The sequence below is a fragment of the Lytechinus variegatus genome, chromosome 3 (genome assembly GCF_018143015.1).
Source record: "Lytechinus variegatus isolate NC3 chromosome 3, Lvar_3.0, whole genome shotgun sequence".
Lineage (NCBI taxonomy): Eukaryota > Metazoa > Echinodermata > Echinoidea > Temnopleuroida > Toxopneustidae > Lytechinus > Lytechinus variegatus.
In genome coordinates this window covers 67,579,897-67,651,985 of record NC_054742.1, presented here as the reverse complement: position 1 = coordinate 67,651,985, position 72,089 = coordinate 67,579,897, and the positions used below count along the sequence as shown (strand labels likewise).

The window sequence follows — 72,089 nt, the reverse complement described above, 5'->3', positions numbered from 1 at the left end:
AATGTTCATGGCGCAGGCCTTGAGTAATATACTTACTGTGTTTATAAGAAAACGAACAATATTTCAACCATTATAGGTTCGATGCTGCACGGAGACTAATTCGAATACATGTATGGCATTTCTTATCTGGCAATGATATAATAAAAAAGCTGTTTCGTTCAAAGAGAGATACCACTGTAATCTTCTTTTCAAAATTTCTCTCCAGGATATCCTGGTAACGCCGGAGGGACAGCGCAGGAGGAAGTTGATGAGCAACCGGAAAATGAAAGTCCGCAAACGCCAAGCACCAGCTTCAACGAAGAAAGTGCTAGTACCCCATTTACGAGGACAGATCAGAGTAGCAGTGTTTCTTTTGGGACAGTTAGTGTCACCACAGTAGGAAGTACCACACTGTATAGAAAATCTAGTGAAAGCAGTGACAATGATGGCGAATTAGATAAAAGCACTAGCGACGGTGAAGAAAATGAGACGGACAACGAAGAAAACGGTGAGGGGGGTGGGCGTACATCACCTACGGTAACCATGGCAACGATAACATCGGATAGCGGAAAACGGGATTTTTTCCCACTCCAACCTCTTTCGGGGAGAACTTGTTTCGTGATTGGAAATCAAAACGAACCATTTTGCAAATGCACTTCACCTCCGCCCCGATTACCAAAATTTCTAGAATGTTCGCGACGGATTTCCAGGCCGGGTGAAATGAAAAGCAGCAGACGGCATGGCGACTGCGATATCCTCTGTGTATGCTGGATTTTGGCGTTCGTAGGTGTTGTGATCGGCGCGGTATGCAAAGTATCGATAAACAGAAGAACCCACTTCTAAAAGTCATTTGGCCTGAATATTAAGATGTACTTTCTTCAGTACAAATAATAGTTAAACCCTTCCTGACATTCCAAGTGCAATTTCCAGTCTAAAACATAGACTCTGACGTAACATTTGCAAAGCTACTGTCTGACTAGAACTTATGACACAGATGTGTATTATTCTCCGTATCTTTTTTTTAGGGGGAGAGGGGGTTGGGGTGGCGTTCCGTTTCAACTCTTGCTGTTTAACTCTGAAAATAAGCGGCATGCCCCCTTTTGATAACTTCTCTTAAGTACATGGGGCCTGTTTCATGACACTTGTTATTTTTTTTATCGTTTAAAACAACTAAAAGTAATTGATTTGATTGGCTGATCATAGAAATTGTGCAGGTTTCTAAACATATTTATGAAACAGGGCCCTTATTTGATTGTCTATTTTGATAGTTTATAGATAGAAGCAAAAATGACTAAACTGGCTACCAGTGTGAAAGATCAGACCTTGCTGAAACTTTAATAAAAAATCAAGTGTAGCAAAACTAAACCCTTTTGTCATCATATCCATGTATATTGTGTGACAAAATCAGTCAATTGTGACTGATTGTCAAATTAGAAGGAGGAGAAAAGTATTTGTTTTAAACTAGAAAGGGCCTTTAGCATGTTTAGATAATTAATCCACAAATTTAGAACACAAGGTCGTATTTACTCACTATAAAAATTACATAAATTCAAGATTACCAAATCAGTAATTAAAACATTGAATAGACTGCAGCCTAAAACGGCATTTTGGGCCGAGGTCGATGTCCTTCCCTATACCTCCGCCATGTCCGCTCGTCACTGTTATGTTGGACCCCTGACATGTGCGCGGTGCCGCGAGTAACAAACGAGTCGCATATGTAAATTGATGAGGGGTCAAATAGACTTCCGAAATAAAATTGGTAGAAGCATTACACACTTTCTCACTCTTCGATTTGAGGATCCCGTTGACTGGTTAAACAGTTAAACATGTTAACCCGGTGGGTGTTTCATCAACATTTCTGTCTGACAAGATGTCAAATCTGACAACTTTCCTTGATTTTGATTGGCTGATAAGTAAGTAAGGAGCCATTAAGTGCCTTCACGACATGGCGAGATGTTTTATCTGACCATGTCGAATTAATAGCCTTATTATGTCAACATGACGAGTTATTTTATCTTGCCATGTCGACTTAATAGCTTAGTTATGTCGACATGTTGACATGACGAGTTACTTTATCTTGCCAAGTCGACTTTCTGTTTCTTTTTTAAGTAATACGTTCTCATGGCGAGATAACCTTATATTTCGACACGGCAAGATAAAATATATCGCCATGTTGACATTAACCATTTTGTAACTAGACTTGACAAGATAACAAATCTCGCCATGTCGACATGCCTTTTACTCATTTTGCAGTATAAAGTAATTTGTTTCGGAATGCGACCCCCCCCCAAAAAAAAAAAAAAAGAGAGAGGCTCTTTTGGTATATGAGGCCGACGAATTATCTTTGTCTTCATTCGTTCTATCAATAATACGAGGACACGTTATTCGTTCGATATCATCTAGTGTTGTATTCCAACAATTTTCAAAGTAATGCACATTATGTTGCAGAATCTTACCCTTGGTATCGGAATTTTATGAAACATTAGTAATGACATGGACCCATGGTAATGATAACACAATTTTCACAAATGTTTTACAGAATCAACAAGAAATCACCATGGTCAGACCAATATCAACTACAATGGCGCAAATTCATTTTAGATTTGCTTCATCCAATAATTTTGGTATTCAGACCGGTCTATCGATTCGGTTCTTTTAACTAATCATGTAAAATTGACAAAAACCGGGTTGTAAAAAATAATTGGGAGTTTCCGCTCTCACGACGCAGTACAAATTCTAGAACACATGCAGTAAATGTATTTCCAATTCTCGCCAAATAACAAAGAACAGCTGGGTGGTCTTTGTCGAAAATCGGCGAACCGTCAATGAACTATTTCCTCATTATCTTATGTACATGTATATACATTTTCTTTGCCAAAGTATTCTTGCCTATACACATATTTCTCATGTCTGTTTTTACAAAGGTTACTTTTTTTAATATTTGAAATATGTAATGAGTCTTTTTATTGTTTTTACTTTGTATACACGAACAATTCAGCCATTTGGCTGCGACTCATGTTTTTAATAAACCTTAAATTGAATTGAATGAAAATTCTGGAGCTGATGAGAAATTGCAAATAAGTCGTTTGTCCAGTGAGAGTCCAGGACATAACCGTTTTGATTCACCAATATTCAACAAAGATTTCTTGGTTGCTCTTTGCCATGAGGTCATTTGACAATACGTTTTCTATGTTCTTGAAAGCGTTCTGCGTAATAATGCGAAAACTCCCTATTAACGATTAAACATTAAAAATTGAAAGTTTCCAATTAATGTAGAAAATTTCAGAGAATTGATTTTTAAGACAAAAAAATATTTAAAAAATAAAAAATGGAAAATTGTATTGTACTTTCAAAATCCTAGTTTCAATGATTGTTTTTTTTCTTAAAAAAAAGGATCAATCCAACATGTTCATGCGCCAAATTTGTTTGCAGGGCAGTCAAAAAAGTGTATGCTAAGATGGGGCTTTAGTAAACCCACATTATGTTGGGTTTTTTTCCTGGCTCTCCTTTTCTTTTTCGTATAATTACTCCTCTGTTTAAAAAGAAATCATTTCAATTCATTATATTTAACATTTAAGTGCAGCTTCATAATTATTCTACGTTTGAGACTGTACATAGAATATGTTGTAAACACATTTCGCAGGGGGTATATATGGTAGTAATGCTCAAAACATTGACATTAACAACATCCAAAAAATAATCATTCGATTCAATTAAAAATGTTTTATTCAAATAAAAAAAAACGTAAATGAGGATGAAACGGGGCATTTTGACAAGCAAGATTAATAAATAGCATAAAATGCAGTAATAAAATGCAATGACAATTTATGTAGCATACCATAAACTAAATCATTATGAAATCAATTTCAGTAGCCACCATAAATCATTAGAAAAAAAATTTCGCCCCCCCCCCCCCCGTATCATGCTTCTGGAGTAAAGAATATTTCAATTTATTATATTTGACATTTCTGTTATAAAGATTCAAGATCGGATGATTCGCAGTTTGGGACTGAGTAGAAGTAGCGTCATGTTGGAGACACATTGCTCAGGGGCAAGTTGAAAGCAATGGAGCACATTAACCTAATGGAAATACTTACGCTATGCAATAGTTTGTAGACAAAATAAAACAAAGATGAGTTTCTTCTTTGGGAATATGTATTCTTTGTAAAGATGATCATTTTGTATAATGTGGTGCTTTTACATGTAATTCAATTTTGTAGGTAGCCATTGTTTTAATAAATAAAGCAACATTAGTTGAATATCTAATTCCATTAATTGTGTTGTTGCTGTTTTTTTTTCGTTCGCAGTAATATTACAAGTGCTTTTACTCAACAATATATATTTTTTTTATGTCACGATAAAAAGGTAACTTTATCTTGTTGAAAATACAACTACATGTATTAACTCTACGCACTCTAGCACAATTTATATGGTTCTGAGTGAAAAAAGGACAGAATAGAAAGGACCCTTACAAAGGGCCTATTTAACGGTTTTTAAAGTGTGGTGGAGGGGGGGGGGTCTTAACCCTATCCAGGCCGGGGGATGGCCTCGGAGCCCCCCCCCCCCTCAACGATTTGCGCAATATTTTCGCCACGCAAAATTTTTTGACCGCGCCACTCGCTGACTTTTACTTTCAAGTCTTGCCCAACTTTTAAGACCAGTTTTGCATCGCCGTAGTCTTTTTGCTGGTCTAAATGTATTTATTTGAAGCTGTTTACGATCTAAGAAGAGTCCCTAACAAATTTTATTGAAAAAAGGTCCAAAACAAAGAAATACATCGGAAATTGATCTGATATCGCAATTTTTTCTCATGTACACATTCTAGTTGCTAGGAACACCAAAAAGAGTTTCTATACCGACAATTGGAACATTTGGAGCTTTACTTAAAGAGTTAGAGGGAAAAGTATGATTTCGCATACTAATTATGCATAAATTAGCATAATCGCTTAATAGCAATTCGCATTAAATAAATTACTAATACAGTTTTGTAGATTATGTCCAAATCTGCGTGCCAATTTTCAGCGATCGCGCAGAAAACGACCGAGATCTCAAGGGGGCTGGGAGCCCCCCCCCCCCCTGGCCATATGAACTCCCAAAATACCACAGCCTAGATAGGGTGAACATTCAAACGAATATGATAAGTCATTCACATCGACCAAGCCTAATCTTTGCAATTTTAAGAATAATTTGCATAAATTATCATTATCTTTCCATCACACAACATGTCTTTCTTACTGTAAATAGACTTTTTCAAAACATTAAATTTGCCTCAATATTTTAGCACCCCTCATGACTTTAAGATCATATCATCAAAACAATAAATTTTTAAATGTCAACGTACATGTATATCCAATTCAACATAAACCCCTCAAAAAAAGTTTGGAAATCTGTGTTTGGCCATTAATTTCTACCAACTCCCAATTTTACACAATGCTTATTTCACATCATTGAAAAGATAATTTAATTATCTTTACAATGATACCATGCTTGTTATGATCATGCCATCAGAAAAAGAGCAGGATTCAAAAGTGTTGGATGAGGTCTGAATTGAAAAGCTGCAAAACGAGCAAAAAAGGTTTAGAAATCTGAGTTTGACCATTAATTTCTCCTAACTCCCAATTTTACACAATGCATATTTGATATCATTCAAAAGATCATTTAATTCTCTTTCATACCATGCTTGTTATGATCATGCCATCAGGAAAATAGCAGGATTCAAAAGTGTTGGATGAGGTCTGAATTGAAAAGCTGCAAAACAAGCAGAAATAGTCATGATGGGTCAATACAGAACATGATTCTTTTGTCTGTGTCAGTAGAGATGAAATCCATTCAAATCAAGCCCCTGCTTCTGTAATGATGGTACTGTGAGATAACATGGTTTGAGTCGTGGTTTGAAATACCCATGCATGTTTGTTTGTTATATTTTTGCTTGTGCAGAGGTGTGTTTGATTCCATGTTAATGGTGATGTTAAGGTGCATGAAACATTTAGAAGAAACCGCTGAGAAACTCACTCATCACCACTGAAAAAAAGTGACTTTCAATATTGTGTCATTTTGCAACTTTTGAATTTTGACCTTGCCCTACATTTCAAGGCACTGCACCTCCATGTGAACGATAATCATATCATGTAGGGTATCATTTTTAAAGAAAATTCAATGATCTATTCATTGATATTAATAACAGATTGATATTTTCTAAAAACCAATGAGGAATTATGGATCAAAGTAAAAAAATAATAAAAAAACGCTGAGAAACTCACTCATCACCACGGAAAAAAGAACAGTGACTTTCAATATTGTGTCATTTTGCAACTTTTGGATTTTGACCTTGCCCCACATTTCAAGGCACTGCACCTCTATGTGAACCATAATCATATCATGTAGGGTATCATTTAAAAGGAAATTAAATGCTCTATTCATTGATATTAATTACACATTGATATTTACTAAAAGCGAGGAGGAATTATCGATCAAAATCAGATTTCCAAACTTTTTTGAGGAGTTTAGATCTCGAGGGAAGTAATTTTTTTTTTAGTTGATATTGTAAGCATTATAACCGTATATCCACTTTCACACACAAATTATTATGAATGAATTTGAAGCGTAATCAACATGATGGTGTTCCATGTGATATGATAAGAAATCTTATGATTCATGTGATTGATGTATGATAGTAATGCTTTCAAGAGCACCAACAATAATAATGATAACATCAATGATTCTAATACTGATGTTGTTGTTGTTGATGATGATGATACAGATGATAATAATAATCATTATAATGATCACATGGTTGCCATTGCTTTGTGATAGGCTAGTGCATGGTGATAGATCATATTTGGATGGCTGTTTGGCATATAATTTGATGAATTACATGTATACTGTTCTTCCTCCGCCCATAAAACCACTACTAGTAATTGTAGTCTTATATTCATTCAGATGAAACAAATTTATTTGTCCCGATCCATTTACACACCCTCATGTGTGTATGTTAATTCCACATTCAATGTTTTAAAAATGCAAAGTAAAAAAATTATTTGACCATTGTGTGTACATGTAAAATGAATACTCATACCACTGAGAAATTATATGACCCTGAACATAATTAAAACCCCTGTATTTCATTCCAGGCTTTGGCAACTAGAATATCTATATGTTACTTCAGTTTTGGAATGTAGAATACAGAAACAAAGGTGGTAAATAAGGAAATCCGTATAAAAAAAATGGTTGGTTTGTAAATCAAATCCATGGACATGATCATGGAGGGCGTTTTGCACGAGGATAATTAGTAAATCCTCAAACATTCGTCTCACCTTGATATTTTACACTAAACAAAGAAATTCCCTCACTAGAGGGACGTATAAAGTTTTGTTGTCGTTTATTTTTTTCTAATGCTGTCACACCACCACACGCTTTGTTCCAGCATGTAGGATCCATGGTTTCATGGATTTGCCGCATGTAGATGGCGCTATACATTCTTTCATCAACTCTCTGGATTGATTTATCAGCAGATCTAGGGACAATCATTCTTCAATGAGATGTGATAGTAGTTCACATGTTTCTTTGTGTAAATTTGTAGTAGGAACTCTTACAACAATTAAATGTATCTCCTAAACTTGATATTGTAATTCATCTTTTTAAAAAATGTATTACAAGAAATGAAAGAAACAAATTAATAAGTAATAGTAAATGTGAATTTCTGAGAATATTTCTGTGAGAGCTTAACTGCTAGGTGGCTGCCTTGGTCTATTTTCAGAGTGAAGATTTTGTCCTGACAGTGTGATGTTTACAACCAAAATCTTGTCAGGAGAGTTGGTCAGTTCACGGATCTGAATGAATTCTAGTCAATGTTGATTTCTGATATCTGAAGACCTTGTCCTAAGAATCCACAATGATTGGGAAAATACATTTTAATCCAGTTATTTCCTGACACACTTGACCATGTACTCCCCAGCATAAGAAGCATTCCTTGCTTCCTCGATAGTGCACTGCTGGCAAAGTGGGCAGGCTGCAAGATTTCTGGACAATGAGATATCTTCTGCTGAACTACCGAATGCATACTGTCACACTCATTTTAATTTGGGCCATGGTTTTTCTCAAAGTAATGAAAGGTAACATTTTTTTAAACATTTTTTTGGCATCTTTGAGGAAAGAAATAATCATGGCTGGGCATTCTGACTTTCTTGTTCTGCCCACAGTAGTCATCACTACAGAGGCCAGCACATTGCACTTCTTGTGTATTCAGTTTGTCCCTAGACTGCACACTGTCAAGTTGTAGCAAGCAAAACGCTTGTTACAGAATTTTTTGTGCGATTTGTAGTGGTTCTGACTCTCGCCTTGTTAACAGAGGGTCTTGTGTTCAAATCCCACCACGCTCTAGCATGCTTTGGCAAGGCGTTAACCATACTTTGCCACTATCGATGCAGGGGCTAAATGAATACCTGGTAGGATGTGAAAGTAATTGTAGCTTGTCCAGTACTGTGTGCGCCTCACCGGCAACTGACTGGAATACTCACCAGGGAGTGGAGGATGTGCATATTGTGTGCAGGATTGACTGATTGAATCCGATAACCAGGGTAATAATATATCTGTTAAGCACTTAGACATGTCGTTTTGATGTATTACGCGCTATATAAAAGCAAAATATTATCATTAAAACATAGTGGAGGTAAAAAAATAGCTGCACAGTGCGTCGCTAGTTGCTGAAGGGCAAGCACTTTGCATTTACTTTATATCGCATGCACTTTTTTCTATTTTGGTACAAGCCGTATAATTTTGGGGAGAAAATTTCACACATTTCACAGATGTCCTTCTTGGCCAGTGGGTTTTATGATTTAGCTCTTTGATCACCCTATCAATCTCATTCACAAACCCTGCATGTATCTTTTTCTAGGTCAGCTCAGGAGCAACATCAATGGCAGAAGATGATGTACAGCAATCAGAGGATGGGACACTAAGGAAGCATTTGAGGTGTTCTTCCAGTTACTTTCTCTGCTGTGGATCCTGCACACATTAGCCATTTTCTCCAAGACTGCCACCACTTGCCTTTCTGAGATAGCATAAGTATTTGGCATACTTTACCTTGTTCTCCAGCACATGCAGGTGAAGGCAAGAAGTAAGACACGGTGTGATTTTTCCTACTACTTCCAGCATTTTGGCTGACTTTTTGCTGGTCAGATGACGGGCCAACCACTACTTTTTTAATCTCAGACTTCTAATGTTGTAATACACATTCCTGATAGTCATGTGTGTGCAACTCACCTTTGAGCAGTGGAGGCCTCTCAATTTGCGATTTCCACTTTACATGTCATCCTCGCAATGTGAACTCTGGTCCCAATGAGTAAAGCAGAGAGCATAGCATCCATGACATGAAGAGCGAATCTCGCCAGAATCTCCACAGAACTTGCTTGAGAAATGTCATTTCTTCCTTTGATGGCGCCGTCATGCACCCACCTGATTTGCTGCAATTTAAAAGATACAATAACATTTCACACAATTATATTTCAGCAATTTCTTAAACACTCAATTTGGTGGGTGCTACCATTCTGCCGTGAAAGTCCAGCTAGATCATCTGGTTTCTGCAATATACAAAATATAACATTTCCTGATTATAATTTCACACTTCATTTGACTAGACAATATTCACCTCGTCCATGACTACATAATATTATAAACATTTCCCCAAGTATTTCCTTTTTCAAATTTTGATTTCACATAAAGTCTTGCAGGTAAAATGTCTGACTTCAAATGACCTTTGACCTCTTGATATGACCTCCAACAGCACCACAACATGGTGCTACCCTTAGTACATCTATGATACAAGTGTGGATGCCATGATATGGTTTGCTGTAAGTTAAAAGACATAACAACTTTTCACACCATTTTTTTTCTGATCCATGAAGTTAGACTCTGTGGGTTGTTCGAAAGAGCTGGTAATTTCAAAAGCATTAAGAAATACTCACCATTGGGAATTTGGTAGGAAGGTCCCGCTACCTCATTTCTTCCTCTGTTGGCCATGTCAACCATCTGATAAGCTGTAATTACTAAGTAAAAACAACATTTCGCAAAATAATAATATCACTCTTTCTTCAAAAAGAGATGCTAGATAGATCTAGTGGGTCAATTGTTCAGCAAGTGCTAGTAATTTTAAAACATTAGGTAATACTCAGAATACATGTAGGATATTTGGTAAGTGCCTCCAAACTGCTGTGCATGGCCTGTTTTATCATCTGGCTTTTTATACTGCAACAAAAGATATAACAACATTTCACACAATTCTGATTTTATTTATTTTCTCTGAAAATCCATTTAGCTGGATTTTGTGGGTTATTCTACGAAAGATAATTCAACATTGTGAAATTCATGGGTGCCATAATTTTGCATAAAAGTTCCCCCATGTAATGTATCCCTCTGTTGGCCATGTAACCCATCTGGTAAGCTGCAATAATATCATACAACATGTAACATTTCACAACTTCTTTAAAACTAACTTTACAAGACTTTTTGGTTTGTTCTATAAGAGCTGGTAATCTCAAAAGCATTACATGTACTTGGGATTTGGTGGGTACAGCCATTCTCCTTGGAAGGTCTGGCCAGCTACATCATTTCTACCTCTGTTGGTACTGCCACCCATCTGGTTTGCTGCAATATAAAGGGGGAAAATTTCTTATAATTATGATTTTACAATTTTGAACAAAAATCAATTTGGATAGATTATGTGGAGTGTTTTGTGTTAGTGACTGAAAAAGAATTAAGAAAAAAAAACATCGGGTTTGATGCTATATAAAGGGGGGAACATTTCATTTAATTACGATTTTACAATTTTGATGAAAAAATCAATTTAAATAGATTTGTGGATTGTTCTGCAAGTGTTCCTCCGATGAACATGTCATCCATCTACTTTGATGTACAGATAACATTCACATAATTATCATGATTATGATTTCACATTTTCTCTGAAAATCCAGTGAGCTAGAATGTTGTGATTGTTTTATTAAGAACACAATCAAGGGGCCCCAAACTTTGGAAATTCCAGTTTGGGGAAGGGGGCAGGTGCAGCTAGTGATTTTTTTTTTGGGGGGGGTCTTTTTAATCATACATTCTGTACATGTAAATCAACACAAATAACAATTAATGTACATTACTCTTATCACTGGAATGTTGTTTTTGTTATATCAATGATCATTACATGGCAACACACTCAACCTCACAGTGTAGGCCTACAAAGTACATGACAATGTATATATTATTATCATTTTTATTTGTTTGGCGTCATTTGTGCCTGAGAGGCAAAAAGCGAACTGAATCACTGTGAACTGCAGGTCCCTCCTCCTGATATAAATGATTGGGGGAGTGCAGATGGACCACTACACCAGGGTTTCCCCCTACTCTTATATGAATAGTGCAGTGATTACACGTACATCACTATGTCCTTTTTTAATAAAAAAAAAATACTGTTTTTTCTGCAACATGAAAAATAGACTTTTAAAAAAATCATCAAATTACCTATCAAAATAATATATATTTACTTTTCAGTGATACGCTTTCCAAAAGGTCAATTTTTTTCTTAATATATTATGATTGGCAAAAGAAGCTGCTGAAAACTGCTTATCTAAAAAAGAGCCAATGGAGTATATTAGAGAGTCAAAAGGGGCCTAAGCTTTCGATCCTAGCAGAATCTTCTTCGGAGGCAAAATGACAAACATATAAAGTGGAACAACCATAATATGGACCACAGACATTAAACAGCAACACTGAAAACAGGGAGACAAAAGGGGCATTAGTGAGAAGAGATGACCAATCAGGTTAATGAAGGGGATGAAAGAAAAGGATTATGCAGACACAAAGGGAAGTTAGTGTACTGTAAGTAAGGCCAATGAAAGACCTCAAGCCTAGAGGGATTAAGATATGAGGCAGGCAACATCAAACAGGATCTGGAACAAAACAGTGATAGAGGGTGTGAGGAAGAGATGAATAACAAGAGAATTAGTGAGAGGTGGGTCAAACAGGTAACAAAGAAAGGCATAATAAACTGGTAAACTGGTGCTTAAGAGTGGGGAAAAAAGGGGAAAGAATGGAGAACAACTGATAATGTGCAAAAGACATGAGTATGTATGTAAGAGCATTAAACAAACTAAGAGAAGAAAGTAAGTGTAAAAATAAATCTATAAGTATAAAATTATATAAACATATCCAAAAAGGAAATGGTGTAACTGATATTGTAATCCGCTGGGTGTGAGGGGAAAAAAAGAAGACTATACAGTAGAAAAAAACACAAAATCTGTATATTATATGGAAGGGAAGCAATAGCCTAAAAGGGTAAAAGCAAATAAAGAAACTAATGCTGTATGAGGGAGTGTATTAACCCTATCTAGGCCGGGGTATTTTGGGAGTTCATATGGCGGGGGGGGGGGGGGGCCTCCCAGGCCCCCCTTAAGATCTCGGCCGTCGACCGCGCGATCGCGCCGAAAATCGACACGCGGGTTGCCTGGGACATAATCTACAAGATTGTATAGTAAGATTTTTCATGCGAATTGCTATTAAGTGATTATGCTAATTTATGCGTAATTACATGTAGTATGCAAAATCATTCTTTTTCCTCTAACTCCCTAAATAAAGCTCCAAATGTACTAATTTTTGGTATAGAAACTCTTTGTGGTGTTCTTAGCAAGTGTACATGAAAAAAATTGCGATATCAAATCATTTTCTTATGTATTATATTGTTTTTGCAATTTCTTATGTATTTCTCTGTTTTTTTACCTTTTGTTTTTCATTGTTTTTTCTATGAAATTTGTTGGGGACTCTTCTGTGATCATAAAAAGCATAAAAAAAATACATTTAGACCAGCAAAACTAAAAATAATCATGCATTTATGAATTTTGGTTGAAAACACAATTTGCATTGACTTTGTACACGAAATCACGTTTTTGAGCAATTTTTGGTCTGACATGCACTTACATAATGTTGCGTAATTTCGGAACCACATACCCGGGTGATGCAAAATTGGTCTCAAAAGTTGCGCAAGACTTGAAAGTAAAAAGTCAGCGAGCGGCGCGGTCAAAAAATTTTGCGCGGTGAAAATATCGCGCGATTCGTTGAGGGGGGCCTCAACTAAGAACAGTTCCTACATCTCGTCAAGACGAGACGTGGGCTACGCTCTGTATGCAACTTAGTTAAATGGGTACTAAGTACAGTACGCGTCTTAGTGGTCTTTGTGAAACTCCCGCTAAGATGCATCTAACACTAAGTCCTAGTATAACCGGACTTATGGATGCTTAAGATGCATCTTAGGACTTATGGATGCTTAAGATGCATCTTAGCGCTTAGTGATACAGGCCACTGGTTTGCTAAAATTGAAAATAATTAACACATTTCACACAGTTAATATTTTACAGTTTTGTGATCATTTCTCTTTAAAGTTACCACTTTTAATATTATCACACTTTCACAGAAGATGGACTTTCTTGTATTCCTTCAAAGCTCAACTCAATGTTTTCATCACAAGGATAGAATTCGGTGTATATGCACGATTTTGTTAAAGCTTTACACCTTTTTTATGGTCGTAATTAAGTAGCGAACAACCAATGAACGGCCCGGTGCTCTTCATCGTAATTCTACGTAGCCCTGCCGCCGAAACTGGCGGGGTGGGATTAAGCCCGAATCCCCAATGCCATGGCATGGAACTTGCTTCCGTTTCTCATAACAAATTTTCATATGCAAGGGACTAACGTTGGATCAACCGAAACGAAATAACTTAGGTATGGATATAGATGTTAAAGCCTAAATTATTTTCCTAAAAACATCAAATTAGATTGAAGCTGCAATATGAATGGATAGAACATTATTGGATTTGTCCATTACCGTAAAAAATACGAGTACGAGAAAGATATTTCCTTACTCACCGGTCACTGGAAACTTGCTTGCCCAGCCCAGCTTATTTTCGAAATTTTCCGCGTAACGTAATCGCGATCGATACCGGTACCCGGTATGGTACGTCGATCGACCATGAACGTCTGCTTCTTAGCCTAGTCAAGCACATGCATTGTTGTGTAACTCTTCTTTATTCTTTTAAAACCCAAATTTTTGTTTTTTTTTGTTTTTTTCTTTCCTTTTACAATTTTGTGAGTAGAGGAGGATAAAAAAAGATGAATAAAAAATTGAAATAAAAAAATGACTGATTTTTTTTTACTGGTACGATGGTTTCGGATGTAGACTACATTGATTCTTTAAAAAAATGACTACATACCATATAGACGTTTTAGAAAAAGTCAATTAGCGTTTACAAGTAACTCATAGTTTTTATTTTTATCTTTATTTATTTTCTTTTTTTGCGTGTATATGTTTTTGTCTTGGGACAAGGCAATAGAGACCATTAAGAGAGTAATACAAGCTGTCTAAATACAAAGACTAGTAACGGGAGTTCCCCCCGAATACTCGCGCGTGATTGGCTGAAAGTTCTAGATCCACTTTAATTATCAAAATTACAAGCTACCGGTACGCTACTTACATGCATCCCGACATAATGACTCCTGTGGCATTAAACTTTTCTTGTTCATCATTTTAATTTAAAGTTACCTTCATGTTGGAACGAATTCATTAGTAAATAATGTAGACACCCCCCCCCCCCTCTCCCGGGGGGGGGGGGCTACTCACGAAATGAGTCATACGGGGTCGTGCCACGGGAATCGCTTTTGGGAAGAAATCCCTAAACATGGGGTATGTTTTTATGCTGGAAAATCCCTACACATGCCCCCAGTTTTTAGATACTGGCCTTAAACACATGTCCGTGGCCCCAATTTTGGGTGATAACCTTTTTTTTAAATTCATTTATTGTATTTTTATTTATTTATTTATTTCGGGGGGGGGGCTTGCTTGTCAAATTTGATAAAAGCCTTAATATGGGTACTGTTTTTAGCCAAAATGACCAGTAAATATGGGAATGGGTTTTGAACCTTCAGCCGCACAACCCAATCCAAACCAAAAATAAGTACCCCTCCCCCACCCCCCGGGGGGGGTAGACTCTATGTAGAACTAAGCTAGACTCTATGAAGAATTAAACAGATTTTAATTGAATATAATTTTGGTTAGAAATTTATATTCAGTCCAACATGCTAGCAGTTAAGTGTCTCGTATACCAGTGTAACTATTTTTTTTTTCATTAATTCCCTGATGACATATGCTATTTTATGATTATATCCACTTTATGAATTGTGCAATTTGCTAAATTAGACGCTGCAGAAGGCTACATACAATAAGCCATGGCCAGGCTGAAATATTCTCTACAACAACTTGTAAGACTGAAAAGTACCTCAAAGTATCTTGTTGTTCAATTAAAGTCGTATGCCCTCTATCGTTCATTGACGGAATCTGGAATTATTTCTAGTCCTTATGATTGCCACTGAGTAAAGCTTTTTTTAACGAATCAAGTTGTAGCAACAATCCAACACGAACCGAATTCTTAAAATGCAGTGCTATAGTAAGAAAACTTTCCTTTAAAAAATGACCCATACACCACGTACCTTGACCTGAGTTCCCTCAAAACACGCTAAGAAAAAGGTCGTTCAATCAGGCATTTCAGGTATATTGCTTTCAGGGGAAGTTCACCCTGACGAAAAGTTTATTGTAAACAAATATAACATAAAATATAAAAAAAATATATATATATTGGCGAAGGTTTAAGGAAGTCTTAAAAGAATTTTCAAAAGATATTAGAATTGTAATTATTTGATTTGTGACGTCATACGTGAGCAGCTTTCCTACATATCATTTCCTCAGAAAATTGAAAATGATTGATAGTTGAGATAGCTGAGTATATCAATACAAAAAATCATTTTACACGCACTCCTAAAAAGAAAATAATACCCATCACGAGCCATACAGATTACTGTATGCATTCGTGGTATATAGCTGCTCGTTTATCAAGTCACAAATCAAAATATTTAAAACTTCTTTGTATTTAATGGATTTTCCTCAAATCTTTACCAATATTTTTTTTTCTGCAATTTTTACAATGAGCTTTTCGTCAGGGTAAACTTCCCTTTTAATGCTTGCCACATTTTGATTGGGAAACAGAAGCAATGAATGCCAAATATTATGCCTAAAATCCATGGAAAATTGACGATTATTAGTTTGAAAACTTCGCTTATTCTCCCAATTAGTTATGGTTGTAAACAACACGGGTGATATGCAAATGAGAGAGAGACGAAGAATTTATGTCAATCATTCAAAACTTTTTCGTATTTTTTTGTAATGTAGAATCTTACATTTTTTGCAGATTAACGTTTATATAAATAAACCCTTGAGAGAGAGACGAAGAATTTATGTCAATCATTCAAAACTTTTTCGTATTTTTTTGTAATGTAGAATCTTACATTTTTTGCAGATTAACGTTTATATAAATAAACCCTTATCATTCGTTATTAATCAAAATATTTTAGACAATGGCCAATTTACATTATCAGGGAGGATCCATGCAATCTTATTTCACATTATATTCATTTCCATAGAATACGAAATAAATATTTGGTTGACGTCATGGGTTTCATTCATTTGCATCCCGACCAGTACGGAAAATTTAACTTCTTGATCATGTGATCATTTTGGAATGAGTGAAATATTAAATGTCATGACTTTCTTCCTTTTTACATCCGATTTTGATGAAATTGTCAGCATTTTGTTGCTTTTTTTAAAGTTAGTATCTAACAAAAAAAGACGTGATTTGTAATTTCGTTCTCATTTTTTTAAATATTTTTTTTTAGGTGAGCCAATGAACATTTGAGAATACAAAAGTGAAACAACAATTAAAGATTGCAACTACCCCAATGGTTTACTGATTTAGAAAGGCAAGTGTCAACATTACACTTTAATAACAACTTTAACAAACCTATTATAATCACTAATGATGAAGCAATCTGGGTCACTATTGATAGTTGCTTTCGGTGTAGCAAATATGAGTGTCTTGGAACTTGACTGATAACCGTCTTGATAAACATCGCTTTGGCTGCAAATAATTTCAAAAGAAATTCCACACAAAACGTCCAAGCAATAAACGTATGCTCCTTTTCATGTTTTACTTTTAAAAAATTCTGTCTAATATTGAGAGTCATGAAATAGGGAATAATGTATAAGTTATTGAAAAGTCCCGCAATGTAGAAAATGGGTTATCTCTAAATATCTTTATTATTACAATGAATATTCATCCACAGAACGGAATGAAACACATTTCACACTAACTTTGTTGTCATGACCCAGTTAAATTGAAAAGGTTGACCCATTTTTCGTAAATAACATTTTCCACTTAGGTGTTTCTTCAAGCAGCTCTGTGTTTGCTTGCATGCAGAAAACACGTTGAAATTGAGACATGTGCCTCTTTTATCTTCTTGGGCAGACGGGGAGGGGGTGGGGCACTGGTATCATTCGGAATTGGAGTTGGTATATAGACGTGCTCTCAAAAAAGAGGCCTGGATTATGGAATGACAAGTCTTGACCTAACAATTTCCAACATTGCTAACAAACCACCCAAATTGCAGATTCTGCCTCCCTTAGAAAAAGGACTAGAAACACCATAACAAACGAACAATTAAAAATAGCCCATTCCCAGTTACTTAATTACTGAATGAGGGCGCAATAAATAGTCACGTTTTGTTCAAATAGTCCAACCCCCCCCCCATCATATGAAATTATGGATATTTTGATTTTCATTTTTTTATGATAGTTATCCTCAGAATTCTATATACTGCTTTGTCCTACTTGGTCTATTACATTTTCTCTTTTTTATCACTATCTTATTAAATGCACTTATTAAGTGCAGTCTTATTTCCGAGTAATTACTCTTGTGCATATGTCTTCCGTCATCTAGCCCCTCCTTTCTTCTCCGCGACCCCCCCCCCCCCCCCCCCCCCCCTCTCCCTCCCCCTCCTCTCTTTTATGTCCGTCTTTTAACCCCAGCCCAACTTTCTTCATTTTCTTTCCCTCTGTCCTTCTATCAATAATATTATGCCGAACCCTCCTTTTCTGCATCTCTTCTATGTATGGTATATACAGTTATGTGCCTTTTTAGTCATTATTATGATTTACTAGTATGATTGTATTTTATAATTCCAACGTTCCTTAATTTCAAATGCATAATTTTGCAATGTATAACGTCAATGAAAATTATGTTCTTGGTATGGATGGTGATTTGTGCTGTGTGCTATTAAAAAAGATATTTCTTTTCATATTGTTCTTATCGTTTCTCATTAATTTTATAAATGTATTCATCCCAGAAACACATAATATTTTCATTATCATGATTCCGCGATCTCACATGACATATTTCACAACAAGAAGTTTGAAGGGTTATTTATAATTTGATAACAATCGGACTATTGCAAATATCTTAAAATGAAAATATGTCTTTGTCGGGTCATGATATACGCGAAAACTACCCACACAATTTCCAATACAAAGGTACAATAGTCATGATAGTTATGGTTCATTTTATTCTTTGGACATTTTCTTCTATATTTAGCAGCAAAATTCTATCCGACCCAGAATACATTTGAAAAAAGGATAGGATTTATGCTGTCAACGTCCTCCGTATTGTTTGAATTCGAGGGGATTTTGGTTTGATTCTGGAATGCACAAAACACCTGTATTGCATATTATGTTCCTTGTTGATTACGTGGATGTTGCTATGGTAACAAATATCACAAAATGTGTCTTTTTACTAATATCAAGACATTCCTTAACATAGACGTAATTTAAAATTGTGTGTAGAACAGATAATCCCCAACACTTCTTCCGATAAAATCTCATTCCACTATACATGAATAACAAAATGGGGTGATCATAGTGATGGTGTCGACCATCAAACAACTTTGTTTTCAAATAATATTGAAGCCATCCTTTATCTGAATCACGAAGTTATTGGAGAATTCCATTGACCAATTTGACGAAAAACAAAGATATATTCAGAAATAATTTATGCACATTTAAACACAAAATCATGGCTGTTTTGGGGTACTTCGACATGAATGGAAATGAGATACTGTGATGTTAATCAATTTTAATTTCCGCTTCATCATGGGCATAATTCTTTGGTTTTAAATATCCACATTCTCAAACATTAGTTAGATTTCCCTATTCACTCTTAGAATAGTTAGTTGGGCAAAAATGCCCAACTTTTAAACGACCCTAGGCAACATACCGTCCACACAGCTATTGGTTAAAACAAGGAGATATATCTCCTTGGTTAAAATCTGCCCAAATTGGGTAATACAAAATAATATTTGGGTAATAAATTTGGCTTGCTCAATTGGATAATAATTGCCCAGACTATATATTTTTTTACCAACTTACATTACCCAAAACTGCGGACAGTATGTTGCCCAACATTTTAAGTGTCTTGATCTCCCTATTTCAAACACAAAGACGCTGTCCGTCTTTCATTTTACTGAGGGTTTTTTTCTTTAAATTTATTCATATGAATAAATAAGCCACAAAATTAGGATAAATATATATGATTGAGTCATCGCGAGTTGAGTTAAAGACGTGAAAAAAATACGCCACGAAAGTGAAAAGAAATCAATTCTTATATGAATATGAATTTCGAATTATGTTATTGCGAATTTACAGAATATCATGACTATTGAATTTATTTCTTTCTTTCATTTCTATTTTGTGTAATTATATTAGTGTCATTTAAACATGATTTCATCAATATATTTTGTTTGTGCTTTTACACGTGTGTATACATGATACTTTTTTTTATTGATTATGATTATACGCTATACGTCTTTAAAAAACAACAACTTGCATCATGTCAAACAGCGTTTTGTCTTGATGATCATGATCATAAATTCAATTTCCTTGCAGGCAGAGTTCATCACCATTCCAACTCGACGGGAAATGAAAATCAGAAGAATATGTGAGTACATGCAGAACCTAGGGCAGAACCTTGCTAAAAATTTTAACGACCAATCAGACATGCTCGAATGAGGAGTTCTGTCCAGAATTATTTGGATTAATATAGTCATGATAGTAAAATTCTGAAAGAAAACAGTGCAGAACCAAACATAAAACAGTTTTATTCAGAATATCAGAGTATCAATGACCTAAAATGACTTGGCTATTGTCCTAGCAATTATTGTAATTTCAATCACACAGAGATGGAATACCATCATGGTGGATCCAGGATTTCATAAATTGCGAGGCGGGGATACATACATTTTTTTCAGGAAGGGGGGGGGAGACAAAAGTAAATACTTATTTTCATTCTCAATTTCCAAAAGAAAGACAAAGAGGGGGGGGGGGACAAAAAAGGTTAAATTTTAATTTTTTAAAAGTGGCAAAATGTTGAGGGCACGTGCTCCACCCCCATGTATCCTATTTCACATGTTTTTTTTGTTTTTTTTACTGTAGATAATACGTTTGCCTCTACTTTAAAATCAAATTAGACGATTTCTCAGTATTCCGATGTTTTATCCAACTCGGTCGTGTTGACACAATGTACATAATGCATGTCATTTGAAGAAAAAAAAAACACTTTGGTTTGGGGCAAACTTTCCTTTTTTCAGTGTCTTATCACTTAATTTGAGTATAACTCAATTTAGCCGAACAAAAAGCGACTTACAGACATTATTTGTTGTATACTTTGTATTTATTGGTGTCGATTCTAGCATATAGAATAGTGTTGTTTCAGTGTGATCAATCAAGATCATGCTCCGTGGCGGTAACAGGGGGACGGGGGACACATCCGGCCTCCCCCTCCAAACACATACACACACGCACACACACACCCTCAAACACACATACCTTGAGAGCCATTAAAGAAACTATTTGTAGTCGAAAATGTCGGGCATATGCAAGTGGAGATCCTGGATCGCCCTCATAATGGGGTTTTAGTAGGTATACATTAAGTAAGACTACATTTATATTAACAGGTTTGACATCATAATGTAGGAGGTGGCAGAATGTTTATTGTTATATTGAGGACATGTCAGGCCACTTTTTGTAGACAGTTTAAATACAAATTTGAAGGGGCATGGCGCCCTCATTGGCTAATGTTTAACCAATGTTTCGAGAACCGCTCGAATGAAGAAATTCCTACAGATGCGATGATGCACATGATAATCATCCTCGTATGTTATTCGATGATGAAGCTGTCACAGGGACTCCAGGAAGGGGCAAGAAATAATACCCCCAAAAGAAAGAAAAATAAATTGAATTCGAAGGACCCAGAACGGATGAATTATGACGGATTATATTATATCAATCGAGGAAAGGGGTGAATTGTAACCGTGACGCACATGCTCTTTCAGATCCAATTTATCTCTTGTCAATGTTTCTTGAAGTTGAATTATCAGGAGCAGGTCATGATTTTAATCAAGTAATGGGGGGGGTGGGGTCTTATTTTAACAATGTGATCGTATTGAAATATCAATTCACATTTAGATACATGTACTTAAAGATAATATACGCAATAATTTATACAGTTTTATTCTGTTGTTTCTCAAAATGTCTTGGGGACGTCGTAATATATTTGTTATGACTCTTGCCATTCAGTTTGATGGACGTAGGTTCGATTCCTATAAGAGCCATGGTGTGTTTCCCTTCAGCATGAAATTCACCCACACTGTCTGAACTCAACCCAGGTTATGTGAATGGGTAGTACCCGCTAGGAAGAAATTTCTGAAATGCTTGAGCGCCTAGGTAGAAAAGCTATAAAGCCGGGGTAGTAATACCAATAACAGGGCCCGCCGGGAGAACAGTTTTCAGAAATGAAGTGGCTATCTTGGGTAAAATCCACCATTATCATTATTGTTATCATGGTTATTATCATTATCTGCCTCACACACAGGGCAACATTGCAAAGCGCTATGTTCTCTTGGTAACCGAGGTCGGCATATCGGCCCCAACAATATTTAAGAAAACAAAAATAAATGAATACAATATTGACAAATAAGAGAATTTTGAATTTATTCTAAATCTTAAGGATTAAGTTTTAAATATCAAACGATGTAATTCAAATCCTTTAGATTTATATTTAAATCAACAAGGTTTAAATCTAAGTCTAATAGTCGGCTGGTCACTATTCACAGCCGACTCTGATTTTATTTCAAAACCTTGGAATTTTGAGTGTACATTATATTCCTGTGATTCAAATTATTATCTTCAATGCAGTTATTATTGTTTTGTTTAATTATTTGCATTCGTTTGGTCTCTTTCTACAATGTGTCCCATATCAAACATAGGTCTTCTGTAATTATGTGTCTTTTTCAGCTATGTACCAAGCAAGATATTTGATAATGACAACTGTTTCCATGTGATTTCCATACTGCACTAATGATACCAGGGCTTACCGTGGGTCACCATAAAAAAATTGAGTCACTTATTGCTCAGTTGCCAAGTATACTGACCTAATAGAGGCATTTTAAGGACCATTATAATGGATATGTATCCCACTTATAAAATAATGCGAGCGCGAAGCGCGAGCTGAACATCTGGGAAGGTTGTAGTACAACAAAATTATATATCTCGTCAAGCAAACAATGCGAGCATCAGGAACAATAAAGACATAGGCCCTGAGCAAATTATGTTTCGTTAAGTCATGAAAATAATCTTTCTTATGTTATATAACATAACATAGTTATAAGATGATGTTCTATATCATTGTGATGAAGAATAATTTCTTCTTTCCCACTACGTTTCTCTTCCTTTCTCCCTCCTTTCCTCCTTGTCCTTGTCCTTGTTTTTTTTTTTTTTTTTTTTTTTGGGGGGGGGGGCTGTCGTAGTTTACGCCACTGATTGATACAGGTATGTTATCCAGGAATTATTACCTTTATATAAGCTTCTCTACTTTGGAGGTAGGAGAGAATACTAATTACTACGATTGTTGAATTTAATTGTACGAATGTGCAAGATTGCAACAACAGCGCGCAAAGGGTTAATAATGTTACTACCTTTGTTTTTTTTAATCAGCATCTTCGACATTCCATGCTATTTTAATAACCCACTACTCGTTGATAAACATTCCAATGACATCATGTTCCTTTTATGTCGAATAGATCAACAAATAATACACTAAAAAATGCCAACAACCTCTAAACCAAAACATTTTTGCAAAGGATAAAGAAGATATTTCGACCAAAATAAACACACACTCGTAAAACAAAATGAGCGGTGTAATTGACAGCATATTTACAATAGGATGAGGACACGAAACAAATATTCAAACCATAAAATCAGTCGGATATGTAAGTACCTTTAGTTCATTACACCAAAATGAATTCTTCTCCATGTCAATAGGGACAATGGGAGCACTCTTCCCTAACCTGTTTAAAAATCAAAGGTCTTTTCGACTCCATAATCCGACTGCGGTCACCCATTCTCCCCCTGTCAAAAGTTCGATGACAATCCGAATTACAATGGCGGTTTCATTCGTATTCATGAAGTAGTTCAAACAACCACAGGCGAAATAAAAAAAATTATCGTTTTCAATCAAGGAGGCATAAAGAGCAATGGAATAAAAACAAGTCGTAAAAAATGTCAAAAAGGGGCAAACCTCCGGGGGGGGGGGGGTAAGATGGTGTGAATAAAGTATGAGTCATGCCGGAAAAAAAGGACCCGGCTTCAGTCGGTTTCATTACAAATACCATCAATACGAGTGTCTGGGCAGGTTAGAGGAAAATCATAATCAGTCAGATGTAAAATTCCCTACATATTTCAGGTTTAGTCGCTTTGTTATGAAGGAGTTTGTTGACCGGTATTCAATCTTATAATTCTTTTGAATATATTCATCAAAACATGGGGTTTTAACATAGTGGTAAACAAGATTGTTGTAAACACCATATTTTTTTTGTCTCGTCTGCACAGCACAGCGAGACTGTAAGCGCCGCTTTTCCGACGGCGACGGCGGCGGCGTTAACAGTAAATCTAAACTTAAGGTTAAGTTTTTGAAATGACATCATGACTAAGTATATGGACCTTGATCATTAAACTTGGACATTAGGGTAATCAAGTATCACTGAACATCCTGCCCTGGCTTCAGGTCACATGACCAATGTCAAAGGTCATTAGGGTCAATGAACTTTGGCCATGTTAGGGTATTTGTTGATTTTCATCATAACTCTGAAAGTTTATGGATTCGGTTCATGAAATTTTAGAGTAATCAAGTATCACTGAATATTCTTTGAGTTTTAGGTCACATGACAATGGTCAAAGGTCATTTAGGGTCAGTGAACTTAGATTATGTTGGGGAATCAACTCGCAATCTTAACCAAGGTTAAATGTTAATATCATGACTCTGAAATTATATGGATCTAGTTCAGAAAACTTGGACATACGAATAATCAAGCATCAGTGAACATCCTGCGTGATTTTCAGGTCATATCAACAAGGTTAATGAACTTTGGCCATGTTGGGGATATTTGTTGAATGAATTAATTGCCATCATAACTTTGAATGTTTATGAATCTAGTTCATGAAATGTGGACATAATGGTAATAGAGTATCACTCATTGTCTTGCACAGGTATTTGGTCAAACGATCAAGGTCAAATGTCATTTAGGGTCAGTGAACATAGTATTTCATCATCACATGAATGATGCTTTTTGTGAATGATTATTCTATAGTCGTTTTTAATGTCAACGCTGCTGCTATATTGAATATATCAACATTGAATATAATGCAGGAGAGATTGCCAGATGCGCTTCACTTGTTAAGCAAAATTAATTCTCAAAATATTTGACCACTAAAATAAGGATAAGAGCGTTGCGAGATGATGTCCTATTGATTTATTCTTGAATAACAATAATAATAATAATAAAATAATAATAATAATACTGTAACAACCATAATAATAATAATAATAATAGTGGTAATAATAATAATTTAATATAGTAATGATAATAAAAACTTGATAACAATCCATGTCATTTAAAAAAAAAATAATTATATCAGATCTAACCCCCCCCCCAAAAAAAAAGCAGAAAATACATAAACTAAGATCACTAAAATGTCGAAATGATATGAGGAAAAATACACTTAGGGAAAATACATTATCACAAAAGATAATGAAAATGCAATTTTCTTATTTTTTCTTCTATTTCTTTTTTATGATTTGCCCAAGTAAAACAATATTTATGCATGTTCTTCGTTCCTCAATTTTTCCCGTTTCCGCTCCGTCTTTTAAATGGACAATAACACACTTGAAGTTATTAAATTTGTTAATTATCACTCATTCATGCTCTAAATATGACTCGACGGTAATCCGTGACGAGCCAAAGTCTGGATTCGGATCAGATTGTTTTGGTGTGTTTCATAAACTGTTTTCATTGTTTTCTCTCAAATGAAATATAAGTCCCATAAGCAAATTATACACTAACTGAAACAAGTCACATAATTATACATTTTGTGCAAACGATATTCGAGAAAGGAAAGTATAAATGATAATGAAGATGAAGAACATGTGACTTGTTTATAATACAGATCAATATTCATAATATGAAATGATATGAGAGAAAATCAGGATGAAAATAAAACAGGTTGAGTGAGTCCACCATCCCCAAGAACCCAATCACTCCCCTATAAATCAAATCTTGCTTCCATCTTTTCTTTTCCTTTTTGTAAAAAAAAAACTGTCATAACTTCCTCATAAATTAATTCAAATGGCATATCTGATTTGAATCTGAATTGATTGAGATTAAGAAGTTAATGTTTCTGTTCTTAATTGGATTCCAAAATTAGACAATGTGTGTATGTAACCTCAGTGACCTTTTTTATTCATCCGGAATTTATGATTTAAAACTGAATCTAATTTCCTGAATTAAAAAGCGAGCCTGAATGCTTACATGGTACTTAGATCTTTCACAGAGCTGGGGCTCATAACGTCAACGGTAATTGTGATGTACCAGAATAATACATGTAATTAAATGTCAAATTACGTCAAGGGCTATAAACGTGGACATTACCAAGATTACATCCCATCTTTATTTTTAATGACGTAAAACTAGATATTCACATCACGCGACATATATCTACTGCTTTGCTGCATGTATTCTAAAATATTATATATTATTCAATCCTCTTTTCGTTTAAGAATACACAATTTACCTTACTTTTGTACACAAATGATATAAAAAACTATTATACAAAATATCATGCACCTATTTTACCACCTCGTCGAGTTAATGCTTTTAACCCGCCTGCATTTTTGGTAAAAGGCCAATACTAGAGTATTTGTTCACAAACCCCTTTCTACCAAAATGGTCATGATGGTAATAGCGCATGCGATTTAATTCATGACATTGCAAATTTCATAGAACGACGAGTTGATGATTGAGAAGCGGTGCGATGATTACTAATTTTCATATAAATCTTGTACCATTTTTTTTAATATTAATTGTGGTAAAAAAACTCGACAATCTAAAGAAAAAGTTTGCTCAGTCTTTCAAAAAAAAATACCTATCAACATCACAGAAATGACCTTCGGAGGTTCACGTCTGCCAAGTGTATTGGCAAGATTGAAGTATTTCATCCAGTCAATGTGCGAATCCAAAATAAAGATCCTCTTGGGTCCTAACAAGCGAAGGCCCAACGGTCCCCGGTGCAGTTACTCATTTTAGACCAGAACAAAACAAATATGACTGCTGATTTATAGTCATACCTTAAGCCTTTCTAGGCTGTTTTCAAAACAACCGAATAATTACCCGAAGATATGCCAGACTTCGTCAAACTGAAATGGCTGCACGTTGTGATGAGTTCTGTTTCTTCCCAGTTGAGAAAACCCTAATAGAAATCGTTAGTCCTTAAAGGTCAAGTCCACCTCAGAAAAATGTTGATTTGAATCAATAGAGAAAAATCAGACAATCACAATGCTGAAAATTTCATCGAAATCGGATGTAAAATAAGAAAGTTATGACATTTCAAACTTTCGCTTATTTTCAACAAAATAGTATATGAACGAGCCAGTTACATTCAAATGAGTGAGTCGATGATGTCACTCACTCACTATTTCTTTTGTTTTTTATTGTTTGAATTATGCAATATTTCAATTTTTACGAATTTGACGATTAGGACCTCCTTGCCTGAAGCACAAAATGTTAAAATAATGGAATTCCATGTGTTCAGGGAGGAATAAAACTTCATTTCACATGACAATGACGAGAAAATCAAAATATTTCATATTTCATATAATAAAATACAAAAGAAATAGTGAGTGAGTGATGTCATCAACTCTCTCATTTGGATGTAACTGGCTCGTTCATATAACTATTTTGTTGAAAATAAGCGAAACTTTGAAATGCCATAACTTTCTTACTTTACATCCGATTTTGATGAAATTTTCAGTGTTATGCTTGTTGAATTTTTCTCTTTTTATTCAAATCAAGTTTTTGTTGGGGTGGACTTGTCCTTTAAAATAATTATATTTAATAAGACACATGGATTGCATGCAGCTATATTGGATTGATGTGAAATGTTGGCGACAGTGACATGTTAAGAGATTAAAGCAAAAAACGGCAAAATGGAATTATGTACGTGTGTTTATTAATTTTGTGACAAATTCGTAAAATATCAATAAGTAAGACAAAATGTTTTGAAGCCTTATACTGGTGACGGATGGTCTTTAACGCATGGTTTTTAAGATCTTGCTTTTGAAAAAGAATCGGACAAAATTTTGATATGTATGGGAACAAGAGTCACGACAGAAAATGATTCAGAGGGCTTCTATTTTCATGATTTTAGTAAAAGAAAATAACATGTTAGGTAAAGGTTGGTGCGTCCAAACCAGAAGTCCATAGTTGAGATATGGTAAAACGAGAGATAAATAGAGTATGGTTACAGGACAATATTTCAATGATGTTGAATAGTTCGGCAGTGGGAACACATCAGACGCTCCTCCAAATCCCTTTGAAAAATTAGACCCCCCCAAAAAAAAAAAAATTATTATTATGTTCTTTAACCGATTAACGCTTAGAATGCAGGGGCGTATGTAACAGGGGTCGGTGGCCAGGGGGGCAAGATCAAAATATTTCCCGGTCATCATGGAACAGGCAATGGCGTCATGGGGAAAAAAATTGAGGGGGCGATGTGGTGTATCGGGGAAAAAATGCGAGCGATTGAAGCGAGCGAGCAAAATTGATGACAATTTTATTACAAGAATTATCATTTTGTGATAGAATTTGACATAATTTTAAATAAATATAATATTATATTTCACTCTTCTCTCTTTTTTTTGTTGTACGCCACAGTGAATAGGATTTTTTTGTGTGTGCGCATTAGGGCGAAGCTCTTTATGCTCAAGGGGGCCCAGTATGGCATGTGTGGCAAACCGAAGCAGCTTTAAATATAAGTCCCAAGCGAGATTAAAAAAACACATTTTCGTGAGAATCTAACATGAAGATAGATATTCAGAAAAAATATAATACACTTTTCCTTTGCTTTTCTTTCTCCCCCCTTTTTTTGTTTGGTTGTATAATTTTTTTGGGGCGTGGTTCAAACTCATCCATACCACAGTGCTATGTAGGTGGGGTCCGAGTTGGATCCCCGGAACCTTTTAATATTAAAGTCATTTTAAACCTTACAGATGATCACTAATTTAAACCAAATATTTTGAGGGTGCACACAATTGCAAATAATGGAAAATTTGTAAAAAGTCTCCAGCGAGCGAAGCGAGCCAAACAGAAAATGGCCATTTGAAATGAAATTCTAATTATGTGATAGATTCTTACATCATAGCAAATATCATGTCATATTTGTTTTCATTCATCTCATTTCGTTGCCTCCTTTGTTTTCTTTTATTTCCCCTAGGCTGTGGAATGCCGGAAGGGTCCATACATGGGCTGTTATAGAGCCCTTTAAAGGTTACAGATGAAGAGCCCCCACTGCACTCCGCCACTCCGCCAGGGGAGGGGGAAGCTTGCCCCCCCCCCCCTCCTGTTACGCCACTGTTAAAATGAAACTGCACTTTTAAACACTTACATGTGGTACAATGCATTCTGATTCACTGGTTGCCAACAACCCCTTAATAATTTTCTGATTCACTACCTGAGCGTGAGACCATTCGCATGAGTCAAATTCCTATTTTTAAAGAAGTCAATTCTCGATCATATTTCAGGAGCTCCTTGGCAGCCTCTCCGATTTTCTTTTGTATACGTTCCCGTTGATTTTATATTTCAACCCACGTCTTATATTGTTGCTTGAGTGCATGGCGAAATTGCTCTACGAATAAGGACATTTTTATCTCACATTAAATTTGGTTCCAATGGAAGCAGTCAACATTACTGTGAGACACAATTTGTGATGGTTTGACGAAATGTTCTTAATAATATTATATTCTTCTGAAGTTTCTATTTCATTATGCCAATTACAAACAGCCCCACCCCCTCATTAATACGTATTCCATGAAGCTCCTTCTACGAAGGATTTCTTCGCCAAACCCGCGTCTCACTTTTTATTTTGCCTTTATCATGTTTATCATGTTTATAGCATGTCATTGCGATTGTGGGTTCCCCTAATATCAAACGCGTCGACCGATTTCTCCAACGAGCAACACGAATTAAAGATTAATAAAGTAGTCATGCAATTTACGATAACACAACATTTAATGTGTGTGAGTAGAGACATTGGAGTAATTAGTGTGTCTTCTACGAAGAGTGTATACATTTTCCCTCATCATTCAACATTTCTAACCATGTTCAGCCTCTGACAAAATCCCCAACCCCATCCTCCCTTCTCCACCCCCACACACGCACACACACAAACACACATGCCACTTTAAAAGTATACTGTAATCGATGAAGGAGGATGTCTGTTCAAGTATGATGTCCCGCCCGCATCTGTTCTTTGTTAAAATCAATCGGATACGAGGTAATAAAGCAAAAGGTGCAGCTGTACAACTTGAAGTAGGTTAGAAAACCGAAGCAATCACCGGTAATGAAACCGGTTTTAATGTCTAATGACTTTGCAAGGGTGTCATGATGTGAAGTTAACACGGATCTTTATTGAATTTCTTTGATTGGGGTTCGGTTTATAGGATGTTTTCATTTCACGGGGATTGGCTCTTATCCCAGGTGTGCAACATGCTATAGACAGACAGGTACTTCCGATGTTATTGGTTTAGGAGAGAGATTGGAATTCGATAAAATAATGTAATGACAAGAATGAGGGAAGGATAAAAAGAAAGGCAAACGTAAACAAAATAATAATAGTAATATAATTAGACAGATCAAAAGAGTGAAAGAAACGGAGATCCCTTCCATAGTGTGTATGGGGGGGGGGGGGCAAGGGCTAACACACTGTTCATCCATATCATAACTTCACTATAACTTCACTAATGTTTTTTTTTCGATAGTTATTGCTCTTTTGCAGAACAGATGTTTAGTATGTCCCTTAAAAAAGTGAAGAAAAAAAATCTGTCAAATTTAATGTAAACCAAACTAACTCAGTCATGGTTATGCGCAAATAAGTGTTAAAGAACTACAGAACATTGACACGGTATAAATGGCATTACTATTTTCGTATTTTTAAAATCATGGACAACAGGTCCTTGTTTGTAACATCACCCCCCCCCACCTATCCCTCCCTCTATATGATATTTTTATCCGAGATCTCATCACATTGTCCTCAGATCGACCCTATCGTTTCCCTGAAGCCACCTTTAAACCACAACATGCACAAACAAATAGCTATCTATGGCATTGAGCAAATAAGCCAATTAAAAGCCCGCAAGTCATCACGTGACCAAGAAAGGAAAAAAAGTGAGGAAACCACTGAAAGAAAGAGAATGTAAGACTAGAAAGTTCACACTTCCCCCAAGGGTATAAAGGTCAAGATCAATTACGGTTTTTTGAAGTTAACCACTTCAATATTTTGAGGAACTTACTAATAAAGTCGGCCTGTCATCGAATTAAAACCTTCAACCAATTAACGTCACACTAATTGAGCTATCTTTTTCGGCATTAATTTTGTGCATGCCCACATCGCTACTTGATAATGTCTACGTCACTTGATTAAAAATGAAAGCTAACGATCTCATCGTTAAAGAATGATTTAATCAAGATCTCAAACTTCATATTTTTCGAATCTAATGTACATGAGAATTGTATCCTTAACTTAAATGAAAGCCGAAAATCCGTATTTTTGTCTAGAAGGAATTTCTAATTACTTCTTATTTCTTTTATTCTGAATTCCCAAGCAGAATTGACATAGGGCATGTAGGGAGAGGTCCTTCGTTGGACGTTCTTTAAACAGCCAAGTAGAATTACATATTGTCAACATTGATTTTCTATTGAATTCCTAAATTTTTAAGGCTATTTTATGGAACATAACCAACATCAATATGATTTCAGGTATATCATCCAAAAGTAAGAGACGAAGAATGGCGGGGGTCGTACTAAAAAGAAGATGACGAATATAGTCAAGTGCTGAATAAGACATTTCTGCAGACGACGATTAACAAAATGAAGAAACCGATAATAATCTTAATACAATAAACATGATAAAAACTTCACGCTTCCACCTCTGTATATACCAACCGCGGTATATTCCTCAGTGGTTATGGTTACCATCGTTACTCGTAAACATCTCTTCAATCACCCCCTCTCGCCAAACAGAAAATCCATCCATCTCATTCCTTCACATACAGGCCGCAGACGCCTCCATCTTTTCTTCCGGCAGGAAGTGCTTTTTGGATTATGTGAGCATTTCCTGGATAAACAAAAAATGTATATATTATGCCCAATAGGTAAAATTTAACGTTGTGTTCTACTATGTGCTCTTGTTTTATTAACATTTGAACAAGCATTCCCATAGCATCATTGTTTTTTTAATAGCGGCATTAAGGACATTATCACCATTACCCAGATGCGTAACTATCGGGGACACGTGTTCCAAATCGGCTAAAAAAAAACGGGAAAAAGCAGAAACAAGAGGGAGAAAGGAAAAGAAATATACACTGTAGTGGGAGGAGAAAAAAAGTTATTGATAAATATTACATATGATTTTTTTTCACAACTCTATGGAACATAATTTACTTAGGCCTGTGTGTTCATCACTCACATTTTCAAGGTTTTTTTTTTTTTTTTTTTAAGGTCTGAATATAAAGCATTTCCAGTCCGTGCTTACGTTCGCGTTAGTAGATTGGTGAGATATTTCTGCTCTTCGTGAATTCATAAAAAACAGTCCTGTCTCCTTTTTCTGGTCAGATTATAAAACAATTTCAGCCCGCGCTTCGCGCTTGCATCATTTGGTTAGTAAATATATATGGTCTTAATGAATTCCTACAAACAAGCCTTAGAATGCCACTCTTCTGGTCTGAATATAAAACAATTTCAGCTCGCGCTTCGCGCTCGCAATATCTGATTAGTGGGGTACGCATCATGTTCATGATTACAATGACTACAAAAAGTGCTTTATGACTGCGTTTAGGTGTAATTCTAAAATAATCAGCACGCTCTTGGCTCTCGCATTAGATGACCATGGTGACATATATAATATTCCTTAAAATGTCCCTGTTTGGGGTCAATATATACCAAAAATTCAGCTTCGCGCTCGCATTGTTTGTTTAGTGAGACAGGTACGCATCATAATTACAAAAAAAAAATGCCTAATAATATCCCTTTTTAGGTATGAAAATCAAATATTTTCAGCTCGCGCTTCGCGCTCGGGTTATTTGATCAGTGAGACACGTGGGGGAGTGAACTGTGTGTGGTTTCTTATTGATTGTGTGTTATAAATGCATACTCTTAAAATATACGTTTTCAGATATCTACTAATACTACAGAGAATAAGTTGACCTACAATTGTATTTATATAGAGAAACTAAACTATTTTGAGAGGAAAATTAATTGTTTCGTTATTTGGCAACATAATTATAGCGGTATAAATATATTGCGTAGTTAATTAGCATGTTATCATTGACAAGTGGGTCTATATGTAAATTACTAAACTACACTAGCATTATTGGTCAGGAAACTGGCCAGGTATGAGTAGTTGAGGACTCGATATGTCGCTATTGGTTCGTATCTGCTTTAAAATGTCTCTATTAGGTTAGTATACCATAACTGACTCAAAATATTTGTTGGTGCCCCCTAATGCCACGACCCGAGGTATACCACTTCGGCATTACCACCACCACCACCATCATCATCCTCATATTTATTATACCCATTTTTTTTAATGTTTATGATAATATAAATAGCAAGTTTAAATCAATGCCAACTAGCAAGTACAAGTAACAGAACAGGTATTCCTAAGCAGTGACGGTGATTTTATATGAAAGTGTAAAGAAAGTAGTAGAGTATCTGCATCTGATTTTTTTTTTTAAAATTATGTAACTTATCAATGAATGTGTATGATTTTTTTTCTGAAATTTAACGACTTCTCATGCATTCAATTTCCTCTAAGTGGCAATATAAAGCTTGCCATACGCCACCGTGGTTACAGCCTTATCGCCGCAAAGGTAACCTTACGCAAGATATTATTCAACCATTTTTAGTGGCCCAGATATCACTGAAGTAAGATAAGTAATGATTTAATTAAAGGACAAATCCACCCCAACAAAAACTTGATTTGAATAAAAGGAGAAAAATTCAACAAGCATAACACTGAAAATATCATCAAAATCGGATGTAAAATAGAAAAGTTATGGCATTTTCAAATTTCGCTTATTTTCACCAAAATAGTTATATGAACGAGCCAGTTACATCCAAATGAGAGAGTTGATGACATCACTCACTCACTATTTCTTTTGTATTTTATTATATGAAATATGAAATATTGGTATTTTTTCGTCATTGTCATGTGAAATGAAGTTTCATTCCTCCCTGAACACGTGGAATTCCATTATTTTAACATTTTGTGCTTCAGGCAAGGAGGTCCTAATCGTTAAATTCGTAAAAATTGAAATATTGTATAATTCAAACAATAAAAACAAAAGAAATAGTGAGTGAGTGACATCATCGACTCTCTCATTTGGATGTAACTGGCTCGTTCATATAACTATTTTGTTGAAAATAAGCAAAAGTTTGAAATGTCATAACTTTCTTATTTTACATCCGATTTTGATGAAATTTTCAGCATTGTGCTTGTCTGATTTTTCTCTATTGATTCAAATCAACATTTCTCTGAGCTGGACTTGACCTTTAACATTCTTGTTGAGACCTGAGTGACTTTTATGTCAGGCTAAAATCAAAATATAGATATTCCAATGATAGAAAGATTAATTATTCGCGAGTTGGGCATTTTGCTCAGGAGGTATTCCCAATTATGTCACGATGCACGCATACTACTCTCTATAAAGAGGGAACGATAATCATTATTGGCACACATGGGGGGAAGAAGTTATTTGGCATTCGAATCGAATGTACTACTGTTACTGTTTCATCCGCTAAAATGCGCAGTGGATCGAACTCGTGACCAGGACCCCGTAACCATGGTAACGCAACTTTAAGCAATTGATCGTTGGGTTCATTTATATATTTTTTATTTCAAATAAATGGAAATGCTATGTGCATTGTTGGTGACTGGGTGTGAACTTGTTTTAATAAAATTAAAAAAAAAGGATAGATTGACTCTACACCATACAAAATGGGAAAAAATTTTCCCAATTGTCGGTATAGTCAATTAATCCTTAAAACAAATTATCACGCACAATTTTTTTTTTTTTTTTTTTTTTAAACAAGTGGACACCTAGTTACCAATAATGCAAATAGCATTTCCATTTATTTGAAAGCAGGATAAAAGCATTGTAGATTAATGCCTCGCTCACGGGCATAGGAGCCGCGGCCGGGATCGAACTCCGGACTTTCCATGTAAACCAGGCGCCTTAGACCACTCGGCCACGGCACCTCCACTAATGCAATAATTAATGCAATCGATTGTAGAAATCGGCCACACGATCATCATCAGTCGCTAGTCTTTATATTAGAGGACCCGGGTGATATATTATCCGCATAACTACCTTCTGCATTTCGACGATGCTCACCAAGATATTGGGGTCGTTAAAAACTAAATCATTGTAAAACGCGATCTAAACAAACCACATTATATTTCGAGACGGAATCAAGAAAATTAATGTTAATTATGCCTTTCCAGTTGGCACAGGGGACAGCACGCTACGTTTGAAATTAACAACATAAAGAAAAAAAGTGCAGCTCACAATATTGGCTATTATCGTGATCTACTATGCTTCGGAAATGGGCTTGATGTAAAAAAAAAATTGAAGCCGATCCTCATGCCAAGAATATTATCAACCTGTATTACCTGTGTTAAATATCATTAAGACAAAAGAAACATACGTTCATACCAAATATATCGATTGCATACCTGTGGCAAATTATGTATAGAAATACGATTGATATTTTTTATAACTGGCACACTATAACACGTGATAATAAAGGACGTAGACAGTATTGATATATTCTTATTTTCTCATTAATTTATTGATATTCCTTTGCCCTGATTGGGAATGGAGTACGTGCGACATATATAATTTCTGTAGCTGTTTATCAATATAACCCAATTATAATGTAAGCCAATATTTGGTTCTATATAAAAACGCTTTAAAATCTAAAATTCTAAGCACGTTGTTTAAGCCTGTCACTCTAATAACTACTGTTTAAACTTTCTAAACAGCTGTTTAAACCTTTTAAACAAGTTGTTTACAAAGATTAAACAATTCCAAAAAAGTTTAAACAACACGTTGTTAGAGTGACAGGCATAAACAACTTCTCTATAAAGCATCTTCAAAGCTTTAGAACACTCTTAAAAATGTTGGGCAGCATACTGCCCACGCAACAATTGGTTAAAACTTTATCAAATTCTGGGTAGTTGTGTGGACAGTATGTCGCCCAACATTTTAAGAGTGTAAAGGTTAATTATATAATTAAATTTACTTGAGCATCTTTACAAATTCTAATCGTACAAAGTTGTAGTGTTTTTGTTTTCTCTTTTCATCGGGGTGTATTTTTTTTCTACACGAATTCATATTCTTATATTATGTATATTTTATATATCTAGCGCCCTGTATCGGTAGTTTTTTTTATTTTGGTAATTGTAATTTGAGCACTTATTATACACATTTATTAATTTGATGTCGGAAAGCTACATCCAAATATTACCAAATCCTAAAAAATGTGTCAGCCTATTCATATTTGAGAAGTATTTGTTTTTGTATATTATATTGAAAAGGGGGGAAGTCCGCGGAGTATTTGAATCTGAAGTTGGCAATTCGGTGGTAGATCGTGACAATAACTATCCCATTTTTGGTTTCCTTAGGCTTAATCAGAAAAAATGTAATTTTCCCATTTTTTCCGACACGGTACACCTTAATTCATAATCAATGTATTTCCGTGTTTAACTCGGAAGTAGTTTGTAATAACCAAGGCGTGCACCTATTTATGAATACTATCGAATGCTATTTCTCCATCAAGATTGTCCCTTCTTTGCGCCTCTGCCTCTCTGCTGTCATACATCACACTGCCTGGACCACCCCCCCCCCTTCTACAGGTTTCAGCAGATCGAAGAGTATACAACCATGGAAGTACTACTCAAACTGTACGCCAACATTTATCCATTCAGGGCGGGCATTCCCGATGACGTCATATTAGATTCAGGTTTTGACTGAGCTCGCTGAGTGGGCTTACTCAAGGAGTCGGCTTGGACCGAAGAGCATTCGCTACAAAGGCATGCCAAGGGACAGATGTCAGCCGTTTCACGAACGGTCGAGTTTATCAACAATGAAGACGAACAGTTTTCGAGTGTAATCAAAAGAAATCGAGTTAAAAAAAAGTTTCTGCAATGCATCTTTATCTTCTAATCAGTACTTCATTAGCATCATTTGAATTTCTCCAGGAGTGGATAAATATACTTCACCTTTCATTTTAATACCTGTCATTTTTTTTCTCAAACCAAACAATTTAAACTTCATATAAACTCACTATGCATTTGACGGAGACTTGTGTATGTGTACTAGTCGTGTGTGCGGTGGCATCTGCATGGAATAAAAGAGATAACGGTAAGTATATATTGTTATTTTACCATTTTGAAGTAGCCAATTTCGTAGTAAATGCTGAAGATTTGATATGCATGATATGCAATAACTAGTGATTGGGTCAATGCACACTATTGAGGTAAATCCAAATTGCCACTTTGTTTGAGTCACATGGTTTACATTTATATCATATTGATGTAAAATTCATTATCAATATTATATGATTATAACACGCGATCAATCTGGATGCTGCCTATGTATGGAATTGCGAAAAAGATGCGACAAGATGGTTTCACAAAACAGGGGGTGCACCATGTTTATGTTGTATCGCAGTTGCCTGTCCCAGATATTCCATGGAGCAACCATTGATTTGCTTGGTATGTTCAGGTAATAAACTAGTTTCGATGCCAACAGTATTTTCACCTCAACCTACCTCAAACGAACTACCTGACTCGTGTTGTAAATATGTCCGAGAATTGTTTTCTGCAAAATTTTACCCTCCAATTGCGTAAATTATTTATCAAATATTAAATGGTTTTAATTATTCGAGATGGAAAATAAAATTCCATGTAAACATCGACATGCATGGTACCTTCTGAATGTGGAACGCTCCGTTGCCGGGATCAACAGCGTAAATCCAAATGTATTATGAGGTCAGGCACCTTCGATCCCGAACCCCTTCCTTTCTGGCATCTCCCCAGACCCGACGCACTATTCTTGTCAACGAGTTTATCCGGCAGATTCCACATTGCCTAGTTGAATATTTCGTCACCATGCATTGGTAATGCCGTCAATTCTATGTTTTGATTACCTAAGTATTAACCATGTTAACTAACTCCTTATATGTAGCTTGGTATGGACTAAGAATGATACATTGTTACATTGGTGCAATGTCATGAATGTTTAAATGTATGTGTAGGCCTAGTAGTACAGTCGTTGCAACTCGCATCTTGATGCCGGTGAAATAATGAAAATCGGAATCAAACCCAAATGGAAATTTTTTTAACGAAAAGAAAAAGAGCAGAAGAGTAGCAAAATTATAAATGAAAAAAAAAGACAAAAGTTATTTTCTACACCCATGGGGATTTCGAATAATGCGTTATCTATTTTATGTTTTGATTACCATCCTGATGATCTCTAGAAGAATTCATAAGTAGAAAATATCCTTCAAACTCATGAAAACATCGTAATCTTGATACTCAACCCATCAGGTTGATGATTATGCTTAGCTGGAAAGTTTGACCCAGTACTGCGAAATCACACCTTATTGTATCCTACATATTTGCAGTCTTCACTTACATGTTCATAGAAATAGGGAAGCCGTTGTAATGATTATGTTAATTGACGAGCATCCTATATAGGCTCATCCCATATGATCCAAGTAACGCTATTATGAAATCCACGTAATCTTTCAAATAAACAACTTCTCCTATTGCATGTAATAATAATTATGGACTGTCTGAGGTATTATCCTGACTATCATCATCACCTGTAATCTTCAACTCCCTCGTAGTGAATGACGTAATACCTACCTTTCTTGGTTTTTGGGGGTGATTTCAGGGGTGGAAGAACTTGATAGGAGGAGGAGCGGTAGTGGAAAACCAGTTCAGATCCTGTCGTGGGCTGTACCACGTGAGCTGTTATCACTGTTTAGAATTGGGAGTTGGTTGTGGCAGGGAGTTGAACCTTGCAGGCAATTTTGACTAATGAATAAGTCGGAATCATGGGAGTAACCAGTTGCTTCTTATGTAAGGTTTAGTACGCATGTTGTAACTTGGAAGAAGAGTGTTGATTAAGTCGTATGGTCGAATATCCGACTTCCATTATTTTGAAATAGCTTCTCGGCATCATTCTCGAGCACTGAGCTTCGAATGCCGTACTGATCAACTTATGAAAGCCATCATTGTAAGGTTTCTCTTTGATTAAGTATTAAGGTAATTTTCTCCATTAGTGTTGGTGCATGTAGATGGCTATCATCCCCGTATACACTGCATGAACCATTTAAGATTGAAATAATTTTTATTGTAAAATGTGAATTTTAAATGGAATGGACTTTAACGGCTATAATTTATAAAATTTGATTAGGTCTCTATGTAGTTATATGGCCCTTTAAGGTACATGAATGTATATAAGGATGGAAAAGGCAGTGACAATACCGAGTACTAATTGTTTAATTACAGTGTGTGAAGTACGCACGGCACTAATCATTTATTGACCGAATGTAGAAAAAAAAAACGTTATAGAAAAGCTGGCGAAATGAGAACAAAATACCACTTTCCTATTCCCTCACTCACACTTGTTCTCCGAGGAAATTTTATGGACAGAATCTACCATGTCATGTTATATTTGAAAATGTTTCGTTTGACGTGGGTTGCCGTATTACTGAACATATCAGGACTACTTATGTTTTGGGGTTGAGTAATGACATACTTTGATGCAACAGACACTGTTTGTATCCCAAGAGAGGAGAATCTGTGATTTTGCATTAATGTCTACAGCTCAGTTTGGTGCTGACTGACGATAAAAACAATGGGTTCCCAATTGATCTGTCAACGAAATATCAACTTGAACAAAATGATGCAATTGTGTATTCCCGCGGTTTTCACTGTGCAATACAATGTATTCCACCCTTCTGGTTATCTGAATTGTGGAACTGGACAAAACTAACCTAACATTGAACAATTTGATGTCATATGGAGGTAGACATTTTTTTAAACAAAAGAAGACGTGCTTATCAGCGAATAATCAAGCTAGTGCTAATGGTACTCAATAAAGAGATAAACATTCCTAGCTCATGGAGGATGCGCGGAAACCATGGATTAATAATCAAGGGCAATTAAGACACCATTTGTGTGACAGTAGACTAAACTAATTTGTTGAAGGTCTATTGGCAAATAATTCCAGACAACCTAATTCACGTCGCTTAAACTGGTGTAAAAACGAAATTAAAACAAAATACTTTGACCTTTCGTTAATCTTCTTTCCCAAATCACTTTGTGATAACTCTTGGTATATGTGTTTTATCTATGATGAGCATAAAAGCAAGCGCAAAGCGAGATTTATTTTCCAAGAGTTGTTTCAAAGAAATATGAAAGGACCCCCCTCCCCTTGGGGATGGATCGTATTTATACTATGCTTTCAGATCTTGTTGGTGTTTCTTTTCTCCTCAAATCGACAACAAAATTCAATTATTTTCATCGATTGAAGTATTCCTGAGGGGACCTATCCTGAACATACTTATGATGAACAATCCGTGTTCAACATGTTCAACCCACCAGTTTCGGTCGCCCAAGCTTCTTAACCGCAGATATGAAATCTTTTAATTCGTCCGGGTTTTTTTTATATGTCGGGGAAAAATTACGTTCAGAATTTAAGGGCGCTTCTGCTATTTATGGAAACACCTGGCCGGCACCGGACAGGAGCAGTTGTAAATTCAGACGCCAAAAAAAAAAAAAAAAAGAGAAAGGGAACTTGGTAGTTCGGATGACTCGTTTGGAATATCACCTGTTGGATGGCCCTCACCTTGTTCCCATATGATGAAGGCAATGGTCCCACGGGCTTGTTTGGTGGGCGAATTTTGGCCATGACGTTGTTCTTGATGGTGTTCAAATGTCTCCTCGGACAGCAGACGTTAGTGGGCGTTGAGGGTATGAGAACGTGCGGGAGGGTGTTTTTCTTGTCTGATAGCGTTTGGTAAAGACGCTCCTCAATTTTATGAATAACATTGTTATACAGCTACGATCTAAAAATGAAGCATTAAAAAATACTGAATGGATTTTGTAAGAAGAAAAATAAACGACAATAGATTAATGGAAAAACGAGAGCAGAGAGGAGGTAGGAATAGACGCAGAAATTATGCTACACGTGTAGAAGATGTGGGCCTACAGTCACTGGAAGAAGTCGACTTTTCTTGTAAGACACGATATACAAAACGTCTTGTCTCACCACGATTAAAGAAGATAGGTTTTTAAGATTTTTTTTTCCGAGGTACCACAAGCTCTCAATTATCTCTCTTGGCTTGTTTGTGTCTGTCACTCTATTTATCTGTTGAACTTCTCTTTCCTTTTTTTTACTCACTCACAAATGCACTATCAACACTATATAAATGACTTGAAATAAAAAAATAGTTATTGATAGTTTACACTCCCCGCCCCTCCCATTGCCTTAGAAATAGTAAACGTGTCCTTGTGTAAAGTTGTGTTGTATACATGAATAGGCCAAGAGATAAATAAATGTTCCGCCAAATGGATTGCCAGTAGACTGCAAGTCATGCATGTCGTGGATAAAATAGCTTAACATGTGATAGTAATCATGATAGATGCGCCATGGATACCGAAAATCAAATGATATCAAGTTTCAGGTCTATCATGCCCTTATTAGAAACACAAGTCATGTATCAATGTTTGATAGCATCAATTTTGACAAAAATAGGCCAGTATGATCTATGTCATGTTTGAAGTATCAGACTCGACGTAGGCGGTGATAAATTTAGATCGGCATCTCCCAGGCCGAGGGCATCTTTCGTGCCACTTTTGCCATGTTTTGAGAATTTTCAAAAGCTACAGAACAATGCATGGCCATGACGAAAGAGGGCTAGATGATGCATTTTAGTGTTATTTTATTTACATTTCTTTAAATCAACATGTAGGCCTACTCTGCTATTCAATATCAGGTGATGAATTTGTATTCATATCATGTTTCTGTTCACATTCCGACAACATCGTAAAAACCAGCGTCCCCAGACATGCTAGATGTTATTTTGCCCAGGGACGTGAGAGGCGTCCCTGCATTGTTTGAAGTGCTGGTTATGTCGCTCTATGAAGGACCAACATTGCAATTTATAGCCTTTATGAGGCATTCTTATTACTCACCCAACGTCCCATAATTATGGATCGATATACCCATCTGAGCCTTGAAAAACAGACGTACCTTTGCAAAAAAAAGATAAAGTTAAATCTAATTCCTTGGATAAATGAGTTCGCAAATTGTTCGGCAGAATATGCTGATGCAGTCTGTGTTAGATCTTCCTCCATTGCATTTTCCTGTGTCAAATCAGCTATACAGGGCAGGCACATCGTTGAACCCATCTAGGGAAAAGGTGCGGAGGCACTACGGAATTGGTTTTCCGAATGAACCGTTCTTTCATTAAAGTAAGAGGTAAAGAGTGCAACAGCTATGATTCACAGAATAGCACACCGATTTCGGAAAGGGAATTCCCATAGTCATGATAGTCATGGTATGCAGGTAGCCTACATTGTATGTGAGTTTAATGAATGTCAAACAAGAAAGTTATTCAATTAAATTCAATGTTTTATTCAATTAAAATACAAATTAATACAAAGCATAGAATAGAGAAATAAGACCTATAATGTACAGCAATTATAAGGCAAGTAGTCGTAAGACTTTAAACAAGAGAATAAACACATATATGTGGAAATATACAAAGAAACTATATGTTTGGGATTGTGCTGTCCTATAGAGAGGTATACATGTATATACTACATTGTCACAAAACATTTTATCCTAGTAATCCGTTATCAGCATGATCAGTATATTTGTTTTCGATAGGGGCAATAGGTTGTATGGTGTTCCAACCAAGGAAACAAAAATATATATAAAAAAGGGAATACTAACCATGCTAACCCATTTTCTGAAAAAAATTATAAACTGACTTTTTTTCCAATTACATTATTGGTCGAATTCAATTCATTGTTTTTATGTTTTAAAATGTGTGTTCCATCCATAAGTAAATTCGGTTGGGACGTTTGGTGCTCTCCACCCAGCATGCAAGTGTAATAAATGGGTACCCGGTAAATCAAGGGATTCCTTGAATACTATAGAACACCTTATTGATGTAGCTGAGCTAAATCCGAGGTAATAATATCCAGCGTGTATGAAACATTGTAAGAAGCCATAAATTAATGTTGCATATTAGTATAATTACCATTGTAATGTAATGTAAAACAGAATATATAGTATACGCGAAAAAGATATATTTATAAGTATAACCAACTGACCAAGGGGATGCGGGAGGGTTGCATGACTGAACATAACTGCATGAGCAAGGTCCGATATTATTTTTATATGTGACCTCTCTCATATAAGTAATCCGTGTCAATCATCACTCTATGACCTCGATACATATTCAAAAATCTCAATCATCATCTAAAGGTCTTCACTGATCTACAATCGATCAAAAAAAAAAAAACGTGTATGTAAAATGTTTTCTAGTACGAACATAGTGCAAATACCAGCAAAGCCTTCCCTGTGACTTTCTTTTTGTAGTTTGTTGAATATATTTTTCAATTAATCTGATTTTCGTCTGAGCTCTTGCTTATTTCTATAGGATTTTGTGTGTCTTCACCTATTTCATCAGTAATGTTGAAAAAAGATTTCCCATTTATACAGGGAATGTTTAGAGTGAGATGAGTGGAGTGTTTTGAAATACAAGTGAGGACAGGTGGGTGAACTTTACGAACTTCTTTACAAGCCGATATCGTTTTATTAGAATATTTTATTCGTTATCGGTTATTGGCTATCATTTTGACATCGCTGAAGTGTGATTGTTTTGACAGTTGCGCTCGCACCTTTTAAAATCAAAGTTCAACGATAATTCAAAATGTATTGACAGGTGCACACGGGGGTGTTGGAACCTGGTTGGAACCAATCTTTGCAGTTTGGACGTTCGTCTGTTCTTTTGTTAGGCTTACTACTGTAGGCCTACTTTAAGTTCGCATCAAACCTATAACTTGAATTTTATTTTCCCAAAGAAACAGTTAAACGGGGGTATATTACGTTTATCCACTCAATAAGTTTCCAAAAGAGTTGATTAGACTTTCTTTAGAAAATTGAAGTATTTTATTATAAAATTTATGTGTATGACGTCATCGGTTCTGTCACGTGTATACCGTTAATGATGTACATGTCACTGTTAGCGAAAATATCTTACTCTAATTCAAATTACAGAGCAAACGTGCCAGTGTTATGCCTGTATAAGTTGTATTCTCGTTTAATTCAAATTATGATTTCGTTTTGGTGGTAGGTCTATTAATTTTTAATATTTTGATTTAAATCATGTAACAAATCCAAATCTGGTAAGAGAGGCATGAGAGGGGACCTTCTTAGGCAGTCGGGCCAGTGGTCTCTACCATCTATATCCATAATGAAATTATTAAACGGATGTTGGGATGGTGTCAAAGTAATGACGATAATTTCGTAATCGGTCTGGCATATAAACTTTGAACACATCCAGACCAGCTTCCGATGTGTTCATCAACAAAGCATTCAACATAGGCGCCATAGCAAAAAGCTTTACAACGCACTCTCTTGATGGCATGAATAGCTGGTCATTGTCCAGTTCAATGAACTCGAAGTGGCTTCTGTGGGGGGAAGCCTTGTGTTCTGGTCTTGATAACACCAAATCTGGTTAAGATGATTGAAAACAGCTATGATTCATGGTGATTACAGATAATCAAACCGCATTTTACATACCATGGATATGTATCCACAGTATATGGTTTAAATCAACATGATTAAGGCAACCTGCAATGTACAGCACGAACTGCTGTAATGTATCGATTGAGACCACTATACCACAATAGAATATTTTAAAAATATCGTTTCATAACATCTCTATTATCATGAATACTAATGCGATTACCCTCTGTGAAATACCCCTCCCAATACAATGGGGGCGTTTCAACTTTTGAAGCATATTGCACTTGTTTAGTAGACAAGGATAGATATAAGCTACAAGTGTTGTGTCCAAACAGAAGCCGCTCCTTAGATGGATTTGCTAACGTTGTTTGTTCATTTACTGATAGTTTGTGGTTTATAACAATATATAAACCAGACAAAATACACAAGGGTTTCTTTCATATTCGATTTTTCATCAAGATTTGACAAGTTCTCAATCGTAAAAATGAATATTGAAAACTTAAAACGCAAGTAAATTCCTGCTCGTTTCATGCTCCGGGCGCAAATATCAATCTGCTTTGATTTCAGGCTCACACAAAATGAAATGAATTGTTGTCGGATCAATGGTCTTAAGGTTATGAGAAAGGAGGGGGTGGGAAAGCTTCTTCAACATTCGTATCTACTAGCCTAGTTAATGTTTGTTTGAGACATGCCACTCCTACTCGTTTTCATTGTGGTTGGATAGTTGATACAGAGCGGTGGTTTTTCTTTCAAGAGACCTGAGAATCATCATTATTCCTTATCCCACTCCAACATCCGCCTCCTCACATTCTCCTGCGATCAAACACTGAACTGACGATTCCTAGGGCATATTGCGTGGGTGAGCACCTATTCCAAATTTGAGAGGGTGCAGTATTAGATCCAGCGCCCCACCAAAATAAATTTAATGATATTACAAGCTCCAATTGTGATATCTTACGGACTATGATTCCTTCTAACGTTTCCTTGCCTGTTTCCTTCTACCTTGCCTTGTTTACCCCTGTAAAACTGATTCTCAAACAGGGGACAGCAATGTTTTCATGACCCATTGACTTGGCAACGTAAGATGGGTTACACAGGGTCTTGTTTCGAAGGGAACCTTGTTACCCTAGCAACTGAAGTAGACAGAGTCAAGTTCAACAACATGGCGGGCATCATCATCTGAGAGCAAGGCTCTTGATTGTTTAGACAAGATTGACCACGGGATAATGTGTCAGAAATTGAAACTTTTGCTCGTCCGGGGAAGACATGAAATTAGAAGACTGTTTTATTTTTTTCTCTCTCTCTTTCTCGCTCTCCCTCGACATCTTGTACCCGCAAGGCCACACAACATTATGCTTTCTATTTCTATATAATTTCTTTCTCCCTATTATGATTTCTGAAAGCTATCGATACAGCAAAATTTTTCCAACGTTCGGAGGCTGCATCAATTTGTAACATCCTTGCAAGCATTCCCTCCAACCAGGTATTGTCACACCGGGACGTTTAGCTCGGTATGACGACTTACTTATTTTTTCTTTTGCCCCCCCCCCCCATCCTATTCTTTTACTATTTATAAAGAATTGACGTTTGATACCAACACAAAACAATTCAATGTCACACGTATCAATCATTCAATTTTTTGATATCGCGAACTGATTATAAAATCCCTCTCTATTTCATTACGGAAACTTCTCTCCCAGCAGGCCCTGCATAACACAATAGGGTTTTTTCCTCCTCCTCCAATCTAAATGCTGAGCGACTAGCTACAACTTCAGTTTGAGATGGTAGGAGGTCTCGTTTATGACTCGGCCAGGGATCGAACCCTCGACCTCCCGTTCATGACGCGACTGTCCTACCACTGAGCCACCATGCCAGGTATAAAACACCCAGGTGTACCAGCCCTTTTACTTTAAAGGAACATTAACATGGTTAAGATACAATAAGAAGTGTTACACATGCACTTGCATGAGTATGGAATCCCCATTCATCAACACAAAGGGTTCCGTCAAACTGCTATGCACCGCCGCCATTGCCATCACCAAGGTAACAATCAACACCATTCCAATACGTGATGTCACGCCCACACCGACCCTGTCAAATGTGGTGGTTTTTTTTTCTTCTTATCGCTTTTTGCCGCCAATGTTTACCTTCTTCATTATACACCGCACATTAATTGTCATTTACGACCACAAAACGATTTGACCTCATTATTGCCGATTGCTTCTGCTACTTGCCGCCTGGGCATTCGTGTTTTGGGGGTACATTCCATCGCCATTCCCGTCTTTCCCCCTCACCTATATTTTGCAAGTCACTTTGGGTTTCTACTTGTCAGGAAAGATCTTGATAGTAATCATGGCATCTCCCAGGTTAACCAAAGGGCGAAGTGTTGCAGACAAAACGTCATCAAGCAACCGAATAGATCGCACAGATTGCACCAAGGCGAGGCGAAGTTTGAATTGTATACGAAATATCAGTGTTTTTTTTAACCGTGCAATTGCGTTCAGAATGTTCATAAGTCTATTTTGTTTGACAAAACCTCGGCCTTTACATGAAATATGACATAGCCATGTATAACATGCTCTCGAATTATTTTCTCGCTCGCTGGTGACACTCTGAGTTGGCGAAACAATACCATGATTGCGATGTTAATAGTTATGTTCAGTTGACGCCATGCAAATGTTTTTTTTTTTATATTTCTAATCGATTCCCGAGCGATTTGCCTGGAATTAGTCTGCACACAAGAAAACTTCGTTATAAAGTCATATCATTAACAGAATATTACTTTTTTTTTCATTCTGAGCAGTACCTCGCTGTAATCGGAACCCAATGAACATGATGAAAAGAAGGGTGTCTTTATTTGTACGGACCTGTGGAGGAGGGGTGACTATCGTAGAGAGCCCATATTAAAATTGAGACTTTTTTCTCATCTGGCATTGTATGGTCGTTTTGCTAGGAGCGGGGTGGGGGTAGACAAGGCTTCCACTAAAGTTATTTTACTAGATTGTAATAAACGAGGCAAAGCCGGGAACAAGGTCATAAATGAGGTGAAGAATGGGGAAATTGCAAAATGCTGGGGGCCTCTATTCAAGATGGGCAGCTCTTGCATGGAGCAGATAATGATAATCTCATTTCATTTTGATCAGATGTTCATTTGTCATTCCCCGAATCTATTCCCGAAAGGCATACCATTTATGACATGTAAATCAAACAGACCGCCTGTATGTGTTCGATTTGAGGGCCAAACCGTAGCATGTACCTCAACGTTGATGGATTCAATTTTCAGTATTCGAGTCACCTTGATGCGATGTCCTTGTTTCAATTTATACTTTTCAAGAGATAAAATGCAGCGTCTGTATCCCTCAATGGGTTTCAAGTGATTTGAATTGCAATAAATTGTATATCTGCAAACAAGTTGGTCATGGCATTCAGGTTCCATTGAGGCTCATGTTTGTAGTTTCATGATTTGGGTCGGCCCGGGGGTCAGCCTAGAGAGTCTGACGAAATATCCGCTCGTGCAGCCCAGTAAAGGGTTATAGGGGCCGATATTACACCCGAAGAGAAGATATTATTCGGCGTTATTATTCATGATGCGCCTTATCATGGACCTATAATAGGTCCATGGCCTTATCAAGGAGTACCGGCAAATCCTTGGCCTTAGGCACCCCTTCACACAGTCATGGACACTCACCCATCCCCCATTTCTCTCACACACATACACCCAAACCCACAAAAACTTTCTCATGCATTAGATGTAACGCTCCCTCCACGCACATCATAAGGAAACTATAGGCCTATTTGGTTAACACGATGGATCTACGCATAGATACTTCACAATAATAGGGTTTTATGATATCAAACAAGAAAACATCACGTCTCTTTGCTAAACACTGTTTATCTTGGATATTTAGTTAGAAAAAAATATCCTCAAGTTTGTTTCAGTTATACCTTGGTAGTTTTGCTATGGGCTATTAATATATGTGTATCATTTACGTTTATGTTCAACTGCTATTCAATGGTCGCGGTGGTTATCGTACTCCCCTAAACTTGGACATGAGTTTAAGGTAAATATATTTCTTCACTCGACAGTTAGGCGTTGCAAGCAGCTTTCAAACAATGAAATAATTCGTATTAAACGGGATGCCCTTATTACTACATCCTGCTTGTATTTCATACTGCCTGTATTCTTATGTTCTTGAGAATATTCAGGATGTCAAAGCAGACACTTGAAATTATTTAATCTCTTCAAAATATGATACAACGTGATTCCATGGTCTTTACCACCTTTGTTCCCTCGGCCTTGTGTTGTAATATTGTTTATGATATGATATCATAATGTTACCTATGTCCTTCCTTCCTCTCGATAATCACGAACGTTACCTCTTGTCACCTCTTCAATCATGTCACCAGAGAATTCGAACCGTTTCTCCGAAAAGGGCGATTACCTGCCTACCCGTTTTCCGGCTGAAATAAGTCCGTGCCTATCCCTTCGTTTATTATTCGTGAGAAGTTACCCTCCTAAATTACAGGTTGCCAGTCTAGTCATGACATGGCTTGGTCATGACCGTGCGTATGTTCTCTTCGAGTCATTTTCATAGATCAATTTCATATGCCATGTTCCCTTGACAGAGTGAGAACACTAACAAATTAAAGCATTCTAAAGAAACCTTGAAACTTCTCAATGGCATACCATAAAATTGCGTTTTTGCCGTGTTTTTTTTTTCAATCGGGAAGGTAGTCGGTCATATTAACCACTTGCGTATGGACGGGTGAGTGGGCTCATGGGCATGCCCCCCCCAAAAAATAAATAAAGAACAGAATAACTTTCCATCACCAGGGGGGTTCAAAGGAGAGGGAAAAATGTAAAATATGATTTTCTATTATCAAAATGTGCTTTTCGCGGTAATAAAGGGTCAGAATTTTGGTTCGCTTCGCTCGCTCACGGATTTTTTTGTATTTAAATTTTACTCCATACATCATGTCTATCTCCCATACATGCATCAGCATAATCATGGACTTGCATTAACAAACAACTAACCAGTTATCAACAGTGTATACGTGCATATATTATTGGGTTGAAAAATAAAAATATATTTATATTATGTCTCTCCGTCCAATCGATAGCACAATCATATTAAAATCACTGTAAAATATCGTTCGCATAACACTTTCAAGGATAATTAAGATAATGAAACCTAGCCGCAAATAATGATTCTGATCGATCTTATTTGTAAGATTCTTGAGGTGGGGGCGGAATTACATGTATATCTTTGAAAAACTTGGAGAGCCAATGTTATTTGGGAAAGAGGTGGTTCAACATTCATGTCATTCGATTAACAATTCTATCATCAGCTGTTTGACACATTTCACTCTCATATCCCCTTGAGTTTGATCTACAGGTGTTCATGGTGTTTGTACCGAGATAAATTGACAATGGGAGTAATATGTTTACTACCGCATTTACAGTGCAATGAAATTGAACAGAAATTAATCCAACATTGTACATAATCCGCTGCTATCCGATTTTGAAAAAGAAAGAAAGAAAAAGTCATGTACAGAACATGATTAATCATGATAGCACCAATCGACCGGGGATCCAATCGGTCTTATCGATGAAGTAAAATAGAAATTCCTTCTTAATTTATAAAAGCGCAATTATCTACTATTTTAAACAGCATTGGCCTTTAGTTCAGACGCAAGGTCAACCTCGCAAAGAATAATCATTTTTAGCAGTGCACTTATATCATTGTCTTGAACCTGAATAGGCATACTTATATCAAGGCGTTCAAATTCGATGCTGTGTTTATTTCTCACCAGATTACACTGTAGTGTATATGTGTGAAGCAGACGTTTGATTGATGTTTGACCTAACGTATTACCGAAACGAATTAACTGATTTTAATTTGGGTTATTTGTGTTTCTCCTATTCAGATGACGAGGGACGATCATGGAGGAGACAGCTTGCCAAACGATGCCGATCAGAATACAAAGAATGTCGCTCTGAAATGAGAGGAAAACCACTGGGGAAGGTGTGCGGTTCAGACAATAAGACTTATAAAGACATTTGTAGACTGATGAAAGTCGCTTGTGAAAGAAGAAGGCAAATAGACATTATTTATGAAGGCGTGTGTAAAAGGAAGAACAAATCACCAAAGAAAGGGATTGCAACAGGTAAGGATACATTATTTCAGCTCCTTTCTTTTATTTTACTCCCTCTTTTACTTATTGCGATAGTACTACTAGCATAGGGCGGCGGAAGCCAAAAAAATTAGGGGGGTCCATCTGAATTTTTTGAATGGACACAGGTAAAAAATTGAAAAGCAAAAAAAACAAAAAAAGAAGTAACCCACCCCTCGCGCTTCCACCGCCTATGACTAATATTAGGCTATTGTATGGAGTATGGAAATATTGGCACCATGACCCTTCATCATTATGGTTTGATTGCCTCTATCATGGCGACAATGGTGTCTGTCAGACAGAAGAAAATGAAAAAAAAAATCTACGATATTTTGTCGCAATAACCTGGTACTAACAAAATGGGTGTGATGAATAAACTATTTACTCGTAGCTCATTGTGGAATTCCCAGGGTATGAGTTGTTAGGGAACATAGTTGTATTCAGTTCTACCCGGGGTCCTCAATTGCATCATTTTCCTGCAAGCCATTACCAAAGTAAACTTGCCGTTGACTTTGCAATGTGAGAATTGAGCTTTGTAAGTGGAGAAGTTGATGCCTTGGCTCTCAAACACAAACCGGCTTTGAAGTTGAGTTTAATAGAAAGCCCGGCGGGTGTCTGCGAACAGAAAATAGTGTGCCTTTTGTTGCTCGGTCCATGGGCGATCTGAAATCATTTTCCTTTGATTGTCAACAGGCACAAACCTCTCTACAATTGTCGAAAGTACGTAGGGAGCCGTTTGGTTTTGGGTGGCAGAATAATGAACGATTGTCAAACCCGAAGCAAAGTTTTGAAACATGAAACAACCTCCGTGATTGAAGATACGACAGAGAGGTCGCAGAGGAGTCATCTGTCTGAAAATCAGAACATGAACATGATGAAGTTGAACTTCAGGAGTTGGAACTCGGAAAGAGAAATCCAGCCATCCATCAGCATGGAAGCACTGAAGTAGTAGCCCCCAAGATCGTAGTAGGAGTTTGAAGTAGGGGATAGTTGTAACCTATTGTACCCTTTTTTCAGATTTATTTGGAAAGACACTAAATCTGAAATTTCTACAGGATAGTTAGAATCCCTCATTGTAACCTTTTTTTACAGATTTATTTGGAAAGACATTAAATCTGTATTTTCTAGTTTCAACCAATGCCAAAATTCTTCATGGAAATGACAACCATGCTAACATGCAGTTCTATTGTGAAGTTATTGGGGTGTCAAAATATACGTAGAATTATCGATGTTATCGTTAAATTTCTTTTTCATTAAAGTTATGATGATAATAAACTGACGAACACTACATGTATATTTTTTCAGGAATCAAGGTCTAGATTTGGAATAGCATTTAAGAATATATCAGTTTGCAATAAGTATGTTGCGATATCATGGATATTGACATGGTTTTGGAAAAGGGGGTGTGATGGCGGCGTAAATATCATGACAGTCTACTTGGGACAGAGATTTGAAGACATGTATATCGATCTTCCCAATTTTCCCAGTCATACATCCTTAGTTAAGTCATTACAGCCATAGTGACAGGCTGATTGAATGGAAAGGTCACTAGCACTCTCGCTAGCCGTGTCACGTGGTGTATAATGACGTCATCACCTTATCCAACGTCACGCCAAATCATGATAACTTTCTCTTTAGTAGTATTGAACGGAGGTTTATGTAGGTGGTTTGAACCCCGGAATTCCGCATTACGAATCACTTGACAGCGATCTGAAATTGTAAAACGCTATATCGAAAACACACTGTAAGAGAGGAAATACGAGTTTGAAGTGTGAATAATCATGATAATATGAAGATGTTTGTTGATCATTATGAACAATACGTTCTCGTTCGTAAAGCATGATATAATTATGATCTGTTCATCTGTCATGCGTTGGCCAGATGTGTAAATGTTTATCTAGCTTCATGTCATTAACTGATCCTGTTATTCAAGTTTCGTGAACTTGACAAGAGAACAACAATCCGAATAACATACGGCTTGTAATAGATTGATTCGGGACAAGAATAATACAATATAAAATCCCGAAGACCGTTCCAAAGACTTATATCACAGAGAAAATGGGGGATTTTAAAATAGTGATCGTTGGAGACCTACTTAAAGATACGGGCAAGATATACCTCCCCACCTTTAAAGGGAAGTTCACCTGAGAAACTTTGTTGTAAAAATAACAAAAAATAGAAAATATATTGGTGAAGGTTTGAGGAAAATCCGTTAAAGAGTAAGCAAGTTATTAGAGTTCAAAGTTTTGGATTTGTGACGTCATAAACGAGCAGCTGCCCCATGTGTTATGTAATTTAAAATGCATGAATTTCAAATTTTTTATGGTTCCTGATAACTTAATTTTGTTTTCTATTCATGATCGGGTGTGAAATGATTTGTCTATTGATATACAAAAGGTACAGTGAAAACCATTCTCAATTTTCTGAGAAAATGACATCTCATTGATTTTTTACCATTCGCTATGTAGGAATGCTGCTCGCATATGACGTCACAGATCAAATAATTGAAATTCTAATAACTTTTTAATTATTTGATGAATTTATCTCAAATCTTCGGCAATATTTTTTATTATTTTTTCTGCTATTTTTACAATAAACTTTTTCTCAGGGTGAACTTCCCCTTTAATTCCAAATGCGATAGCTTGTAGATTAGGGTCATTAGTTTTGAATTAATATTGACAAATTAAAAAACAAAAGAAATCAGTGAAAGCTTATTGAAGCAAATGATTTTGCCCGTACTTATTTTCAAGGCTACTGTTAATCATCTTTATGTCGTAATGGTTTATCAGTGGTTTATAAACTCTCTGAAGCATCATTTCATGGTAACTGCGTGGGGTTTTTGTGTTTTCGTTCTTTCTTTCTTTATCAGTTTGGCCGAAGTTATCACAGAATGTCTTGTATTTTGATTCTATCCAAAGTTTTCCTTCGAGGGAGATTTAAAAAAAAACAGTCTGCAAACTGACCAACTCACTGTCTGGGGTAGATGGGTCAGTGTTTAGAACAAGCCTGTTGCAACACACCCCACACCAAGTGGGATGCTTGCATCTGAAAACCTGCTGCGGAGAGACATATCCTACATACCGCTTCCTGCACAGGGTACCCTCTCCCCCCACCAGCCAAACACCACAATGACAATACAGATTCGAGTACTTTTGAATTCCAGTAAATGGTTAAGCAATAACCAGATAAGGGTAACATGTATATTCAGAGGAAATGGAAGCGAGCAACCAAACACGACATGATGACACTCTGAATTGAATATCAAATTTCAGTGTAGTTAGTGACCATCCCTGCTGTCAAGGAAGTTCAACAGCCACTGTCAGTCGTCAGTGATGCAGCACATTTAAAGCAACATTTGATTTCGACTATAACATGCTTTTTTTCCTTTTGATACAGCCACACCGGTGAAACACACTAAAAAACAGCATTTCATGGAAGGACTTGTCGGACGTTTTATCCGTTAAGTCCTATTTTATCCGACAGTTACCATAGTAACGGTACTCCTTAGCCAATCAAAACCAAGAAAAGTTGGCAGATCTGACATCTTGTCGAACGTTGATAAAACGCACCCCAAAACATAAAGAAGTATTACGTTTGTGTTACTGACGATGTACCATCGTTCGACCTGGAGCCGTATAGGACTTTTATCGGCTACTCGACGACTCCGACAAAGCCATTTGATAATATGTGGTGTCTACTCGATGAAACGCCCATTGAAACCATTCTTTTCGGAACAGTGTGGTCATGTTTACGTCTCCGATGGACTTTATTATTAGAATTCGAATTACACTCATTGAAAGTATTTGTTACATAATTATCTTGTCCTGATCTAAATTGGGGCTGCTAATCTATCACCCCCTGCTCTCCTTCCACATCATGTCCATACTTAGAAACTGAGGTAAAGGTTTGCTCATTTCCAACCCTTAACCATGTTTTATCTCATTAATGTATAGTGTTTCGGGCTTGCGATAAATATGGACGCGGCGTCAAAGACTTTGAGATAAAAAGCATACACGCTATTGACGTAGAAGATCAGTGGGTAGCTAGACATGAAGTCATTTCTAAGTGTTGCTCTTGGCCACAGAAGCGTTGCTGTTCTCAGTCAGAGGGATGGAAAGTTGGCCATTAACACTTACAAACAACTATTTTGTAACTCGGAAGTTCACCGTTGAGATTTTATTAATCATGATCGCGTCTGGCCTCCCCCTACCACGTGACTGTTTTTGTCTAGAATATGAAATATTTCATATTTTTCCCATCCTATCCTCCTTAAAATAGGATATATGAGATCATATGCAGTATTATTCGGCAAATGCAATTATTTAGGAAGTGTCCCTTTGTAACCAGAAATTAATTTTGAGGACATTAGGCCCAGTAAAGCTACACATTTCCAGAAGATTCCATGATTTGTTTATAGATTTAATGGGAAAATTTAAATATATCATCACAATTTTCCTGAGTGACAAAGTCCAACAAGGTGAATGTAGCACTTAGGCAAAATATTATTCGTGATTGCAGTGCCCGCTCTTCTTTGGGGGTGTGCATGTATTTCATTATCGAAGTGTACACCAGGCCTAGTATTCTATTTCGGATGTTCATATAGTTAATATTCAAGTTAATACAGACATCGAACGCAGGTTATCGTTCTTTATCGACTGTTTTCATAAAAATGTTATACAACGGACTTGACACCGATGGGTGCACAAGTCATGATGACAAAAATAACTTCATGATCTATAACTCTGTATTTTGTCGGAATTTTGTCCTCGTAATGATCGTATTGTAAAAAAGATATCGAAGATGGGCATCTATAATGTCCTTAGTCTTGCCTAAAGTGCACTCGTAGTAAATTGGCAAGTGCCTGTTTAATTTTGGAATCTTGGCCCGTCCTCAAAGGGGCAATTTGTTGAAGTCACTTTTTCGACTCCAAAAATAAACCACTAACTTGAGCTGCCAAATCACGTCACTAGATCAAGAGGTGAATGAATGTGTCGCTTTTACTTAGATTGTAAAGAAACTACATGTAAGTCAAGGACGTTTCCCTTCAAAAGTCACAACGTCTTCACTGAAATACAGTAATAGTAAATACATGTATATATATTATCTATGACAAACTGATTTTGTATGAACACATGTTTTAAAAGTGAAGAATTATGATAATTGTGATATTGAAGAAAATATTTTTAATGTATAAAAAATTAATGCAATTAAAGAAAACAAATATATAATGCAATCCACAAAATGGCTTATGATAGCGGTTGTTTGGTGGCATATCAAAACAAGCTTTTTATAAACCAGTTTAATTGTAATATTTTAAGTATTTCACAGCTAAACAATTAAAATCTAATATTTTAGAACATGGCCATAGATTTATTTTTTTTAACGCAACATTTGACATTGTAATTGTCTTCTTCTGAACATAAACAAAACATGGGTGCGTATACACATGGGAATATTTCGAACAATGCTGCAAAAACCTGTTTGACTAAACTCTGCATATAAATTTCATTCATGTCTTAAATGATTTAACTAACTACACTGTTGTAGCTACTATGATGGGAATGTTTCCATTGAAATATCGCCATGATCATATATTACAGGCAGAACAGTTCATAACAACATCGTCGAAGTGTTCATGCACTTTAGTGTGAAATCCATACTCTGTCTTCTTTTGAAGTAGATCATATGGGCTTGCAAAAAATAGACCAACTGTACCAATGGACATGGATGATGCCATCACAGACACACCAATGCACAAAGGCTCAACCTTCTTCAATTTGATGAAGACCATTGTACCTGGTACCTTTTGTGGTAAAGCGGTACTTCTGCAGTGTCAAAGCAGGGAAGTGTCTTTAACACTTCCCTGGTCAAAGTAAAATCGTATCCTAGCACGATCAAGTAACATATGTTTATGCATTGACCACATTAGCCATGTTCTGCCATCATGACTAGCATATATCAATCCTATTTCCAAGAAGCATTTAGCTGTATATATCTGGGCATGACGTACCCCGATCGATTTGTCTTCGGGATCTATGTGGAAGATATGCTCGCTTCCTTTAGCGCTGTTTAGGCGTGGGTGCAGGATAAGAACACTTTCTCCATTTTCGATCACATGCATCGACATGCATACGAGATAAATATCGCTCGTAGACCTGGCGTTCTCAACATTAGGCTTTACTGGATAATTTGTTGTGATTATGATTCTGTCAGATATCCCGGTGAAAGCTAAAATAGTTCATGACCGCTCCTTCGCATCCTTTGTTTCAGTGCCGGAAACTCAATATATCTATATAATGAGTTTACGTTTTATGTAGGTGTAGGCTACCTGTACCTTTGACGTCAGAAAGCTTTGTAAATGAACTTCCTTCAAGATTGTCATTTGGCTTCCACCTTTGTCATGTCTTATCAGAATTTGATTATGTGTTATTGTAATGCGATCGGTGAAAACATACTCGCAAATCACTAAGATGTTAAATGACTAACGGCGGTTAGGACGAAACTGGATCAGCATGCTGTTTGACATTGTCTTCAAAGAACAGTAGCGGTATGCTTCAATGTTACCTTTGAAGCTCTTTTGCGATATATTTCATGCGGTTTGTATGTGTAATCGTTCATAAATAGAAGAAAAAGGAAATAGTTTATTCTATAAGTAGTTGCAAATACGTAGATTCCAACAGGCATGGCAGGAGGGGGAAACCACCGAATTTGTGCCTCCCATTTAATAGTAATCCCAAAGGTAAAGGTATTTAAAGGTATAATTTACCTAGTCAAAGGCTACGTTATTATTAATAAGGTATACATGTATATATATTATAAATATACATATATATATATGTATATATATACATGTATATATTTATATACTGATATGAAAAAAAAGATGAAAGACAGATATATGAATAAACTGCATTAAAAATTAATGTATAGTGAACGAAATAAAACATTGATAGGAATATTGTAAGTCAAATGCACCCAAATGAAATAAGAAATTTGGTCAAGGGTCTTTAAATTATCAGATTAAACAAAATCATTTTGTCAAGTTTGGACAGAAGATAACCTTGATTACGAAAAAAAAAAACGATTTACAACGAATAACGATACTACATTATTTTGCCGTTTCACTTATTCGCCAAATGACAAAGCTTGTCATGAAAGTTCAAGGCTTAATGCCACACCTTTAATTGACAGGGGTGCGATGTTCCTTCCCCATGGAAACGATGATGTCAGGTCAATGTTACAGTCATACCAAAGAGCCGATCCCGGACCAGCCAAAGCTATTTGGAATAACATATCATTGGTCGGTTTGGAGGTGATATCGTTGGTGTAACTGTATAGTATTCGTCTTTCTTTTTAATGCAGTGATTATCTGATCTTCATGATAACCTTGGTACTTTGGAGAGTAATAGTGGGATAAGTTACAGTTTCCTGAAGGACCTGGGGAGGTGGAAACAAGGAAATTGCGGGATCTTAAAATAATACCCCAGTTATACAGAATACGAACAGAACCACAGATGGAGCTAGCAGCTCCATGGAACCAAATGATTTAGATTTTTTTTTAATCATCTGTATTCCATGAAATAAAACTTTACATTCAAATAATATTTGTCGATATTGAACTTGAGCATGCAAAATATGTTCTATCAATTATTGCCACCAGATGGAGGAAGTCTGTATATCAGTTCAGTCAATATCTATGACATGAATCGAGTACTTGATCGGCAATCGTTAATTGCATGCGATAATTATGATAAATAATTATTGCATAAATCGATTGTATCGTGGAAGCAAAATATGTTTATCAACATTGGCCATGCGATTGTTCTTAGTAGGTTTTGTCGAGATTTTATTTCAGAAAGATTATTCACAATTTTTGTTTACATTTTGCGAGGATAGGACCTTTTGTATATGATGTCCTTTATAATGTACAATATTGGTTTGTTGTTGTTTTTTCATGGGGGTGTTGCTTCAGTTCACTTTGCTGTCGAGCAAAAATATATAATGATTGTTATGCTTGTATCTCACTTTAATTACTTACATAAACGCATGCAATCAATGAAATTTTCTTTTTATATTCTAGGGACGGGGGATAGTTCAGAAAGTTCTGAATCATCTAGATCAGCTTATTGTACCAAAATCAAGCAACGGTGTCCTAGGCACCGGTTACGAGGTCCCGTTTGTGGGACGGATGGAAAGACGTACGACAGCGAGTGTGACCTCGAAATAGCCAAGTGCGATGGGATTTTAGTGGAGAGAGCATCGAAAGGAAGATGTTTCAGGATGAACGTACCAACAAGTGAGAAAAGCTTTTCCAAAGTTTGCACAAGATCCTTAGCTTTCTAGATAATCTGAGCAAAAAGAAACATTTAGACTGATTTTAACAGATCTAAGTTTAAGCAGCCCCCAAAATATGAATGTAAATATTTGTATACGATGTTGTATTCGTTACACCTTCTGTTGATGGTGAATGTAGGGCATTCACAAAGAATGTGTCAAATAATTAAACTTTGTAACAGCTTGATTCCTTTTGTCATGCTACGTACACTACGAAAACTCCGGTGTTGATTTACCACCAGCCCGGAATCTATGTCCACACCAGAAAAGTAATGAAACAACACCAGTTTTGAAATAAACCGATGCTGTTTTAATACTAATTGGTGTTGTATAAACACTTACATGTATCTGGTGTTAGACCTAAACCAAACTGGTGTTGTTTAACACTTCTCTGGTGTGGACATATAGGCCTATAGATTCCGGGCTGGCGGTAAATAAACACCGGAGTATTTGCAGTGTAATAGCAATGATGATGATGATGATAATAATAATAATAATAAAGATGCTGATAGAGCTTTTATTTGGGATGAACTCAAAGGCAGATTTCTGTTTTTCTTTCTTTTAGCAACTACTCCAACGCAAAAGACATGTCGGACTAGTTGTCCACACCCAGCACTTTCAGGAGCGAGACTCGCATGTGGCACGGACGGGATCACCTATATTTCTGAGTGCCACTTGGAAGCACTAAAGTGTATGCTGGGTACCAGGGTCCATCTCCTTTACTATGGACCTTGTAGGAGAAGATACGGTGAAGGAGGGGGTGGAGGCGGAGGAGGAACCTGGGGTGGAGGAGGTGGAGGATGGGGAGGAGGAGGGGGTGGTGGAGGTGGCTATCCAACTCCTTCAACTACTACCACTACGACAAAGCCACCAACAACGCTGTTGTCTTCGACACGCCCTTCAACAACTACTACGACTAGCCCACCACCCCGTACAGAGCCACTGATTCCAACAGCAATGTTTCCAGAAATAAATCCAGGTGAGTAGTAAATGAGCAATTATGGCATATAAAAAACGAATAACAATTGTGATCCGTATCTTTCCGTTGATCAGTACAAGCAATTTTCATTTCATAAGAATTGTTGTGGATTTAGGTAATTTAGGTAATTGCTGGTGCCGACCACGCCTGGTGTGCAAATCCATCACGTAAGGAATTAATCTGGGGGTTCTGCTTCTGACCCCGTTAACAAAGGCTACATGGGTTCGGGCATTCGTTAAATACGTGTTACTTCGAAAATGGTGGAAAACCTCGCTTGGCTTGTCACGCTCCAATCATGAAGGAATAGTAGTGAACGTGGTGAAGCAGCATTAAGAGAGTAGTAAGGTCGTTATCTTATGGCGAAAGACATGATTGATATCATTATATAATATTTCCTTTTATGACCTAAAGTAACCTGACTTTCACATGCCATAATCTTCCAAGAAATAATACCCAAATGCAATAACATTAGTTTAATTTGCTCTTCATTCGAAGAATCTTGCTTGGCACTGTCAGGGAAACAGATATCAGAGTTAATTGTGAAGGTTTGTGGCTAAGGGATGCCTCTCTTTACCTGGCTATCACGCCTATCACTTCCCAATAAATCACATCTTATAATCCACTTCCTCGGTTACATGTAGGTCGACCATTATTCCTCAATGGATAGTGAAAGGCTGTCAACACCTTTAATTAGATAATGTTATGACAGTCACCCTTTGTTATGGAAATTGTATTCTGGGTTATTTGTTTTAAATGCAGTTACTAGATAAGTCATCTTGATGGCTTTAATGCTTCGAAGTAGGAATTACATGAGAATATCTTTGCATTACAATGTCGGGAGGGGGTAGTTCATTTCCTTTTGTTCACAGATACATTTTTTTTGTCCAAAATTATGATTCTTTTTCATTCATTTAATATAAGTAATAACATGAATACGATATATACCGAAACACTAAAAGGATGGGATGGCCGCGTGCCGCAAGAAGCCTTTTATCGAATGCACAGCCCCTATAAACTGAAATATACGAAATTTCACCGTCATTAGCATGAAAGGTATATTATAGCAAATTTGTAAACATAAAGCGGGTCAAATCAATATATTAACTTTAGATAATGTTAACAAAATTCATCGTATTTCTGATTCATCTGATATTATTTACACTTCTTTTTTATTACAATTGCATCATTCCTGGTCAAGCTTCTTGTTACACAAAAACAAATCAGAACCCTTTTGCCTTTTTACAAACTACAGATATCCCTATAGCATCAGAGATCACATAGCAATGACTATTCGATAAAAAGATAACTGATGCGTTCAGTTTATAAGAAGTTAATGGCTTTACCATTTCACAAAAGACACACCCTGAAGTGCTGGGTGAGACAACCTTACTACTGGTAAAGATGAATCACGTCTTCCCTATCAACCATGGTTCAAGTATGGGTCATTTTCAAAAGATGACACACAAAGGTGGTATTAATGGAGAGCACATGGTCCTCTCTATTTACCCCTAAACCATAATGAGGGGATGACAAGCTTGTTTACAGCTCCAGCTAGTCAGTACTTGTTTTTTCGAGTGTGCCCTTCTATAATATCAAAATCATAAAAGAAACGTTCATATGGCATGATGGATACCTTTTCCCACTGTAAAAGACCACGATGTCGCTTTCCAAGTTGGTCTGTTCGTTTATCCTACGTTCTGTAACTTATCCCCTATTCGTCATCATCCTGACTAATCCCTCGCTAAATATGATGACGTCAAATCATTACTCGTGGAATATTGAATAAAGGGGTAAACAACTTACCTGGGAAATCCCTGGCATTTGAGCGTGCCATCTTCGAGCGTTAAAATATGAAAATGAACTCTCAAATTTTTTTTATTAAATATTCGAAAAAAAAGTATACACAGAACATAAATTGTTTATGCTTACGGTAAAAGCAGAAAAATGTATGTACAAAAAATCCTCTTTCTTAAGATTAATAATGGTAATGAACATGCAAATTAATAATGAGTTGTTGGCGAATATTTCTTAAACTAAGAAGGAAAAACAAAAGAGATACGATCAAATGAGTCACAAACACACACAAAAATCTTCTCCAATGGGTTTTCTTCCATTCTTTCCTCGATGCAGTACCAAGCTGATGTTCTATTTATTACATGTATATTGATTCATCAGTCTCGTCATGATATCATTATCCATGAATCATCAATCCATCTAAAGGCCACCGGTCTCTAACATGCATCTCATTGAAAGCACCGACACAGAACATGAAGGGCGTGACCCGTAGCCAACTACGATTTACACTGCGGGGGTGTAGGGTATGATTATGGTCTGTTCCTATACCCCCCCCTTCCCGCCTAGAATCCCATTACATTTTTCATTATCCGATCACTAGGGAAACGTTTGTTATCTGTTATTATACACACACACAACTCACACCCTCACACTCAGATGAAACACCATATCCAAATGTGATCATATCCACAAATGAAGGTATCCAGAGATCATAATGGTCCTGCTCCTCTAGACTAGGGCACCTGGGTAGATGAAGGCAAACATTAAAAAAATGTATGATTGGCTGTAAGGAAAATTCAATATAATTATTGTACATAATTATTTCAAAAATATTTTTAATTGTTTAATACACTGTGATGTCTGATGAATCCCCGATGAAAAGTACGACTTGAAATTTAAGAGTTACACCGTAAAAGACTTGATGTAGGGGCTACGTCTCCCCGGTTGCACCTTCCACTTCGCCACTTAATTAATTGCGCCTGTAGATGTCGGGTTTCACCGTTATCCCAAGACAACATTCGATAAGCCCCATCAATACAGACCGCCCTTACCTAGTCAGTCACCAAACTTAAATCGAATGGATTGGCTTTCCCTCCTTAATCCCGAACATGTTTTATTGATCAAAGCTACATGTAAGAAATACTTAAAGAAAAATGTTAACCTCCGTTAACATGTATTACTGTCAATGCACCGCCACGAACAACAACAATTTCGTTGCTCTAATGGATTACATCTCCCTTCGCTTTCAGACTATGATAGCACATTAATCAAATGCTCTTTATTATACAATGTCTTGGTAGGACATTCCTTTCCATAAACTCTGGGTAACTCTGATGACTAATGCATACATATTTACTGAGAGCACCTGCACCCTCTCAAGCTCTGGTGTTACCATTAGACGGCATCCATTCCCTTACAAATCAGTCCATCTTACTGGTCTCAAAGTGGACGCAGCAGAGGGGGACACTTGCTACTGATTCATTAGGGATGATTATGGCTGAGCAAATTGCTACTGACACACAGATGATCCATGTTGGCCTCCCTTCACGAGACAAGTTAACAGTCAATACCCAGAGACTAGAGCTCGAGACACAGAGGATGATAGATGGTGTCTCGCCTTAGAATAGATCAAGGCGCCACATCGAATAATGGAACCCTTACCATGCTCTAGGAAATTAACAGTTTGGTTCCGTAAACCACAAGAAAGAGCAATATTAATGAATACACACAAATCGTTAGAATCTTACTTTTTAGACATATTCTAGCACCAGGAATACGGTATTTTGAATGCACCTTCCAACGTTCTCTTTGTATTGAAATGTACTTTCTAACATGGGACATTATCATCTTTTGTTATCCTCTTAATGTCTGGACATAGGTTAACCCCATGTCACCGTGACACATTTACCACCTAACAAGCCTGGTGGGCGTGTATACAATTACCACTGGATAATTCTTCATGAGTGTCAATCGTCTTGAACGTTTCTTATAAGGTCATCAATCGTTGTCACGCTAATCAATGTTCTCAAATTAATAACAATTTTGTTTATGTCCGCGACAATGAAAGAAAAAATACACACGAGGTGATTCTTAGGAGAAGTGAATCACGATGACCCGTTAAGGTCACCCAGTCTAACAAAGACAAAATAGTGTTTTGGGTAATTTTAATAGGTACAAAGAAGAACATCCATCTTCTTTGTCACTTAACTACACCATATAATAAGATAAAGGTCATTCGAAATTGATGACGGGAAACCCGATTTGAAAACAAGGGCGAAAGTCGCGACGACACTGCCTGGGAATCCTTGTTCCAATTAAGGTAGAGAGGGATCTCTAATGATTTCAATTTGAGAAATCTCCTTCCCAGGGTCTCTCTATTATCAATCTCACAGGCATGTTGATGATATGAGGAAATGTTACGTACTTATCCTATTTCCATGGGTACCAAAGCAAGCTGTGAAGCGTCATCCGAGGTGTGAAAATCAAGAAAGCAGGGATGACAGATAGCGGTTACGTGACCTCTTGGCGCCATCTCACCAAACTGCAAACAGAGTCCATGCACGGAATCATTAAAGAACTTAACCGATAGATCTGCAACCATTAGAGCAGTGCCCTTATGTGTTAGCCTTATCCCTAAATTATATCGATGGGATTCCTTGAAGTCTTGACAGTGGCCTTTACACCGTAAGATCCTCCTGTAGTCGATGTGTTCTTTTCATGAATGCCCTTAGCAAAATAAGTCAAACGCCCCCAAAGCGCCTCGGTATAGCGTCGATATGAAAGTCGACTACGGGCCCGCTTGGGTCCTCGACAAAAAAGCCACATTTATGTTTATTGCCGCACATAGAAAAACAAAACATGGCATGGGTTGCACGCAGATATTTATATCTACATTATCTATATTATATCATATATTGTATTCAGACACTTAAAACTACAGGTATGTTTGAACTTAAACCAGGTATGTCCCTTCAGACACACCATGGCACTTGCTATTGATGTCCATCAGATGTCCCTGAGCCATTGTTTCATATCATGTATCTATATCGATTCGGCTTCTAATTTGAAGCTGATGATCCCTATTCAGATGGTGGCCCTTGTCCGAATGCCTGCCCGGACAATAAGTGGAAACCTGTATGCGGGACGGATGGAAAGACCTACGAGACCCTGTGTCACCTTCGATACGAGGCCTGCATGCCAGGGACGCCTGACGTATCACTCGCTCACATAGGGGAATGTTCCGGAGATGGTAAGTGGCCGACAGTATATTAAATCAGTTTCAAATGTCATGATCAATTAGTGATCAAGCCTAAATTAAAGAATTGACTACAAAATGAAAAGGCTTTTTTTTCTTCAAGTGTAATCGTAAGAGTTATTTTCAGTTGGTAATGCTACCCGTATCTTTTTCAAGTCAGCTCTCACTGAGAGATAATTCATGAAAGTGTATCCTTTCTAACGGTTATTAAGTTGAGTTGACATTATATATTAATGTAACCCTATCTTATTCTGTAATATGAGTCATGTCTCAGTTCTCATATCGCGAATACAATCAGATGTTTCCCCACATGCATTATTTTCTACAAAACCAAAGAACCTGAAAGCTGCGACTGGGAACATGAAGACAGCTACCGTGGAGTAGTGTAGCTATATTAATCATATAACCTCGATTCTCGGCAAGCATAGCAAGTGCTATCATGAAACATGACTGAAATAAATAAAAAGAGACAGAAGGAGGGGGTCAAAAGGTTTAAATGTCAATAGAAATGATGCATCTTTCATCAGTGTTTAATCATTAGAGTGGTCACACAGGTGGAAAGCCACATCCTAAACAGCGGTAACTACTTGATCATAGCACAGGTGGTCAAAACTGTTTGATAAAATAGGAACAAAATGACGCCTTCTAATAATAATTGTTTAGTCACATTAACAATCACAGATCGAGGGTTATGCCGTGGTTGAAAGGTTACAAAATACCCAGGGTAGTATACCTTATGACATCTGATTTTTGGGCATGCTTTGGGGAACTAGTCCATGGACTTCCGGTACTAGTTCCTTGTCGTCGTCGTCTGTCCGAAACAACTGTCCATTAATACTTCATAGTGACAATAAATGGGTGAAGCGATACCCTGATATATCATTTTTAAATGTATTACTTACACAAATTTGTTCTAATTTCTCTCTCTCTCGCTTTATAATTGATACCAAGATTGTGCGATTTCATGTGATGGGTTTGGCTACAACCCTTGCTGTGGAACGGATGGCATTACGTACTACAATAAATGCGAACTAGAAAGATATGCGTGTTTCACCAATACACCGAAAGAAAAGTTGTACGTGGAGCATCCTGGTGCATGTGTAGCTCCTTCACCAGGTAAGAGACCAAAGTGATGCAATGCCCTTGTGCTGCCTTTATAATATGTTCAACATGTAACAAAATACATATCGACATGGCAGAGGTTATAATAATCCTCGTAGTGCTTTCTGCCACCGTTAAGTTCACAACGTTGAAAATTTACTGGCTCATCATACTATTTTCAATGAAGGATATAAACATCTTAAATGATTAAACGCAAAAAATGGGAATCCGCGCTGTAGTGATAAACTCGAATCTCATCAAATAAACCAAAGGTGCCAACTTATCCTTCCTACTACTTTACATGATATGTGCATAGCATTTTGCATAATCTAGAGTTTTACATCTTATCACACTGATATTAAGATCAGAAAGGCATCTCCAAGACTTTGATGGACATTGTTGTAAAGGTCTAGAAACCATGCTGTATCAGATTTGTGTAATGCACGTTCCATCGTGCACAAGGTTCGTTTAAAGTAAACATCCGTTTAAACGTAGATTCATAACAAGGATATCATTTCAATGCATGGATATACTTAATGATTTCATTGCCAATCCAGAAGCTCAATCGGAAGTCATACATTATTTTGATACCCTGGCGTGAAATTACGTGAATGACCATGAATTCTAATTTTCCCTTTCCCATTCATATCTTCCAGGATGTCCATCTGCGTGCCCTGCGCCTGATGACCATGAAGTGTGTGGATCCGATGGAAATACATACCCATCACTGTGTCACCTCAACAGACAGGCATGCTTGGATAGCAGCTCTCTAAAGATAGCTCATCCAGGCCCTTGTTCCATTGCCACCATAGGTACATTTTTTCACGATCGTATTCCGATGCTCTTTTATTCAAATTCATCTCTCATTCTGTCTTCACCATAGTTGTCAGTTTTATGTTTTATTCTTATCCTTTCAGCAACTTGTGCATACCTTTTCCAAACTCGTATGAATTCCTATATCTTATTTAAGGAAACACTCCGATTATCTTCCATTCATGTAGATACTATTTTTTTTCGAAAACAATCACTTCCTACTGTCATTATTGAATTAACGTTAATAAACAAGAATTGTACCTTTTGTTGCAAAATACATTGTGACCTTGCCATCTCTAGACACGTTTCCTGCTAAAGGTGTGGGGGTGTATCTTGTTAGCTTGCGACCTGCCTATAAGCCCCACCTCATGATCAAGGTTCCGTTCCAATCAGGAAGAAGCGAAAACGGAAATCAGATCCGTGGTTCGATTCTTGAAAACACAAAAACGAAATCACAATGAGAAAATTTTGCTGTGATTTCGATTTTGTAGATCGAAAACAGAAAATTGAAATCAGAAATACTTTGTTGCTTTTTCTGATTTCTCATTCTAAATCTGTGTTTTTATATATCAAAAAGCAAATTGCAACAAGCTTTCGTCTCCGTAATTCTGTTTTACGGACAATGTTTATCCATTAGTACCTTGATTCTCATGTTTATACCATAATGAGTTTCATGTTAATCTGCCTCACCCAGGCACATCAGCCCGATATCCTATCAAACCTGTTAAACCAAATTGTTGTTTCGTGTACTAAATGAAGACTGATGGTGATGCTGTTATATCCAGATACCTCTTGGAGTAAAGCTGGAACTAGTGTCAACCATTTCAGAGGAACACTTGTGTCTGGTTGAATTAGCATCACTTACACTCATTAATCCATTAAGGTTGTTGAGTTTCTTAGAGGGAGTTATTAGGAAATGACCGATTACTTACCCTGGCTTCCGTTTAGGAGAATCATAATTATCCTTCTACTGAGTTGAAATCAATCACAACTTTTCTTTATTATTTCATAGTGTTATCCGGTTTAGGAAATTACCAGTCCAGTAAAAATGTGAATCATTGTTCAATATTTTGCATTCTAAAAGTCTTATATTAATAGACTGTCGAAGAGACCTCTTCAGTAATTTGTTAATGTGAATGGATTGTTGTATAGTCGGTTCACCAGAATAAAACTGTTGGCATTTGGCAATAACATTGACTGAGAAAAAAAACCCTGATTAATCAGTAACTCCGTTTGTCACATCTAATTCAGTCCAAATACTGGTTAAGTGAATAATGGCAAACTAGACTTTCGACGACTATGATAACAGAGGGAACCAAAGACATGGTCGAACTTTCCACATTGTCAAAAAAATCACTGCAGCATTTGATATCGCATTAGTCACCAGTTCCTTCCGGCAACATGCAGAGTACATGTAATTAAAACATGGTCATGTGCGAGCAATTGATTAAAGAAAACCATGTTGTCAACTTATAGGTTTATATCAAATCATCATGAAAGCCATAATATTTACTCACCCCCCATAATGAGAATAATATTATCATTATTGCTAACATTATTATTATCATTGTCATTATTATTGATAGTAATAATAATAAGTGATGATAACAATAGTAATTATAATGAGAAGAACAAAAAGAATGGTAATGATACATTTCCTACCAATAAAAATCTCAATTTAACAAAAATAATAGTAAATGAATCATAAAACGAGAAGAAAATATATTAGTGAAAAATTTAATTAAAAAGCTGACCCTCTAAAGCAAATGCATATCCGTGGAAGATAAAGGATACCAAACTGCATCAGAGTAAGCGCGTATTATATTTCTATTAAATTGCAAGAAGTGTTTTAGGTTCTCATGTGCCTTTCCGCAACTCATTTGCCCCCCCCCCCCCTTTCGTAGAAAATCAAAGGAGGGAGTGTAAACATCCCACCCCCCTGATGAAGTGTGTAACGTGGTCAAGTTTTCTACTTTCCACGAGCAGCATTGTGTATTAAGTGAGTGGTCACTACCGCAGGTTCCACCAAAGACACCTCGAATTGCTTCAACCGCATCCTTCGCTCGACCAACGCCTCATTTGATGTTTCGCCACCGCATTACGATAGCTACCAGTGCCCAGTAAGCAAAGACAAACATTTAACTCCTTAACATTTTTACTCTCATGCTTATTCCCTCTCGATTGTCTTTTTTATTAGATCCGTGTCAACAGAACTGTCCATTCCTGTACTCACCAGTCTGTGGCTCGGATGGGACGACGTATTTCAACCAGTGTTTCTTTGAGGTGGCAAAGTGTAGATCACCCGTTCTCCAAGGAGTTGCCGGATCATGTGGACTAAGGATATCGTGATGCACTAGAAGGTATTACCTTACAATCTCCTGGAAAGAATAGTCCTATATAAGCTACTCAATTTGGAACCAGATCATGGACGTAAAACGCTTATTTCAACGCATAACATTGTATACACTTTCGCACAAGCGCCCCCTCCACACACACCCACACATTAACACACCATCACCAGATAACTTCCCTGCCCTCACTGAGCATGTTGAGGACTTGGCCTTATTGCAATCTACCTAAATAGATTTTGAATTGACAGTCTGAAAAAATGATGCATTCCCTTGTGATCGTAATGTATGCATGATCTGAATTTGTTTGAGTCGATTTACCTTTTAATATCTGTAACTTTTTTTGCAATGAGATAGATAATAGGGATGGACATGAAAGTTAGAAATGGATGTTTACAGAATACTTTGACACGTGTTCAAGGCACTGATTTATCTTTGGGAAATTTTTGTCACGGAATTTGTGAACCCCCTTGACAAGGCAAGGGGAGGCAGGTTGTAAAGTTCGTCATAATTTGATGACAGAACAAAAGGCTGTGCATACGTCAGGAAATTGCTAAATCTAAAACCCAATGAGGCTTTATTACTTCGTTTGTGGGTGATGATAAACAGATACAGATTTCAACTGTCCTTGTTCTCCAACAATTGAACGTATGGTTAAACAAGGGTCCGAACAATGGTTAAGGGCGTTGCGATCAAAATAAACGAAATTTCCTCTATCCAATTTACCAATTTATAGAGGGGACAGAACGAGGGATGCAGGGGACATAATAACCTCATGTCACAATTATACACTCATCAATGGGAAGTGAAGTTGGCCAAAATAATCACTAATGACTGACTAAATGAGTAGCAAATTCATACGTTTATACATTAACAAACAGCGGGAAAATTAATATATAATAAATTCATGAACAATTAGGCAATCGGTAAATTGGAAAGAAAGGAGTTTAATTTCAATGTATGAAAGAGATGTATGAACTAAATGTTGACTTGCATTATTTCAATTTCAATTTCAATTTATTTCATTCATAAAAAACACATAAATATACAGTAATAAACAAAATATCAAAATAAGAATGTGGAGACAGCTTAGAAGAACCAAGTCTTATACAGTGCTGCCACCAAAATGCAAGCGCAAACATATTTAAAATGAACATTTTTAACATAACTAGAAAATAAAATGCATTATAAGGTCTATATTTCAACAAGTTATGAATATTCCCTTTGATTATAATTATGAAATGAGATAACTAATTAAATTTGTGAATTAGATTCAGAACACACGTACTGTATAATATCCCTAAGCTGAACGTATACTGATAAACTTACCACGTGACTGTCTTAAATCAAGACATTTATGAAGTGCAAGTGATGTTGTTCCCTCTTTCCTATAATGTCAAAATATTTTCCAATGTTGTTTGAAATTCGACGAAGTAATTCAGACATAACCTAGACTTGCACGAAGTGGGAGTGATGATGAATGTCATAATGATTTAATCGTATTTATCACTAATTGATCAAAGTTTGCGTCTGACGGGGAAGCCACCAACTTGGAAAATTATCATCCTTTCAAATTTATGTCATAATATTGGACGCAATTCCTGACATTATCCCAAACCAATCAGAGGAAATACTTTTTATCAGTTTTAATGAGAAATATGAAGATGGTTAATCAATCCAAGCGCGGATCCACAGTCGGACTGTTATAGGGTGCGCCCGCATGCACCCCCACCCCTCCTGCGCCTGTAATTAATGTCTATAATATTTAATATTGGAAGACATTTAGAAAATGAGACGGGTTCGATAAGATAGAACATATATTAATAACTGCCATGCCTCTTGGACTTTGATTTATATTTTGTTTCTTATAAATGGGGAAACCGTTCCACTTTAGATGAGTTGTATGAAGGAAATTCATAATTCCATTATTTTCTCAGTTACGATCCGATGAAAGCAACATGCCGAAACATTCAAATACACTTAACGCAGTGCAAACATTTGCACATTGTTTACATCCCCCACCCACCCCCTTTCACGGATCATCCCCCTTTATTTTCAATATCAAATTCATGTTCATTGCCCGAAATGTTGACTAGACCTCGGGCGCCCTCCTTAGATTACGAGCCCCCAAGCCGGATGTGCGTCAAAGTTGAGGCTGGATTGTTAACGACCCGTTTCCCTCCCCAGGGACTCCTCCTTCTCTCTCCATGAAACCACAACAAATCTTCAGATATCGCTTTAAATTAATTATCATTGGTGTATCCTCCTTTAATGCCTTTAAAGAGCATGTTGGGAATGTGGATCCCCTTACGGGCGCCCTCTAATCGTACACTCTTCGGGAGTTGAAAGAATATAAAATATGCATTTTTTTCATATATACGCGTATACCATTGTGTTTTATTTATTTTAGTTAATTAATCTTAATTTATTACTATTCTTACCCATTCACTGATTTTTTTTTTTTTTGGGGGGGATCGGTGTAAATATTCATCATGCATTATTTTTTTCACCTGTTTTTACTACCTTTTATCTCCTCTACTACAGATGGACTAGGATGCGCCCTCCATCATATTTATTATGCAAACCAACCAAGCACTTGAAGAAAGAGAGTGGAACAGATTAAAAAAGAAAAAAAAACAATGAGACGATGATCATCCCGCTGGTTTAAGGTCTTGGCATCATCTTTCGCTTCCAGTCATTCAACAAGTCTTCGCTCATACCTTGTATCCCGTGGCTCTCAATAAATAGAATTGAAAAATACAGGTTTGCGTTGTTTGATAGGCCTACTTGTAAAACAATGAACAATAGCAAAGCAAAATATATACATGTATGCAAGGTCAATTTTGCTTTCAATTTATTCTGTAACATGCCTTACAGCCAAGTGGAAGGATGTGGATCCAGTGG

At 36.6% G+C, this 72,089-nt stretch overlaps 2 protein-coding genes and 1 long non-coding RNA gene across 6 annotated transcripts in view; 2 read left to right on the top strand and 1 right to left on the bottom strand.

Annotated features, from left to right (window-relative positions):
- LOC121411755 overlaps positions 1-2,280 on the top strand; it is a 16,470-nt gene extending 14,190 nt beyond the window's left edge. The window contains exon 4 of the mRNA XM_041604600.1: positions 206-2,280. Coding sequence (XP_041460534.1) covers positions 206-822 — 617 coding nt within the window. The 3' untranslated portion in view covers positions 823-2,280. The remainder of the gene's footprint in view (positions 1-205) is intronic.
- A 3,407-nt stretch (positions 2,281-5,687) lies between these two features.
- On the bottom strand, positions 5,688-13,930 carry LOC121411754. 3 transcript variants are annotated; one of them, XR_005969538.1, is made up of 5 exons: positions 13,881-13,930; positions 10,524-10,620; positions 9,942-10,022; positions 9,241-9,440; positions 5,688-5,727 (listed from the first exon to the last, which is right to left on the bottom strand). It is a non-coding gene; the product is annotated as an uncharacterized LOC121411754 (long non-coding RNA). The 3 variants fall into 3 exon arrangements; XR_005969537.1 differs by lacking the exon at positions 5,688-5,727 and having other exon boundaries at positions 8,513-9,440; XR_005969539.1 differs by lacking the exon at positions 5,688-5,727 and having other exon boundaries at positions 8,513-9,440; positions 10,530-10,620.
- A 22,648-nt stretch (positions 13,931-36,578) lies between these two features.
- On the top strand, positions 36,579-71,790 carry LOC121411753 (agrin-like). 2 transcript variants are annotated; one of them, XM_041604598.1, is made up of 9 exons: positions 36,579-36,973; positions 50,315-50,554; positions 58,641-58,856; positions 59,460-59,873; positions 64,756-64,917; positions 65,875-66,039; positions 66,681-66,836; positions 69,035-69,197; positions 71,730-71,790. In XM_041604598.1, exons 1-8 carry the CDS (start codon positions 36,898-36,900, stop codon positions 69,184-69,186), a joined length of 1,581 nt encoding a protein of 526 aa, XP_041460532.1. In that variant the 5' UTR covers positions 36,579-36,897; the 3' UTR covers positions 69,187-69,197; positions 71,730-71,790. The 2 variants fall into 2 exon arrangements, with proteins under 2 accessions (XP_041460532.1, XP_041460531.1); XM_041604597.1 differs by having other exon boundaries at positions 36,580-36,973; positions 64,738-64,917.
- Positions 71,791-72,089: the final 299 nt, after the last annotated feature.

Excerpts from the sequence above, each read along its gene's own strand:
- LOC121411753 (XM_041604597.1), top strand. The coding sequence starts at position 36,898 with ATGCATTTGACGGAGACTTGTGTATGTGTACTAGTCGTGTGTGCGGTG. Across the intron at positions 36,974-50,314 it reads ATGGAATAAAAGAGATAACG|ATGACGAGGGACGATCATGG; the intron begins GTAAGTATATAT and ends TCTCCTATTCAG. Across the intron at positions 50,555-58,640 it reads AAAGAAAGGGATTGCAACAG|GGACGGGGGATAGTTCAGAA; the intron begins GTAAGGATACAT and ends TTTATATTCTAG.